Source organism: Henckelia pumila, chromosome 3 (genome assembly GCF_033568475.1).
Source record: "Henckelia pumila isolate YLH828 chromosome 3, ASM3356847v2, whole genome shotgun sequence".
Classification (NCBI taxonomy): Eukaryota; Viridiplantae; Streptophyta; class Magnoliopsida; order Lamiales; family Gesneriaceae; genus Henckelia; species Henckelia pumila.
In genome coordinates this window covers 6,161,840-6,233,928 of record NC_133122.1, presented here as the reverse complement: position 1 = coordinate 6,233,928, position 72,089 = coordinate 6,161,840, and the positions used below count along the sequence as shown (strand labels likewise).

The window sequence follows — 72,089 nt, the reverse complement described above, 5'->3', positions numbered from 1 at the left end:
GGAGGTCTAGAAGTCCTCTCGGATCTTCTAGGTACAGGCGTGTCTATCAATGGTTCCTGAGGTGTAGGATCGTTATTTTGTATTTCGGGTTCTTCTCGAATTTCTTCGAGTTCCATCATCTCGCCTTTCTTATCCAATAAGAACTCCTTCTCCAAGAAGGTGGCATTCCTTGAAACAAACACCTTTGTTTCAGCAGGATAATAGAAATAATATCCGATTGAATTCTTCGGATACCCTACAAAATAACATAAGCTGGATCGACTATCCAACTTATCTCCCACTGTCCTCTTCACGTAAGCAGGACATCCCCAAATCCTCAAGTACGAATACTTAAGAGCTTTGCCATTCCATAACTCGTATGGTGTTTTGTCCACTGCTTTAGTGTGGACGTTGTTCAACAACAATACCGCCGTTTCAAGCGCATAGCCCCAAAACGAAGGTGGAAGCTCAGTGAAGCTCATTATGGATCGAACCATGTCCAACAAAGTTCGATTACGACGCTCCGATACACCATTAAGTTGTGGTGTCATAGGAGGAGTCCACTGAGAGAGAATCCCATTCTCTTTTAGATAGTCCAAAAACTCGGTACTCAAGTATTCTCCACCTCGATCCAATCAAAGTGCTTTAATACTTTTACCTAGCTTGTTTTCTACTTCAGCCTTGAATTCTTTGAACTTTTCAAATGCTTCAGACTTATATTTCATTAAATATAAATACCCATACCTAGAATAATCATCAGTAAAGGTAATGAAGTAGGTGTGGCCATATTGAGTACAAACTCTAAATGGACCACAAACATCTGTATGGATCAAATCCAACAGATTTTGACTACGCTCAGGTTTCCCCTTAAAAGGAGATTTAGTCATTTTTCCTTTCAGGCAGGATTCACAAGTAGGTAGAGAGTGAATATCAGACATATCAAACATGCCCTCTCCCACTAGCTTGTTCATCCTCCTTGAGGAAATATGACCTAGCCTAGCATGCCAAAGGTTTGCTGTAGTGACCCTTACCCGGATCACCTACTAAACAGAACTTATGCATGCAATTAACTTAATAAAACAAATATCAGAATAAAACTGCGGAATCCAATAACATTATACAATCCCAAGTAAAGGAATCTGTAATTATCCAATAATATACAACCAAATCGAATAGCTGTATAAACCCAAACAACAGTAATAAAACCTAAGCGAAGCTCCAGCTGGCCAACCACTGATTAGCCCCTCCTGGATCCACCCTCCTCGTCCAATCGCAAACCTGTCCCATGGAATAGGGTGTCCAGAAAATACAGAGTACGAGACGTGAGCATACAACGCTCAGTGCGAGAGTATGAGTATATATGCATGCAAAGTGAACTCCCTATAGACTCGAGGTCAAGGATCAGATAACAAAGACAGACCGGGCCCTGGTATGTAGCACGCTGTGCCATCGCTTCAGGAGGTGGCTCCCATACCGAGATAACCGTGGAAACGCCGGACCCAAATCGATGGAAGTCCATCCACTAACAGGATAGGGTACAACCCTACTAACAGACATCTCGAAGGAGATACAGCAAGATGCAAATGAATGCAGCATAATATCATGACATATAAATCATGCTGTCACATAATACATGCATACTCAGTCAGGATATCTCGAACAGTACTTTCGTACCTCAATACAGTGCAAGCTCTACCAACTCTAGGTCCACGCCTATAGTCTGCTCTACACTTCCAAATGATACTACTATCATTAAAGTGCTCTAAAAGCCTTAACTAAGCTATTGCATACTCCTAAATATTTATAGGGAGCAAAAGCTATACCTTCGTCCGTCGTTAGCCCTTTGATGTCGATGCCTCCAGAACTTGGGCACAACTCCGCTACGACTACCGAACGCCTCGCCGACCTCCGGACCAAGCCTAAGAAGACTAGAACAGCTCCAAAAGGACTAGAAAGGAAAGGAGAACTCGGAATTGGCAAATGAAAGTGAAGTCTCGGGCTTCTATTTATAGACAACGATCGGAACTTCCGATCCTTGATCGGAACGTTCGAACCTCGATCGGAACGTCCGATCCTGCCATCGGAGCTTCCGAAGATCCTGATCTGCCACGTGTCAAAATATCACTTGACGACTCCGGATAGGGGTGATCGGAGCCTCCGGTCCTGATCGGAGCTTCCGATCCAACCACACGTCATGCCTGACGTAATAACATCGGTGCCTCCGATCGCTCATCGGAGCTTCCGATCCTGTTCGGAGCTTCCGATCGTGCCTTCGGAGCTTCCGATCCGTCCGATGCCTAATTCAATTAATTAGCATTAATCCTTTAATTACTCAATTAGGGCACGGGCTACTACATTCTCCCCCACTTAAGATATTTCGTCCTCGAAATCAGATCTTAAGTACCGAATGCAAATACAGAAATCAGAAACATTCTTTATTCAAATCAAACGTTTACAGAGTTTGCAACTGAATACAACTTAAAGAATGAAATCAAAACAACTCAGGATGGTCTTTACGCATCTTGTCCTCAAGCTCCCAAGTGGCTTCCTCAGTGCCTCGGCGCTGCCACTGAATTAAAACCAAAGGAATGACTTTGTTCCGTAAAACCTTATCCTTATAATCCAGGATACGAAGAGGTTTCTCAACATAAGTCAAATACTTTTACCTAGCTTGTTTTCTACTTCAGCCTTGAATTCTTTGAACTTTTCAAATGCTTCAGACTTATATTTCATTAAATATAAATACCCATACCTAGAATAATCATCAGTAAAGGTAATGAAGTAGGTGTGGCCATATTGAGTACCAACTCTAAATGGACCACAAACATCTGTATGGATCAAATCCAACAGATTTTGACTACGCTCAGGTTTCCCCTTAAAAGGAGATTTAGTCATTTTTCCTTTCAGGCAGGATTCACAAGTAGGTAGAGAGTGAATATCAGACATATCAAACATGCCCTCTCCCACTAGCTTGTTCATCCTCCTTGAGGAAATATGACCTAGCCTAGCATGCCAAAGGTTTGCTGTAGTGACCCTTACCCGGATCTGTTGGAAAACGCGGCTCTCTGATCAATCACGATTGATACCCGGTGCAGCGGAAGTTTAAAATTTTTTTATCATGGAACAATTCCATGGTGTGGGTATCAACCGTTCAACGATTAAATTATTGTGTGTGTAAAATTCAAATAACAATTAATTAAATTTTATCTTCAATCTCGAAGCGAGATTAATGGACACCACACAGATTTCTCTGCGCTTCTTGTATCTCCCAGGAACTGATGAACTCCTTCAATCAGGTCCACGAATGGGGTTTAAATCCCTCTGATAGATTGCACTAGAAAATCTATCAGAAGTTTTTCTGCGAAGAGATTAAACGAATCTGATTCGTTATTCCTGACTGCAATTCAAAATCACAGACCGGAATTTCTCGGGCAGAGTATGGGAGGGGTCGGCCGATTATTACTTTGAGAGGCTAGGGTTTTCGATATTTGCTTCTCAAAAATAATGAGCTGTTGTCTGTAATTTCTGTACTGCAATAACTTATTTATAATGCAGGCCACTAACACTTAGGGCCCATTAGTCATAAGCTAGGGCCCGACAAGCAAAGCCCGCACGTTCAGAAATTAATATAAAATTCATCGTGACTCCGATTGATGAACCGATTTCACCAATGTGCACAGAAACCATTTCTGCACATTTTAAAGTCAAAATAAATTTTCCTGAATCCGAATTCAGTGGTTTCCTAAAATGTCCATCCCTATGTCATTTTAGGAAATCCTACTCCCTTACTCTTATTTAAGAAGTCCAACTCCTTAGTTCATTAAATTTAACTCTTTAAATTTAACTATCTCAACGGGGATTAAAACTCCATTACACTGTGTGACCCTCAATGGTTCAGGGATACAGCTAGCCGTGGGCTCACAACTCCTTGTGACTCGGAACAACGATTTCCGACTTGCCCAACGAATCATGGTAAAGCGCCTAGCAACATCGCCCCATGATTCCCTAGGTATCACTGATAGTGCCTACAAGAACCAGTAGATTTTGGTTAGCGTACAGTACGGTCCCTTCATCCATATATCCCGATCGAATCAACAACCATTGGTATATCGAGAGTCGCTCAAGATTCGATAACTATGCAATACATCTTGAAGATCAAATTAGTGACATCGCATGTGCTACTAAGAAACCATTTCTTAAATCACATCAAGTACTCTGGCCAGAGATTTGTCACACTAATATCTCCTCAGATCGCATAGGATATCCACACTCGCAAGTATGTGGTGAATCCTTGACAACAATGCATCGACTCCTATATGTGTCGTAACTGTACCCAATCCCGACACCTAATGACCCCCATAGAGTCGGTAAACGAGTCAAAGCACAGCACTAGCATATAGAGTCTCCATGACGTTTCAAGTCGTAAGGACTAATGGTGTACAACCAAAACCACGGACTTTATCCACTCGATAAGTGATAACCACTTGGAAAGTCCGGATAGGGTAGTTCGATTATTCATCCTATGAATATCCATTTGCATGCTTCGAACATCTCCATGTTCCCTACCAATGAAACGTGGTACTCCGCATCGCAAATGCTAGTCTCAAACTCGAGCGATCCTTATCCTTATTATCGGACGGCTCAATCGACTAGGAACAGTTTAGAATATACAGTGACTATAAGATGTATTTCATGATAGACATCTCCATGTTCTACCACATCTTACATACACTATAGTATATTCAAGGTCTTTATCAAAACAACAATAGTATATCACAATATAACAATATGAAGTAATATAAAGTCATTGCCATAAAAGTGTAAATAATATTAAACAAAAGATTGTTTATACAAAGAGTCATCAAAGCCCATAGCCACACAGTTGGCTCACTGGGCACCCACTCTTACAATCTCCCACTTGCCCTATTGCCAACTAGTCATACTACGTAGACCCATTGCTTCGCGATGTTTGTCAAACAATGGTCCTGGCAAGGGCTTAGTAAGCGGATCAGCGATATTGTCTGCAGAGGCCACTCGTTCGACAATGATGTCTCCTCTTTCCACAATCTCCCGGATTATGTGGTATTTCCTCAGTACGTGTTTGGATCTTTGATGAGACCTTGGTTCCTTTGCTTGAGCAACGGCACCCGTGTTGTCACAGTACACCGGGACTGGACCAACAAATTCAGGAATAACGCCCAACTCTTGGACGAACTTCCTCATCCAAACGGCCTCTTTAGCAGCAGCTGATGCTGCAATGTATTCAGCCTCAGTGGTGGAATCCGCTGTGGTGTCCTGCTTGGAACTCTTCCAAGAGACAGCACCGCCATTGAGCATGAACACAAATCCAGAGGTTGACTTCGAGTCATCCACGTCACTTTGGAAGCTAGAGTCGGTATAGCCTTCCAGTTTGAGTTCTCGTCCTCCATAAACCATGAACATATTCTTAGTCCTTCGTAAGTACTTAAGTGTTGGAAAACAGGCGGTCAGATCAATCACGATTGATACCCGGTGCAGCGGAAGTTTAAAAATTTTATCATGGAACAATTCCATGGTGTGGGTATCAACCGTTTAACGATTAAATTATTGTGTGTGTAAAATTCAAATAACAATTAATTAAATTTTACCTTCAATCTCGCAACGAGATTACTGGACACCAACAGATTTTATCTGCTCTTGTTGTCTCTCCCTGGAACCGATGAACTCCTTCAATCAGGTCCACGAATGAGGTTTAAATCCCTCTGATAGATTGCACTAGAAAATCTATCAGAAGTTTTTCTGCGAAGAGATTAAACGAATCTGATTCGTTATTCCTGACTGCGATTCAAAATCACAGACCGAAATTTCTCGGGCAGAGCAAAAGGGGGACGGCCAAAAATTCTTTGAGAGAGAAGAGGGTTTCGATTTTCTGTCTCAAAAATTATGAGCTGTTGTGTGTAATTTCTGTACTGAAATAACTTATTTATAATGCAGGCCACTAACACCTTAGGGCCCATTAGTCATAAGCTGGGGCCCAACAAGCAAAGCCCGCTCGTTCAGAAATTGATATAAAATTCATCGTGACTCCGATTGATGAAACGATTTCACCAATGTGTACAGAAACCATTTCTGCACGTTTTAAAGTCAAAATAAATTTTCCTGAATCCGAATTCAGTGGTTTCCAAAAATGTCCATCCCTATGTCATTTTAGGAAATCCTACTCCCTTACTCTTATTTAAGAAGTCCAACTCCTTAGTTCATTAAATTTAACTCTTTAAATTTAACTATCTCAACGGGGATTAAAACTCCATTACACTGTGTGACCCTCAATGGTTCAGGGATACAGCTAGCCGTGGGCTCACAACTCCTTGTGACTCGGAACAACACTTTCCGACTTGCCCAACGAATCATGGTAAAGCGCCTAGCAACATCGCCCCATGATTCCCTAGGTATCACTGATAGTGCCTACAAGAACCAGTAGATTTTGGTTAGCGTACAGTACGGTCCCTTCATCCATATATCCCGATCGAATCAACAACCATTGGTATATCGAGAGTCGCTCAAGATTCGATAACTATGCAATACATCTCGAAGATCAAATTAGTGACATCGCATGTGCTACTAAGAAACCATTTCTTAAATCACATCAAGTACTCTGGCCAGAGATTTGTCACACTAATATCTCCTCAGATCGCATAGGATATCCATACTCGCAAGTATGTGGTGAATCCTTGACAACAATGCATTGACTCCTATATGTGTCGTAACTGTACCCAATCTCGACACCTGATGACCCCATAGAGTCGGTAAACGAGTCAAAGCACAGCACTAGCATATAGAGTCTCCATGATGTTTCAAGTCGTAAGGACTAATGGTGTACAACCAAAACCGCGGACTTTATCCACTCGATAAGTGATAACCACTTGGAAAGTCCGGATAGGGTAGTTCGATTATTCATCCTATGAATATCCATTTGCATGCTTCGAACATTTCCATGTTCCCTACCAATGAAACGTGGTACTCCGCATCGCAAATGCTAGTCTCAAACTCGAGCGATCCTTATCCTTATTATCGGACGGCTCAATCGACTAGGAACGGTTTTTAGAATATACAGTGACTATAAGATGTATTTCATGATAGACATCTCCATGTTCTACCACATCTTACATACACTATAGTATATTCAAGGTCTTTATCAAAACAACAATAGTATATCACAATATAACAATATGAAGTAATACAAAGTCATTGCCATAAGAGTGTAAATAATATTAAACAAAAGATTGTTTATACAAAGAGTCATCAAAGCCCATAGCCACACAGTTGGCTCACTGGGCACCCACTCTTACAATCTCCCACTTGCCCTATAGCCAACTAGTCATACTACGTAGACCCATTGCTTCGCGATGTTTGTCAAACAATGGTCCTGGCAAGGGCTTAGTAAGCGGATCAGCGATATTGTCTGCAGAGGCCACTCGTTCGACAATGATGTCTCCTCTTTCCACAATCTCTCGGATTATGTGGTATTTCCTCAGTACGTGTTTGGATCTTTGATGAGACCTTGGTTCCTTTGCTTGAGCAACGGCACCCGTGTTGTCACAGTACACCGGGACTGGACCAACAAATTCAGGAATGACGCCCAACTCTTGGACGAACTTCCTCATCCAAACGGCCTCTTTAGCAGCAGCTGATGCTGCAATGTATTCAGCCTCAGTGGTGGAATCCGCTGTGGTGTCCTGCTTGGAACTCTTCCAAGAGACAGCACCGCCATTGAGCATGAACACAAAACCAGAGGTTGACTTCGAGTCATCCACATCACTTTGGAAGCTAGAGTCGGTATAGCCTTCCAATTTGAGTTCTCGTCCTCCATAAACCATGAACATATTCTTAGTCCTTCGCAAGTACTTAAGAATGTCCTTCACGGCTTTCCAATGCATTTGACCAGGATTAGACTGATATCTGCTCGTGACACTCAGAGCAAATGCTACATCCGGTCTGGTAGATATCATCCCATACATGATACTACCTATAGCTGACGCATATGGTACATGTGTCATATTCTCTATCTCTTCATCAGTCTTGGGACACATAGACTTGGATAGAGAAACTCCATGACACATGGGTAGATGTCCTCTTTTGGACCCATCCATTGAAAACCGTTTCAATATGGTATCGATGTAGGTTGATTGAGTGAGTCCTATCATTCTCTTAGACCTATCTCTATAGATCTGTATCCCAAGAATGTAGGATGCCTCTCCCAAATCCTTCATCGAAAATCTACCTGATAACCATATCTTCGTTGACTGCAACATCCCTACATCATTCCCAATGAGTAGGATGTCATCAACATAAAGTACTAAGAATGTCACCGCATCCTTAACTACTTTCTTGTACACGCAAGGTTCCTCCGGGTTCTTGATGAAACCAAAATCTTTTATTGTTTCATCAAATTTCTGGTTCCAACTTCTTGATGCTTGTTTTAGACCATAAATTGATCTCTGAAGCTTGCATACCTTATGCTCGCTTCCCATGGATGTGTACCCCTCAGGCTGCTTCATATAGATTTCCTCCTTAATGTCTCCATTAAGAAAAGCAGTCTTCACATCCATTTGCCATATCTCATAGTCATACCATGCAGCTATGACAATTAGGATTCTTATGGACTTGAACATTGCAACTGGTGAAAAGGTTTCGTCATAGTCAACTCCTTGCCTTTGAGTATAACCTTTAGCCACCAATCGCGCCTTGTAGGTCAATACCTTACCATCAGGCCCAAGCTTTCTTTTGTAGATCCATTTACACCCTATCGGAACAATTCTATCGGGAGGATCTACTAAAGACCAAACTTGGTTTGTATGCATCGAATCCAATTCTGACTGCATAGCTTCAAGCCATAAATTCGAATCCGCATCAGAAATTGCTTCCTTGAAGTTTCTTGGATCACATCCAATGTCGGGTTCATCTTGATCCCCTTCAAGAAGAAGACCATATCGAACTGGAGGTCTAGAAGTCCTTTCGGATCTTCTAGGTGCAGGCGTGTCCAGCAATGGTTCCTGAGGTGTAGGATCGTTATTTTGTATTTCGGGTTCTTCTCGAACTTCTTCGAGTTCCATCATCTCGCCTTTCTTATCCAATAAGAACTCCTTCTCCAAGAAGGTGGCATTCCTAGAAACAAACACCTTTGTTTCAGCAGGATAATAGAAATAATATCCGATTGAATTCTTCGGATACCCTACAAAATAACATAAGCTGGATTGACTATCCAACTTATCTCCCACTGTCCGCTTCACGTAAGCAGGACATCCCCAAATCCTCAAGTACGAATACTTAGGAGCTTTGCCATTCCATAACTCGTATGGTGTTTTGTCCACTGCTTTAGTGTGGACGTTGTTCAACAACAATACCGCCGTTTCAAGCGCATAGCCCCAAAACGAAGGTGGAAGCTCAGTGAAGCTCATCATAGATCGAACCATGTCCAACAAAGTTCGATTACGACGCTCCGATACACCATTAAGCTGTGGTGTCATAGGAGGAGTCCACTGAGAGAGAATCCCATTCTCTTTCAAATAGTCCAAAAACTCGGTACTCAAGTATTCTCCACCTCGATCCGATCGAAGTGCTTTAATACTTTTACCTAGCTTGTTTTCTACTTCAGCCCTGAATTCTTTGAACTTTTCAAATGCTTCAGACTTATATTTCATTAAATATAAATACCCATACCTTGAATAATCATCAGTAAAGGTAATGAAGTAGGTGTGGCCATGTTGAGTCCCTACTCTAAATGGACCACAAACATCTGTATGGATCAAATCCAACAGATTTTGACTACGCTCAGGTTTCCCCTTAAAAGGAGATTTAGTCATTTTTCCTTTTAGGCAGGATTCACAAGTAGGTAGAGAATTAATATCAGACATATCAAACATGCCCTCTCCCACTAGCTTGTTCATCCTCCTTGAGGAAATATGACCTAGCCTAGCATGCCAAAGGTTTGCCGGGTTTTGACTATCGATTTTCCTTTTGTTTGTTGTCGCCGATTTATCAACATAATTCACTGGAACGTCTTTTAGTTTTAAGTTGTATAGATCGTTTTCAAGTTGTCCATTTCCAATTAAACATTCATTCTTGTAAATATTGCAAATCCCATTCACAAAATTGCAAGAATAACCATCTCTATCAAGCATAGAAATAGAAATAATGTTTTTAATTAAATCTGGCACAAATAAAACATCTCTTAACAATAATTTAAAACCGTTCTGCAAAGTCAAACAAACATCTCCAATGGCCGTAGCTTCAACTCTGGAACCATTCCCGAGCCTCAGCTGGGTCTCACCCATTCTAAGCCTGCGACTTCTTGTCATCACCTGCAAATCATTGCAAATGTGAGATCCACATCCGGTATCCAATACCCAAGAAGTTGTATTAAGTGACATGTTTATTTCAATATAGAACATACCCTTTGCAGTTCCCAACTGCTCAAGATATTCCTTGCAGTTGCACTTCCAATGACCCGGCTTCTTGCAGTAATGGCAAACATCCTTGGATTTTCCATTGTTTGAAGCCTTTGTCTTTTGCTTCTTCTCGGGCTCGACTTTCTTGGGTGGGGTAGAACGTTTCTTGCCCTTCATACTTGGCCCCTTCTTCGCAGAAGATGAGGAGCCCACCAAGAAAGCTGGCTTATCCTTCTTAAGTGTGGATTCATATGTAACGAGCATATTGACCATCTCTTCAAGGGTGGCCTCTATCTTGTTCATATTAAAATTTATCACAAATCCATCGAATGAAGAAGGAAGAGACAGAAGCAATAAATCCACATTGAGTTCATGCTCCAACACCAAATCTAGGGTCGCCAACTTCTGTATGAGCCAAATCACTCGTACCCCATGATCACGGACCGAAGTCCCTTCACGCATGCGGCACGTCATCAACTCCTTAACAGTAGCGAACCTTTCAGCCCTCGACTGAGCCCCAAAAAGTTCCTTGAGTTGCGTGTGAATGTCAGCAGCATTCACCGTGTCCTCAAATTGCCTCTGGAGTTCATCAGACATCGAGGCTTGCATATAGCATTTGGTCTTGATGTCATGGTCACACCATGCATCAAGTTTGGCCAATTCCTCCGGACTTATGTCAGCTGGTGCTTCCTTCGGAGGTGCTTTCTCTAACACGTAGAGCATTTTCTCCGAAGTTAAGACAATCTTCAACTTCCGGAACCATTCCGTATAGTTGGCGCCAGTCAATTTGTTTTGTTCGAGGATCGAGAATAATGGATTTCGCGAATTCATTGTATGAAATACTGAAAAGGAAAACAGACATATATCAATGATTGGTTAACAATTTACTAAGACATAAAATAGGCGAATTTAATTTTATGAATCTCACTCCCACTATTTTAACGATTTCACCACCCTATAGTGAAAACGGGAAACTTTTTCCTTAGTGAGAACATGGAGTCCAATTGACAAACTTATGGTCCCGAATAATATCAGCCAACCATAATTCTCAAAAGGTAGAGCCCAATTGCTTCCAAAGCAACCCCCATGTATTTACCTCATGTCCAATAAGGGCCCAATAATATGACGCCGTTTAAAGTGACATGTCAAGATGACCCATCAATATTAAGTTGTGATGGACGGTCGCCATGTGGATCCCCAATAATATGAGCCGATCCCATGGGAGTTCCACCCAACTTACAACATTTGTCGATCCAATGTACAGCTTTCCGACGGACGGGCCCCCCCAATAATATGAGCCGGACCGTATCCGCGGGTAGCATCACATACATTGACCGTTGATGGAAGGTAGGAACATTTAAACAATATTTAAATTTCCTTTATTTATCTTGATATAAATTTTAAATCATATTTAAAATGAGGGATTATATTTATAAAAATATTTGTCTCATCATATTTAATTTATTGCATGCATTGCCGGATTCACGCAATTTATGTCTAAACATGCATACAATCATAATATCACATATTATTTAGGATGATCGATTCCATTTCTAATTGACCCGTGGTTGCCAATCACGGGTCTTAGTCCAATCCTAGGTAATATGCAGTATGCAAATGCAATCCTATTACATATGCTTCCAATTTACATTTCTTCAGTCTTCATTGTCTGCTGGGACCACCATCTTCAAATCTTGATCTCCCACTAAATCTAATGTATTTACAATAAATAACAATGACAAGTAGGGGATACATTTTTAGGGGGTGGGAACGGGCTATAAACCAAGCCCACTTTTATTACATATGACATTCATATCGGGCCATAAACCAGACCCATTAATAAAACCAACAATAATAAAGACAAAATGTAAATTCCTAACATACACCTACAAAATTGGTCATGGCAATCGATCATCCTTATCCAATAACATTTAATTCAAAATTAATTTATTGGATAACATGCTGTGGCAATTCAAATTTAAACAAGATAAAATCATATTTTATATATAAAATCTCATTTCACATATAAAATCATATTTTATCTCTATATCAAATAAAATCATATTTTATCTATAAAATCCAATTTTACAAATAAAATCATATTTTACTTAATATATCATAAGATCATATCTTATCATCAATTGTACCAAAATAATTGATTTCAAAATTCAATTTACGGATAAAATATTAAAATTTTCCAAAAATTCAAATTTATCCAAAATCAATTTTAAAATTTACGGACTCGAACAATTCGATCCGAAATCTCGTGAACCAATCAAAAACAATTTTTGACCGGACCAAAAATAAAATTTTAAATATTAAAATTAATTTTTTTTTAAATAAAAAATATAATTTTTCCCGCGGGCCGCCCGGGACACTCCCGGCCGGCCCGCACCCGGGGCGCGGGCCGGGGGCAGCCCGGCTGCCCCCTTAGGGCAGCGCCTGGCGCCGCCCCTGGGCGGCGCCGTGCGCGCTGCCCTGGGCGACGCCGAGCGCCGCCCTGCGCAGCGCCCAGCGCTGCCCTGCGCAGCGCCCAGCGCTGCGCTGGGCAGCGCACAGCGCTGCCCTGGGCGGCGCCGTGCGCCGCCCTGGGCGGCGACGGTCGCCGCCTTGGGCGGCGCCGTGCGCCGCCCGGGGCAGCAACAATTGCTGCCCCACCGGGCAGCGATCCAATCGCTGCCCGGGTTTTGCCCCGAAAAAATTTTTTTTTATTTAAAAATATTTATTTTGTTTCAAAAACCGAGACTCAAAAATTTTGTACAACTGATTAATTTAATCGTTTGATCTGAGCAACCTGGCTCTGATACCACTGTTGGAAAACAGGCGGTCAGATCAATCACGATTGATACCCGGTGCAGCGGAAGTTTAAAAATTTTATCATGGAACAATTCCATGGTGTGGGTATCAACCGTTTAACGATTAAATTATTGTGTGTGTAAAATTCAAATAACAATTAATTAAATTTTACCTTCAATCTCGCAACGAGATTACTGGACACCAACAGATTTTATCTGCTCTTGTTGTCTCTCCCTGGAACCGATGAACTCCTTCAATCAGGTCCACAAATGAGGTTTAAATCCCTCTGATAGATTGCACTAGAAAATCTATCAGAAGTTTTTCTGCGAAGAGATTAAACGAATCTGATTCGTTATTCCTGACTGCGATTCAAAATCACAGACCGAAATTTCTCGGGCAGAGCAAAAGGGGGACGGCCGAAAATTCTTTGAGAGAGAAGAGGGTTTCGATTTTCTGTCTCAAAAATTATGAGCTGTTGTGTGTAATTTCTGTACTGAAATAACTTATTTATAATGCAGGCCACTAACACCTTAGGGCCCATTAGTCATAAGCTGGGGCCCGACAAGCAAAGCCCGCTCGTTCAGAAATTGATATAAAATTCATCGTGACTCCGATTGATGAAACGATTTCACCAATGTGTACAGAAACCATTTCTGCACGTTTTAAAGTCAAAATAAATTTTCCTGAATCCGAATTCAGTGGTTTCCAAAAATGTCCATCCCTATGTCATTTTAGGAAATCCTACTCCCTTACTCTTATTTAAGAAGTCCAACTCCTTAGTTCATTAAATTTAACTCTTTAAATTTAACTATCTCAACGGGGATTAAAACTCCATTACACTGTGTGACCCTCAATGGTTCAGGGATACAGCTAGCCGTGGGCTCACAACTCCTTGTGACTCGGAACAACACTTTCCGACTTGCCCAACGAATCATGGTAAAGCGCCTAGCAACATCGCCCCATGATTCCCTAGGTATCACTGATAGTGCCTACAAGAACCAGTAGATTTTGGTTAGCGTACAGTACGGTCCCTTCATCCATATATCCCGATCGAATCAACAACCATTGGTATATCGAGAGTCGCTCAAGATTCGATAACTATGCAATACATCTCGAAGATCAAATTAGTGACATCGCATGTGCTACTAAGAAACCATTTCTTAAATCACATCAAGTACTCTGGCCAGAGATTTGTCACACTAATATCTCCTCAGATCGCATAGGATATCCATACTCGCAAGTATGTGGTGAATCCTTGACAACAATGCATTGACTCCTATATGTGTCGTAACTATACCCAATCTCGACACCTGATGACCCCCATAGAGTCGGTAAACGAGTCAAAGCACAGCACTAGCATATAGAGTCTCCATGATGTTTCAAGTCGTAAGGACTAATGGTGTACAACCAAAACCGCGGACTTTATCCACTCGATAAGTGATAACCACTTGGAAAGTCCGGATAGGGTAGTTCGATTATTCATCCTATGAATATCCATTTGCATGCTTCGAACATCTCCATGTTCCCTACCAATGAAACGTGGTACTCCGCATCGCAAATGCTAGTCTCAAACTCGAGCGATCCTTATCCTTATTATCGGACGGCTCAATCGACTAGGAACGGTTTTTGGAATATACAGTGACTATAAGATGTATTTCATGATAGACATCTCCATGTTCTACCACATCTTACATACACTATAGTATATTCAAGGTCTTTATCAAAACAACAATAATATATCACAATATAACAATATGAAGTAATACAAAGTCATTGCCATAAGAGTGTAAATAATATTAAACAAAAGATTGTTTATACAAAGAGTCATCAAAGCCCATAGCCACACAGTTGGCTCACTGGGCACCCACTCTTACATTAAGAATGTCCTTCACGGCTTTCCAATGCATTTGACCAGGATTAGACTGATATCTGCTCGTGACACTCAGAGCAAATGCTACATCCGGTCTGGTAGATATCATCCCATACATGATACTACCTATAGCTGACGCATATGGTACATGTGTCATATTCTCTATCTCTGTATCAGTCTTGGGACACATAGACTTGGATAGAGAAACTCCATGACACATGGGTAGATGTCCTCTCTTGGACCCATCCATTGAAAACCGTTTCAATATGGTATCGATGTAGGTTGATTGAGTGAGTCCTATCATTCTCTTAGATCTATCTCTATAGATCTGTATCCCAAGAATGTAGGATGCCTCACCCAAATCCTTCATCGAAAATCTACCTGATAACCATATCTTTGTTGACTGCAACATCCCTACATCATTCCCAATGAGTAGGATGTCATCAACATAAAGTACTAAGAATGTCACCGCATCCTTAACTATTTTCTTGTACACGCAAGGTTCCTCCGGGTTCTTGATGAAACCAAAATCTTTAATTGTTTCATCAAATTTCTGGTTCCAACTTCTTGATGCTTGTTTTAGACCATAAATTGATCTCTGAAGCTTGCATACCTTATGCTCGCTTCCCATGGATGTGTACCCCTCAGGCTGCTTCATATAGATTTCTTCCTTAATGTCTCCATTAAGAAAAGCAGTCTTCACATCCATTTGCCATATCTCATAGTCATACCATGCAGCTATGGCAATAAGGATTCTTATGGACTTGAACATAGCAACTGGTGAAAAGGTTTCATCATAGTCAACTCCTTGCCTTTGAGTATAACCTTTCGCCACCAATCGCGCCTTGTAGGTCAATACCTTACCATCAGGCCCAAGCTTTCTTTTGTAGATCCATTTACACCCTATTGGAACAATTCCATCGGGAGGATCTACTAAAGACCAAACTTGGTTTGTATGCATCGAATCCAATTCTGACTGCATAGCTTCAAGCCATAAATTCGAATCCGCATCAGAAATTGCTTCCTTGAAGTTTCTTGGATCACATCCAATGTCGGGTTCATCTTGATCCCCTTCAAGAAGAAGACCATATCGAATAGGAGGTCTAGAAGTCCTCTCGGATCTTCTAGGTTCAGGCGTGTCCAGCAATGGTTCCTGAGGTGTAGGATCGTTATTTTGTATTTCGGGTTCTTCTCGAACCTCTTCGAGTTCCATCATCTCGCCTTTCTTATCCAATAAGAACTCCTTCTCCAAGAAGGTGGCATTCCTAGAAACAAACACCTTTGTTTCAGCAGGATAATAGAAATAATATCCGATTGAATTCTTCGGATACCCTACAAAATAACATAAGCTGGATCGACTATCCAACTTATCTCCCACTGTCCGCTTCACGTAAGCAGGACATCCCCAAATCCTCAAGTACGAATACTTAGGAGCTTTGCCATTCCATAACTCGTATGGTGTTTTGTCCACTGCTTTAGTGTGGACGTTGTTCAACAACAATACCGCCGTTTCAAGCGCATAGCCCCAAAACGAAGGTGGAAGCTCAGTGAAGCTCATCATAGATCGAACCATGTCCAACAAAGTTCGATTACGACGCTCCGATACACCATTAAGCTGTGGTGTCATAGGAGGAGTCCACTGAGAGAGAATCCCATTCTCTTTTAGATAGTCCAAAAACTCGGTACTTAAGTATTCTCCACCTCGATCCGATCGAAGTGCTTTAATACTTTTACCTAGCTTGTTTTCTACTTCAGCCTTGAATTCTTTGAACTTTTCAAATGCTTCAGATTTATATAAATACCCATACCTTGAATAATCATCACTAAAGGTAATGAAGTAGGTGTGGCCATGTTGAGTCCCTACTCTAAATGGACCACAAACATCTGTATGGATCAAATCCAACAGATTCTGACTACGCTCAGGTTTCCCCTTAAAAGGAGATTTAGTCATTTTTCCTTTTAGGCAGGATTCACAAGTAGGTAGAGAGTTAATATCAGACATATCAAACATGCCCTCTCCCACTAGCTTGTTCATCCTCCTTAAAGAAATATGACCTAGCCTAGCATGCCAAAGGTTCGCCGGGTTTTGACTATCGATTTTCCTTTTGTTTGTTGTCGCCGGTTTATCAACATAATTCACTGGAACGTCTTTTAGTTTTAAGTTGTATAGATCGTTTTCAAGTTGTCCATTTCCAATTAAACATTCATTCTTGTAAATATTGCAAATCCCATTCACAAAATTACAAGAATAACCATCTCTATCAAGCATAGAAATAGAAATAATGTTTTTAATTAAATCTGGCACAAATAAAACATCTCTTAACAATAATTTAAAACCGTTCTGCAAAGTCAAACAAACATCTCCAATGGCCGTAGCTTCAACTCTGGAACCATTCCCGAGCCTCAGCTGGGTCTCACCCATTCTAAGCCTGCGACTTCTTGTCATCACTTGCAAATCCTTGCAAATGTGAGATCCACATCCGGTATCCAATACCCAAGAAGTTGTATTAAGTGACATGTTTATTTCAATATAGAACATACCCTTTGCAGTTCCCAACTGCTCAAGATATTCCTTGTAGTTGCGCTTTCAATGACCCGGCTTCTTGCAGTAATGGCAAACATCCTTGGATTTTCCATTGTTTGAAGCCTTTGTCTTTTGCTTCTTCTCGGGCTCGACTTTCTTGGGTGGGGCAGAACGTTTCTTTCCCTTCATACTTGGCCCCTTCTTAGCAGAAGATGAGGAGCCCACCAAGAAAACGGGCTTATCCTTCTTAAGTGTGGATTCATATGTAACGAGCATATTGACCATCTCTTCTAGGGTGGCCTCTATCTTGTTCATATTAAAATTTATCACAAATCCATCAAATGAAGAAGGAAGAGACAGAAGCAATAAATCCACATTGAGTTCATGATCCAACACCAAATCTAGGGTCGCCAACTTTTGTATGAGCCAAATCATTCGTACCCCATGATCACGGACCGAAGTCCCTTCACGCATGCGGCACGTCATCAACTCCTTAACAGTTGCGAACCTTTCAGCCCTCGACTGAGCCCCAAAAAGTTCCTTGAGTTGCGCATGAATGTCAGCAGCATTCACAGTGTCCTCAAATCGCCTCTGGAGTTCATCAGACATCGAGGCTTGCATATAGCATTTGGTCTTGATGTCATGGTCACACCATGCATCAAGCTTGACCAATTCCTCCGGACTTATATCAGCTGGTGCTTCCTTCGGAGGTGCTTTCTCTAACACGTAGAGCATTTTCTCCGAAGTTAAGACAATCTTCAACTTCCGGAACCATTCCGTATAGTTGGCGCCAGTCAACTTGTTTTGTTCGAGGATCGAGAATAATGGATTTCGCGAATTCATTGTATGAAATACTGAAAAGAAAAACAGACATATATCAATGATTGTTTAACAATTTACTAAGACATAAAATAGGCGAATTTAATTTTATGAATCTCACTCCCACTATTTTAACGATTTCACCACCCTCTAGTGAAAACGGGAAACTTTTCCCTTAGTGAGAACATGGAGTCCAATTGACAAACTTATGGTCCCGAATAATATCAGCCAACCATAATTCTCAAAAGGTAGAGCCCAATTGCTTCCAAAGCAACCCCCATGTGTTTACCTCATGTCCAATAAGGGCCCAATAATATGACGCCGTTTAAAGTGACATGTCAAGATGACCCATCAATATTAAGTTGTGATGGACGGTCGCCATGTGGATCCCCCAATAATATGAGCCGATCCCATGGGAGTTCCACCCAACTTACAACATTTGTCGATCCAATGTACAGCTTTCCGACGGACGGGCCCCCCAATAATATGAGCCGGACCGTATCCGCGGGTAGCATCACATACATTGACCGTTGATGGAAGGTGGGAACATTTAAACAAATTTAAATTTCCTTTATTTATCTTGATATAAATTTTAAATCATATTTAAAATGAGGGATTTTTAATTATAAAAATATTTGTCTCATCATATTCATTTTATTGCATGCTTGCCGGATTCACGCAATTTATGTCTAAACATGCATACAATCATAATATCAAATATTATATAGGATGATCGATTCCATTTCTAATTGACCCGTGGTTGCCAATCACGGGTCTTAGTCCAATCCTAGGTAATATGCAGTATGCAATGCAATCCTATTACATGTGCTTCCAATTTACATTTCTTCAGTCTTTATTGTCTGCTGGGCCCACCATCTTCAAATTTTGATCTCCCACTAAATCTAATGCATTTACAATAAATAACAATGACAAGTAGGGGATACATTTTTAGGGGTGGGAACGGGCTATAAACCAAGCCCACTTTTATTACATATGACATTCATATCGGGCCATAAACCAGGCCCATTAATAAAACCAACAACAATAAAAACAAAATGTAAATTCCTAACATACACCTACAAAATTGGTCATGGCAATCGATCATCCTTATCCAATAACATTTAATTCAAAATTAATTTATTGGATAACATGCAGTGGCAATTCAAATTTAAACAAGATAAAATCATATTTTATATATAAAATCTCATTTCACATATAAAATCATATTTTATCTCTATATCAAATAAAATCATATTTTATCTATAAAATCCAATTTTACAAATAAAATCATATTTTACCCAATATATCATAAGATCATATCTTATCATCAATTGTACCAAAATAATTGATTTCAAAATTCAATTTACGGATAAAATATTAAAATTTTCCAAAAATTCAAATTTATCCAAAATCAATTTTAAAATTTACGGACTCGAACAATTCGATCCGAAATCTCGTGAACCAATCAAAAACAATTTTTGACCGGACCAAAAATAAAATTTTATCACATTAAAATTAATAAAAATTTAATTTTTCCCGCGGGCCGCCCGGGACACTCTCGGGCCGGTCCGCACCCGGGGCGCGGGCCGGGGGCAGCCCGGCTGCCCCCTTAGGGCAGCAACAATTGCTGCCCTGGCGGCGCCTGGTGCCAACGCTGGGCGGCGCCGAGTGCCGCCCCTGGGCGGCGCTGTGCGCCGCCCTGGGCAGCGCCCAGCGCTGCCCTGGGCGGCGACGTGCGCCCCCTTTGGGCGGCGCCGTGCACCTCCCCCGGGGGCAGCGACCATCGCCGCCCCCTCCGGGCAGCGATCCAATCGCTGCCCGGGTTTTGCCCCGAAAAAAAAAAAAAAAATTTATTTAAAAATATTTATTTTGTTTCAAAAACCGAGACTCAAAAATTTTGTACAATTGATTAATTCAATCGTTTGATCTGAGCAACCTGGCTCTGATACCACTGTTGGAAAACGCGGCTCTCTGATCAATCACGATTGATACCCGGTGCAGCGGAAGTTTAAAATTTTTTTATCATGGAACAATTCCATGGTGTGGGTATCAACCGTTCAACGATTAAATTATTGTGTGTGTAAAATTCAAATAACAATTAATTAAATTTTACCTTCAATCTCGAAGCGAGATTAATGGACACCACACAGATTTCTCTGCGCTTCTTGTATCTCCCAGGAACTGATGAACTCCTTCAATCAGGTCCACGAATGGGGTTTAAATCCCTCTGATAGATTGCACTAGAAAATCTATCAGAAGTTTTTCTGCGAAGAGATTAAACGAATCTGATTCGTTATTCCTGACTGCAATTCAAAATCACAGACCGGAATTTCTCGGGCAGAGTATGGGAGGGGTCGGCCGATTATTACTTTGAGAGGCTAGGGTTTTCGATTTTTGCTTCTCAAAAATAATGAGCTGTTGTCTGTAATTTTTGTACTGCAATAACTTATTTATAATGCAGGCCACTAACACTTAGGGCCCATTAGTCATAAGCTAGGGCCCGACAAGCAAAGCCCGCACGTTCAGAAATTAATATAAAATTCATCGTGACTCCGATTGATGAACCGATTTCACCAATGTGCACAGAAACCATTTCTGCACATTTTAAAGTCAAAATAAATTTTCCTGAATCCGAATTCAGTGGTTTCCTAAAATGTCCATCCCTATGTCATTTTAGGAAATCCTACTCCCTTACTCTTATTTAAGAAGTCCAACTCCTTAGTTCATTAAATTTAACTCTTTAAATTTAACTATCTCAACGGGGATTAAAACTCCATTACACTGTGTGACCCTCAATGGTTCAGGGATACAGCTAGCCGTGGGCTCACAACTCCTTGTGACTCGGAACAACGATTTCCGACTTGCCCAACGAATCATGGTAAAGCGCCTAGCAACATCGCCCCATGATTCCCTAGGTATCACTGATAGTGCCTACAAGAACCAGTAGATTTTGGTTAGCGTACAGTACGGTCCCTTCATCCATATATCCCGATCGAATCAACAACCATTGGTATATCGAGAGTCGCTCAAGATTCGATAACTATGCAATACATCTTGAAGATCAAATTAGTGACATCGCATGTGCTACTAAGAAACCATTTCTTAAATCACATCAAGTACTCTGGCCAGAGATTTGTAACACTAATATCTCCTCAGATCGCATAGGATATCCACACTCGCAAGTATGTGGTGAATCCTTGACAACAATGCATCGACTCCTATATGTGTCGTAACTGTACCCAATCCCGACACCTAATGACCCCCATAGAGTCGGTAAACGAGTCAAAGCACAGCACTAGCATATAGAGTCTCCATGATGTTTCAAGTCGTAAGGACTAATGGTGTACAACCAAAACCACGGACTTTATCCACTCGATAAGTGATAACCACTTGGAAAGTCCGGATAGGGTAGTTCGATTATTCATCCTATGAATATCCATTTGCATGCTTCGAACATCTCCATGTTCCCTACCAATGAAACGTGGTACTCCGCATCGCAAATGCTAGTCTCAAACTCGAGCGATCCTTATCCTTATTATCGGACGGTTCAATCGACTAGGAACAGTTTAGAATATACAGTGACTATAAGATGTATTTCATGATAGACATCTCCATGTTCTACCACATCTTACATACACTATAGTATATTCAAGGTCTTTATCAAAACAACAATAGTATATCACAATATAACAATATGAAGTAATATAAAGTCATTGCCATAAAAGTGTAAATAATATTAAACAAAAGATTGTTTATACAAAGAGTCATCAAAGCCCATAGCCACACAGTTGGCTCACTGGGCACCCACTCTTACAGGATCACCTACTAAACAGAACTTATGCATGCAATTAACTTAATAAAACAGATATCAGAATAAAACTGCGGAATCCAATAACATTATACAATCCCAAGTAAAGGAATCTGTAATTATCCAATAATATACAACCAAATCGAATAGCTGTATAAACCCAAACAACAGTAATAAAACCTAAGCGAAGCTCCAGCTGGCCAACCACTGATTAGCCCCTCCTGGATCCACCCTCCTCGTCCAATCGCAAACCTGCCCCATGGAATAGGGTGTCCAGAAAATAAAGAGTACGAGACGTGAGCATACAACGCTCAGTGCGAGAGTATGAGTATATATGCATGCAAAATGAACTCCCTATAGACTCGAGGTCAAGGATCAGATAACAAAGACAGACCGGGCCCTGGTATGTAGCACGTTGTGCCATCGCTTCAGGAGGTGGCTCCCATACCGAGATAACCGTGGAAACGCCGGACCCAAATCGATGGAAGTCCATCCACTAACAGGATAGGGTACAACCCTACTAACAGACATCTCGAAGGAGATACAGCAAGATGCAAATGAATGCAGCATAATATCATGACATATAAATCATGCGGTCACATAATACATGCATACTCAGTCAGGATATCTCGAACAGTACTTTCGTACCTCAATACAGTGCAAGCTCTACCAACTCTAGGTCCACGCCTATAGTCTGCTCTACACTTCCAAATGATACTACTATCATTAAAGTGCTCTAAAAGCCTTAACTAAGCTATTGCATACTCCTAAATATTTATAGGGAGCAAAAGCTATACCTTCGTCCGTCGTTAGCCCTTTGATGTCGATGCCTCCAGAACTTGGGCACAACTCCGCTACGACTACCGAACGCCTCGCCGACCTCCGGACCAAGCCTAAGAAGACTAGAACAGCTCCAAAAGGACTAGAAAGGAAAGGAGAACTCGGAATTGGCAAATGAAAGTGAAGTCTCGGCCTTCTATTTATAGACAACGATCGGAACTTCCGATCCTTGATCGGAACGTTCGAACCTCGATCGGAACGTCCGATCCTGCCATCGGAGCTTCCGAAGATCCTGATCTGCCACGTGTCAAAATATCACTTGACGACTCCGGATAGGGGTGATCGGAGCCTCCGGTCCTGATCGGAGCTTCCGATCCAACCACACGTCATGCCTGACGTAATAACATCGGTGCCTCCGATCGCTCATCGGAGCTTCCGATCTTGTTCGGAGCTTCCGATCGTGCCTTCGGAGCTTCCGATCCGTCCGATGCCTAATTCAATTAATTAGCATTAATCCTTTAATTACTCAATTAGGGCACGGGCTACTACATTCTCCCCCACTTAAGATATTTCGTCCTCGAAATCAGATCTTAAGTACCGAATGCAAATACAGAAATCAGAAACATTCTTTATTCAAATCAAACGTTTACAGAGTTTGCAACTGAATACAACTTAAAGAATGAAATCAAAACAACTCAGGATGGTCTTTACGCATCCTGTCCTCAAGCTCCCAAGTGGCTTCCTCAGTGCCTCGGCGCTGCCACTGAATTAAAACCAAAGGAATGACTTTGTTCCGTAAAACCTTATCCTTATAATCCAGGATACGAAGAGGTTTCTCAACATAAGTCAAATACTTTTACCTAGCTTGTTTTCTACTTCAGCCTTGAATTCTTTGAACTTTTCAAATGCTTCAGACTTATATTTCATTAAATATAAATACCCATACCTAGAATAATCATCAGTAAAGGTAATGAAGTAGGTGTGGCCATATTGAGTACCAACTCTAAATGGACCACAAACATCTGTATGGATCAAATCCAACAGATTTTGACTACGCTCAGGTTTCCCCTTAAAAGGAGATTTAGTCATTTTTCCTTTCAGGCAGGATTCACAAGTAGGTAGAGAGTGAATATCAGACATATCAAACATGCCCTCTCCCACTAGCTTGTTCATCCTCCTTGAGGAAATATGACCTAGCCTAGCATGCCAAAGGTTTGCTGTAGTGACCCTTACCCGGATCACCTACTAAACAGAACTTATGCATGCAATTAACTTAATAAAACAGATATCAGAATAAAACTGCGGAATCCAATAACATTATACAATCTCAAGTAAAGGAATCTGTAATTATCCAATAATATACAACCAAATCGAATAGCTGTATAAACCCAAACAACAGTAATAAAACCTAAGCGAAGCTCCAGCTGGCCAACCACTGATTAGCCCCTCCTGGATCCACCCTCCTCGTCCAATCGCAAACCTGCCCCATGGAATAGGGTGTCCAGAAAATACAGAGTACGAGACGTGAGCATACAACGCTCAGTGCGAGAGTATGAGTATATATGCATGCAAAATGAACTCCCTATAGACTCGAGGTCAAGGATCAGATAACAAAGACAGACCGGGCCCTGGTATGTAGCACGCTGTGCCATCGCTTCAGGAGGTGGCTCCCATACCGAGATAACCGTGGAAACACCGGACCCAAATCGATGGAAGTCCATCCACTAACAGGATAGGGTACAACCCTACTAACAGACATCTCGAAGGAGATACAGCAAGATGCAAATGAATGCAGCATAATATCATGACATATAAATCATGCGGTCACATAATACATGCATACTCAGTCAGGATATCTCGAACAGTACTTTCGTACCTCAATACAGTGCAAGCTCTACCAACTCTAGGTCCACGCCTATAGTCTGCTCTACACTTCCAAATGATACTACTATCATTAAAGTGCTCTAAAAGCCTTAACTAAGCTATTGCATACTCCTAAATATTTATAGGGAGCAAAAGCTATACCTTCCTCCGTCGTTAGCCCTTTGATGTCGATGCCTCCAGAACTTGGGCACAACTCCGCTACGACTACCGAACGCCTCGCCGACCTCCGGACCAAGCCTAAGAACACTAGAACAGCTCCAAAAGGACTAGAAAGGAAAGGAGAACTCGGAATTGGCAAATGAAAGTGAAGTCTCGCCTTCTATTTATAGACAACGATCGGAACTTCCGATCCTTGATCGGAACGTCCGAACCTCGATCGGAACGTCCGATCCTGCCATCGGAGCTTCCGAAGATCCTGATCTGCCACGTGTCAAAATATCACTTGACGACTCCGGATAGGGGTGATCGGAGCCTCCGGTCCTGATCGGAGCTTCCGATCCAACCACACGTCATGCCTGACGTAATAACATCGGTGCCTCCGATCGCTCATCGGAGCTTCCGATCCTGTTCGGAGCTTCCGATCGTGCCTTCGGAGCTTCCGATCCGTCCGATGCCTAATTCAATTAATTAGCATTAATCCTTTAATTAATCAATTAGGGCACGGGCTACTACATTCTCCCCCACTTAAGATATTTCGTCCTCGAAATCAGATCTTAAGTACCGAATGCAAATACAGAAATCAGAAACATTCTTTATTCAAATCAAACGTTTACAGAGTTTGCAACTGAATACAACTTAAAGAATGAAATCAAAACAACTCAGGATGGTCTTTACGCATCCTGTCCTCAAGCTCCCAAGTGGCTTCCTCATTGCCTCGGCGCTTCCACTGAATTAAAACCAAAGGAATGACTTTGTTCCGTAAAACCTTATCCTTATAATCCAGGATACGAAGAGGTTTCTCAACATAAGTCAAATCCTTGTCTACCTGAACCTCAGACCGCTGCAGAATATGAGATTCATCCGCCACATACCATCGCAACAGAGATACGTGGAACACGTCGTGAATACTGGATAGATGCGGTGGCAAAGCTAGTCGATAAGCCAAATCGCCAATGCTCTCTAAGATCTCAAACGGACCGATAAATCTGGGAGACAACTTGCCCTTAAGGCCAAATCTGAGAATCTTGCGGAAAGGTGACACTCTCAGAAACACTTTCTCCCCGACCTCGAACTGCAAAGGCCTACGCTTAATATTAGCATAGCTGGCCTGATGATCCTGTGCAGTCTTAATCCGTTTCTTGATCTGATCAAAAATGTCTATCGCCTGCTGGATAAACTCCGGTCCTTCAGCCTGTCTCTCCCCCACTTCTTCCCAGAAGAGTGGAGTACGACAACGTCGCCCATACAACGCCTCAAAAGGTGCCATCCCAATACTAGTGTGATAGCTGTTGTTGTAAGCGAACTCGATCAACGACAAATGATCCTGCCAGGCTGAACCAAAATCCATGACGCACGCTCTAAGCATATCCTCTAACGTACGGATAGTGCGCTCTGACTGACCATCAGTCTCCGGATGATAGGCTGTACTCAAACTGAGAGTAGTACCCATCGCACGCTGAACACTCCCCCAGAACCTAGAAGTAAACCTGGGGTCCCGATCGCTGACAATGCTCACAGGCACTCCATGAAGTCGAACGATCTCCTGAATGTACAACCGAGCCATACGATCCACATTGTACTCCCGGCTATAGGCAATAAAATGCGCTGACTTGGTGAGTCGGTCCACCACAACCCAGATAGCATCACAGTTCCTCGGGGATACCGGCAAATGGGTCACAAAGTCCATAGTGATAAACTCCCATTTCCATTCAGGAATAGGCAGACTGTGAAGCAATCCTCCAGGTCGTCGGTGCTCTGCCTTGACCTGTTGACACACCAAACATCTCGAAACAAACTGATAAACACTGCGTTTCATTCCCTTCCACCAGAAACGAGTACGTAGATCCTTGCACATCTTGTTGCTCCCAGGATGAATACTCAACTTAGTGCGATGTGCCTGAGATAAAATCTCCTCTCGAAACTCTTCATCCTGTGGAATCACAAGCCTACCAGACAAACACAGAAAGCCATCTGACTGATAATGAAATCCAGACGAGCTACCCTCGTTAGCTAGACGAGCTAAACGCTGGGTCTTCGAATCAGACATCTGAGCATCTCGGATCCGCGAGTACAAGGCTGGCTCAGATAATATCGCAAACATCTGGATACTCTGCATACCTTTCTTATGCTTGAAGGTATAACCTGAAGTACAACAGTCACTGATCGCACTAGACATCGAACAAGTCTGAAGTGCGGATAGTCGCACCTTGCGACTCAAGGCATCAGCGGTGAGATTAGCAGCTCCCGGATGGTACTTAATCTCGCAATCATAGTCCTTAAGCAAGTCCATCCAACGTCTCTGTCTCATGTTCAATTCTGCCTGAGTGAACAAATACTTGAGACTCTTATGGTCGGTGAAGATCTCAAATTTCTCGCCATACAGATAATGACGCCAGATCTTCAAAGCGAACACAATGGCTGCTAACTCCAAATCATGGACTGGGTAGTTGTCCTCGTGAAGCTTCAGCTGTCTAGAAGCGATGCGATCACATGCCCATTCTGAGTCAGGACACAACCTAACCCCTGAAGAGAAGCATCCATGTAAACTACATACCCTCCAGATCCTGACGGTAATGCTAACACCGGCGCAGAAGTCAACCGCCGTCGAAGCTCACGGAAATTCTCTTCACACTCGGAGGACCACTCAAAATCCACACCTTTGCGGGTAAGCTGCGTCAACGGTCGAGCTAACTGAGAGAAGTTCAGAATGAAGCGACGATAATACCCTGCTAGACCCAGAAAACTACGGATCTCAGCAATTGTCGTCGGACGCGACCAATTAAGTACTGCTTCAATCTTGCTTGGATCAACAGAAATCCCCTCCCTGGATATGATATGGCCAAGAAAAACCACTCTATCCATCCAGAACTCACACTTGCTCAGCTTGGCGTACAATTGCTCATCTCGAAGAGTCTGCAGTACCAACCGCAAGTGAGAAACATGCTCTTCCGTATTACGCGAATACACCAGGATGTCGTCAATGAAGACCACGACAAACTTGTCCAAATACTCCCTGAAGACACGGTTCATCAGATCCATGAATATAGCCGGCGCATTAGTCAAACCAAATGGCATCACTAGGAACTCGTAATGCCCATAGCAAGTACGGAATGCAGTCTTGGCTACGTCCTGATCACGGACTCTCAACTGATGATACCCAGATCTCAAGTCAATCTTGGAGTAAATTGATGTGCCCTGCAGCTGGTCAAACAAGTCATCAACACGAGGCAACGGATACTTGTTCTTCACAGTCACTCGATTCAGCTGCCGATAGTCAATGCACAGCCGCATCGACCCATCCTTCTTCTTTACGAAGAGAACAGGAGCTCCCCAAGGAGATACACTAGGACGAATGTACCCCTTGTCTAAAAGATCCTGTAGCTGATTCTTTAACTCACGCATCTCTGACGGAGCCAGACGATACAGTGCTCTAGAAATAGGCGAAGTACCCGGCATCAACTCTATGCCAAACTCGACTTCCCTAGTAGGAGAAAAACCCGGAATCTCATCAGGAAACACATCTGGAAATTCATCCACAACAGGAATGCTCTCTATCCCAATACTCTCAGCGGACAAATCAACTGCATAGATAAGGTAGCCTTCCCCGCCAGACTCTAGAGCTCGACAGGCTCTTAAAGTTGATACCAAAGGCATCGGGGGTCGCGCTCCCTCACCATAGAAAAACCAGCTCTCACTCCCCTCCGGATGAAAGCGTACTAATCTCTGATAGCAGTCCACTGAAGCTCGATAGGTAGTCAACATATCTATTCCCAGAATGCAATCAAAGTCGTCCATCGCCAGGACCATGAGATTCGCTAACAGAATGTTCCCTTCAAACTCTAAAGGGCAACCCATCACTAGACGCTTAGCCAAAGCAGATTGGCCCGTCGGAGTAGAAACAGACATCACTACGTCTAGTGCAATGCATGGTAACTTATTCCTCTTAACAAAACGTGCAGAAATGAAGGAATGAGATGCACCAGTGTCAATAAGTACAAGAGCAGGTATACCATAAAGCATAAATGTACCTGCGATGACTTTCTCATTCTCCTCCACAGCCTGATCATGTCTCAGGGCAAACACCTGGCCAGAAGCTCGTGGCCTCAAATGAGAACTCCCAGCAGACTGTCCCTGTGACCTCTGCTGTACGGTAGCCTGAGAACCCGATCCTGAACCAGAACCAGAACCACCTCCCCCAGACTGTGGACAATCCCTCCGGATATGACCAGTCTCTCCACAACGGAAACAAGCTCCAGAAGCTCTACGGCACTTGTCGGATGGATGGTTATTCCTACAGTGATCACACTTGTCCTTCTTACCGAAACGGACAATACCTCCAGAACCAGAGGAAGAAGAAGATCCAGACTTCTTGAAAGTTTGGGCACGGGGACCCAAAGAACTAGCAGGTCTCGACTGAGAGAAAGACCTGTTCCGCCGAATGCTGTCCTCCGCCTGGTGACAACGGCTCACCAAACCCTCGTAGGACATGTCGTCACCAACCGCCACACGGTCATGGATCTCAGGGTTAAGGCCCTGAAGGAACAGATTATACTTCATCTCTGATCTATCAGCAATCTCGGGGCAATAGGATAGCAGATCAAAGAACCTCTACTGATACTCATCGATAGACATGGCTCCCTGTCGCAGACTCAGTAGCTCGGCTGCCTTCGACTAACGGAGTGCCGGAGGAAAATACCGCTTTTGGAAAGCTGTGCGAAACTCGGCCCAGGTGGCCACTCCTCTCGCCGCAACAAAAGGTGTAGAAGTAAACCTCCACCACCTGCGCGCACGCCCATCCAGAAGATAGCCAAGGGTCTCCACCTTCTGCTCATCGGTGCATTGGTAAGTCTGAAAAGTCGTCTCCATGCGGTCTAACCAGTTATCCGCATCCTCCGGAGACTCACCTCCAACTAAGGGCTTAGGACCCATAGCTAAGAATCAACGCACAGTGAAACGCTCGTCGTCATGGTGACGATGACGCCGTTCTCGACGAGGCTCCCGGTCGGCATCTCCCCAACGCCCACCAACACTGCCATGAGAACTCTGGTCGTCACGATTTGACATCTACAAAAATACCTCAAGATGAGACTAAATCCCAAGAAATCTTTTGCATGCTCTGATACCATAAATGTAGTGACCCTTACCCGGATCACCTACTAAACAGAACTTATGCATGCAATTAACTTAATAAAACAGATATCAGAATAAAACTGCGGAATCCAATAACATTATACAATCCCAAGTAAAGGAATCTGTAATTATCCAATAATATACAACCAAATCGAATAGCTGTATAAACCCAAACAACAGTAATAAAACCTAAGCGAAGCTCCAGCTGGCCAACCACTGATTAGCCCCTCCTGGATCCACCCTCCTCGTCCAATCGCAAACCTGCCCCATGGAATAGGGTGTCCAGAAAATACAGAGTACGAGACGTGAGCATACAACGCTCAGTGCGAGAGTATGAGTATATATGCATGCAAAGTGAACTCCCTATAGACTCGAGGTCAAGGATCAGATAACAAAGACAGACCGGGCCCTGGTATGTAGCACGCTGTGCCGTCGCTTTAGGAGGTGGCTCCCATACCGAGATAACCGTGGAAACGCCGGACCCAAATCGATGGAAGTCCATCCACTAACAGGATAGGGTACAACCCTACTAACAGACATCTCGAAGGAGATACAGCAAGATGCAAATGAATGCAGCATAATATCATGACATATAAATCATACGGTCACATAATACATGCATACTCAGTCAGGATATCTCGAACAGTACTTTCGTACCTCAATACAGTGCAAGCTCTACCAACTCTAGGTCCACGCCTATAGTCTGCTCTACACTGCCAAATGATACTACTATCATTAAAGTGTTCTAAAAGCCTTAACTAAGCTATTGCATACTCCTAAATATTTATAGGGAGCAAAAGCTATACCTTCGTCCGTCGTTAGCCCTTTGATGTCGATGCCTCCAGAACTTGGGCACAACTCCGCTACGACTACCGAACGCCTCGACGACCTCCGGACCAAGCCTAAGAAGACTAGAACAGCTCCAAAAGGACTAGAAAGGAAAGGAGAACTCGGAATTGGCAAATGAAAGTGAAGTCTCGGCCTTCTATTTATAGACAACGATCGGAACTTCCGATCCTTGATCGGAATGTCCGAACCTCGATCGGAACGTCCGATCCTGCCATCGGAGCTTCCGAAGATCCTGATCTGCCACGTGTCAAAATATCACTTGACGACTCCGGATAGGGGTGATCGGAGCCTCCGGTCCTGATCGGAGCTTCCGATCCAACCACACGTCATGCCTGACGTAATAACATCGGTGCCTCCGATCGCTCATCGGAGCTTCCGATCCTGTTCGGAGCTTCCGATCGTGCCTTCGGAGCTTCCGATCCGTCCGATGCCTAATTCAATTAATTAGCATTAATCCTTTAATTACTCAATTAGGGCACGGGCTACTACATTTGCCGGGTTTTGAATATCTATTTTCCTTTTGTTTGTTGTTGCCGGTTTATCAACATAATTTATTGGAACGTCTTTTAGTTTTAAGTTATATAGATCATTTTCAAGTTGTCCATGTCCAATCAAACATTCATTCTTGTAAATATTGCAAATCCCGTTCACAAAATTGCAAGAATAACCATCTCTATCAAGCATAGAAACAGAAATAATGTTTTTAATCAAATCCGGAACAAATAAAACATCTCTCAAAAGTAACTTAAAACCGTTCTGCAAAATTAAATAAATATCTCCCACATCTTTAGCTTCAACTCTGGAACCATTTCCGAGCCTCAGCTGGGTGTCTCACCCATTCTAAGCCTGCGACTTCTTGTCATCATTTGCAACTCATTGCAAATATGAGATCTACATCTGGTATCCAATACCCAAGAAGTAGTATTAAGAAAAACATTTATTTCAATGTAAAACATACCCTTTGCAGTTCGCAACTGCTCGAGGTATTCCTTGCAGTTATGTTTCCAATGACCGGGTTTCTTGAAGTGATGGCAAACTTGTTTAGACTTGTCCAATTTTGCATGTAACATTTGGCCTTGAGATCATGGTCCAACCATTTCTCTAGTTCGGCCAACCTTTCGGCAGTTACATCAGCCGGGGCTGTTTTTCGGAGAAGCCTTTTCTAACACTTAGAAAATCTTTTCCGAACTTAGGACAATCTTAACTTATGAAATCATTCTGTATTGTTTGCCCCAATAAGTTTGTTTTGTTGGAGAATAGAAACATGTGGATTACTGAGATGAAACAGACAATTATCGATGATTGTTTAATTAATTTACTAAGACATAAAATAGGCGAAATTTATTTTATGAATCTCACTCCCACTATTTTAACGATTTCACTACCCTCTAGTGAAAACGGGAAACTGTTTTCCTTAGTGAGAACATGGAGTCCAATTGACAAACTATGGTCCCGAATAATATCAGCCAACCATAATTTTCAAAAGGTAGAGCCCAATTGCTTCCAAAGCAACCTCCACGTTTTTACCTCATGTCCAATAAGGGCCCAATAATATGACGCCGTTTATTGTGACATGTCAAGATGACCCATCAATATTAAGTTTTGATGGACGGTCGCCATGTGGATCCCCCAATAATATGAGCCGATCCCATGGGAGTTCCACCCAACTTACAACATGTGTCGATCCAATGTACAGCTTTTCGACGAACGGGCCCCCCCAATAATATGAGCCGGACCGTATCCGCGGGTAGCATCTCATACATTGATCGTTGATGGAAGGTAGGAACATTTAAACAAATTTAAATTTCCTTTATTTATCTTGATATCAATTTTAAATCATATTTAAAATGAGGGATTTTATTTTTGAAAATTTGTCTCATCATTTTTAAAATTTTTGTATGCTTGTCGGATTCACACAATTTTGTCTAAAACATGCATACAACTATAATATCACATATTATATAAGATGATCGATTCCATTTCTAATCGACCCGTGGTTGCCAATCACGAGTCTTAGTCCAATCCTAAATAATATGCAGTATGCAATGCAATCCTATTATATTGAGCTTCCAATTTACATTTCTTCTGTCTTTATTGTCTGCTGGGCCCACCACCTTCTTCAAATCTTCATCTCCCACTAAATCTAATGTATTTACAATAAATAACAATGACAAGTAGGGGATACATTTTTAAGGGGTGGGAACGGGCCATATACCAAGCCCACTTTTATTACATATGACAATTCATATTGGGCCATAAACCAGACCCATTAATAAAACCAACAACAATAAAAACAAATGTAAATTCCTAACATACACCTACAAAATTGGTCATGACAATCGATCATCCTTATCCAATAACATTTAATTCAAAATTAATTTATTGGATAACATGCAATGGCAATTTAAATTTAAAAGGATAAAATAATATTTCATATATAAAATCTTATTTTACATACAAAATCATATTTTATCTTTTTATCAAATAAAATCATATTTTATCTATAAAATCCAATTTTATACATAAAATCATATTTTACTCAATATATCCATAAGATCATATCTTATCATCAATTGTACCAAAAGTAATTAATTTTAAAATTCAATTTAACGGATAAAATATTTAAATTTTCCAAAAATTTAAATTTATCAAAAAACCAATTTTAAAATTTTCGAACTCGAACAATTCGATCCGACGCCTCGTGGACCAATCAAAAACAATTTTCGATCGGACCAAAAATAGAATTTTAACATATTCAAATTTAATTTAAAAATTAAAAAATTAATTTTTCCGCGGGCCGCCCGGGACATTCCAGGGCTGCCCGCGCCCCCTAGGGCTCGGGCCGGGCAGCGCCGTGCGCCGCCCTTTGCAGCGCCTAGCGCTGCGTAGGGCAGCGCCGTGCGCTTCCTGGGGCAGCGACCATCGCTGCCCGGGTTTTTGCCCGAAATTTTTTTTTTATTTTTTATTTTAAAATATTTATTTTGTTTCAAAAACCGAGGCTTAAAAAATTTTTGTACAATCGATAAATTTAATCGCTTGATCTGAGCAACCTGGCTCTGATACCACTGTTGGAGAACGCGGCGATCAGATCAATCAGGATTGATACCCAGTGCAGCGGAAGTTTAAAAATTTTATATGGAACGATTCCATAGTGGGTATCAAAACCTTACGATTAAATTGTGTGTGTAAAAATTAAATAACAATTATAAATTTTTACCTTCAATCTCGAATCGAGATTTTGGACACCAACAGATTGCTCTGCTCTTGTTGTATATCCCTGGAACTGATGGACGAACTGTTCTTCAATCAGGTCCACGAACGGATATTTAATCCCTCTGATAGATTGCACTAGAAAATCTATCAGAAGTTTCTACGAAGAGATTAACGAATTTGATCCGTTAAACCAGACTGCAATTCAAAATTCACAGACTGGATTTTCCGAGCAGAGGGGAGAAGGGGGGCGGCCACTACTGAGAGAAAAATAGGGTTTTTTCGAAAATTGTGACCTGTTGTGTATAATTTCTGTACTGCAATAACTTATTTATAATGTAGGCCACTAACAGCTTAGGGCCCATTAGTCATAAGTTCAAGCCCGACAAGCAAAACCCGCATGTTCAGAAATTAGTATAAAATTCATCGTGACTCCGATTGATAAACCGATTTCACCAATGTGCAGAGAAACCATTTCTGCACCTTTTAAAGTCAAGATAAATTTTTCTGAATCCGAATTCAGTGATTTCCAAAAATGCCCATCCCTATGTCATTTTAGAAAATCTTACTCCTCTACTCTTAATTAAGAAGTCCAACTTCTTTGTTCATTAAATTTAACTCTTTAAATTTAACTATCTCAACGGGGATTAAAAATCCATTACACTGTGTGACCCTCAATGGTTCAGGGATACAGCTAGCCGTGGGCTCACAACTCCTTGTGACTCGGAACAACAATTTCCGACTTGTTCATCGAATCATGGTAAGAGCGCCTAGCAACATCGCCCCATGATTCCCTAGGTATCACTGATAGTGCCTGCAAGAACCAATAGATTTTGGTTAGAGTACAGTACGGTCCCTTCATCCATATATCCCAATCGAAACAACAACCATTGGTATATCGAGAGTCGTTCGAGATTCGATAACTATGCAATACATCTTGAAGATCAAATAGTGACATCGCATGTGTTACTAAGAAACCATTTCTTAAAACACATCATGTACTCTGGCCAGAGATTCGTCACACTAATATCTCCTCAGATCGCATAGGATATCCACACTCGCAAGTATGTGGTGAATCCTTGACAACAAAGCATCGACTCCTATATGTGTTGTAACTGTACCCAATCCCGACACCTGATGACCCCAATAGAGTCGGTAAACGAGTCAAAGCACAGTACTAGCATATAGAGTCTCAATGATGTTTCAAGTAGTAAGGACTAATGGTGTACAACCAAAACCGCGGACTTTATCCACTCGATAAGTGATAACCACTTGGAAAGTCCGGATAGGGTAGTTTGATCATTCATCGTATGAATATCCATTTGCATGCTTCGAACATCTCTATGTTCCTTACCAATGAAACGTGGTACTCTGCATCGCAAATGCTAGTCTCAAACTCGAGCGATCCTTATCCTTATTATCGGACGGCTCAATCGACTAGGAACAGTTTAGAATATACAGTGACTATAAGATGTGTTTCATGATAGACATCTCCATGTTCTACCACATCTTACATACACTATGGTATATTCAAGGTCTTTATCAAAACAACAATAGTATATCACAATATAACAATATGAAAAAAGATAAAGTCATTGCCATTAATAAAAGTGTAAATTATATTAAACAAAAGATTGTTTATACAAAGAGTCATCAAAGCCCTTAGCCACAAGTTGGCTCACCGGGAACCTACTCTTTCATGTCCCTGCTATCTCGGGGGTCCATGATACGGCTTCTTGCCGTGCTGCTGCTGCTGAGAGTGGCCCTGATGAGGGAAGGGCCTCTTGCCATGCGCCTCCGCGCTAATATCTCTCAGCGTCTGCTCGGACCTCAAGGCACGCCTCAGTGCTGAAGCATAATCAGATGGCTCAGCCATCAGCACATCCCTACGGATGGTAGGTCGAAGCCCTACAAGAAAGTTCTCCAGCTTCTCTTTCTCATCATCTCCAATCAACGGCACGAAATGGCAGCCTCTCTCAAACTTCACCACGAACTGGGCTACCGACAGATCACCCTGCCTCAAGCTCATAAACTCCGTCTTCAAACGGGCTCTCACATCAGCAGTAAAGTACTTCTCAAAGAACAACTTCTTGAACTCAGCCCAAGGTAGAGTAGCTGGGTTCACAATCTTCTCCATACCCTCCCACCAGAGGGCGGCATCATCCTGGAGGAGAAACACAGCACATCTCACTCTATCTGGATCTCCCATCTGCATATAGCGAAAGATCACCTCAAGGGAGCGGATCCAACCCTCCTCTATCAACGGATCAGTGGTGCCAGTGAAGTCCTTCGGATTCATCTTCCGAAACTGCTCATAAGTAGTCTCCGATCTAGCAACAGGAGCATCCACATGACGCTCGAGGATACGGGCCAATCCTGCTAGCACCTGCCCTCCTATATCCACCTGCGGCGCCGGTGGAGGCGGTGGAGGCATAACTGCACGCGGATCACGATGACGAGCCATCTAAACGCATTGAGAAAATCCAACATTCAAATTTCATGCCTTAGAAAATATTTTTACTTCAAATTTAAACTTCTCAATAACTCAAGAAACTAATACATCAAAACTTAAACAGATAGAGACATTAAACTTAAATCATACAGACTTTGAGGCGAGATCCTCTGAGTTTCAGCAACCGGCAGTAGGCTCAGCCCAAACCAAGACCGTGCTCTGATACCAACTGAAACGACCCTAACTACTCGCTACTAGACTATAATTAAAATAAAGGAAAATTACGGATTTTTAAAAATTTTTCCATGACCTATTTGTAAAACAAATAAGCCATCAAGACTCAAACAGCAATTTAAATAAGGAAAGAAAATTGACTTCAAAACTTAAGTGCGTTAAACATAAACATGCAATCCTAGTAACCACCTCCCGGTTACAGCATAAAGTAAACTAAAGCATTTAAAATTAATTCCAACGATAATCATAAACTTGCAAAAGCGGAAAACGTACTTCAAAACATAAGCTGTAGCACAGGGAATGCACATCCTGGCTATAAATACTACAAGATCTCAAATAATACCTCATTATTACAAATTCGATAACTGTGCGGAAAAACATAAACTAAAAGGAAGCAACGGTCACTGGGCCTCGCACTACCGATGGCCTCATCCCAGTAGATCACGCCCCTCCGTCTCCTCCACAAAATCCTCACCTGCAAACATTCAAGCATAGTGAGTCTAAAGACTCAACAAGCATAACTAGGATAATAACAAGGGTTTAAAATACGTGATGCAAAAACTCAACTTAAACTGTAATATGCATGAAACTAGAAAGATATAGAAATCATGCATTAATGAACTCACACTATGGTAAACTTTAACTTTCATAACATTCAACTTGGACTCATGCATAACTGAAAGACTGACATCAATGCAAAACGAGTCAACTAAAATTGTGAAACTTTAACTTTTAAACTTTTCTTTACTTTTTCCTCTTAGAAATCGATCCCTGATTTGTGACCCTCTGTTTCGATCATGATCATGGCTGCAGTGCACTATGCCGGCAAGACGACGAGATTTCTCCCGACGAACTTGACCCCTCTATGGCAAGGAGACCGAGATGCCTCCCGATCCCACATTGCCCCTCTGTGGCAAGGGTAAACAAAATGTCTCTTGCTCCTTGCCTAACCTCTATAACCTCTTGGTGAGTAGACCGAGGCATCCCCCGGCCTAGCAACACCCCTCTTGTCACAAACAGATCACTTCATTCAAAAATATTTGCTTTCTTTTCCCTTTTCATTTATAAAGACTCAACTCATACATTAAATGACATGCAAACAAGTAAACTTCCTTTTTTTTTATTAAACTCAAGAACACGTCAAATGCACACGAATAAGCAATCTTTAAGACATGAGACTCGACTCGAAAATGTGAGTTTAAGGTGGATGAGTGGCTGCCCCTAAGTCCAAAGAAGACAACTTACCCAACAAAATCCTCAAACTTGACTTAACTCGAGCAAGTAAACCGAAAAGCCCTTAACTTTGTCATGCCTTATCCAAAACCCGTCCCGCTTGAACCGACACTCAACAAACACTCCAAATCATCCCAAGGAATAGGTGGTATCATCAAAAGATCAAAAGAGCAAATTTACAAAACACAAAAATCGGACAGCCCCTATTCAAAGGAAAAATCTGCACTTACACCCAATTTTGAAAAATCCATAACTCACTCAATTCTTATCCGAATCGAGCCCATTTTATATCGACGCGACCACAACGACACGAACTTTACTATGGTTCAGACCAAACACTGCCCAGACCTCAGACCAGCCCTGCCCTGCCCCGTGAACAGTACTTCCCTGCACCTCACACACCTCCAATTCCAACAATTCAAACACTTAGCCCACTTTCCTCAACTTATCTCCACACCAAACACCCAAACACCTCAAATAACCTCTCTTAGGACTTTTCCCAAACACTTGGGCTACACTCAATTCACACTTTCACAACACATATCAAGAACATCAAGAATTAACCATCAAAACTCCAAAATGTTGAACAATCAATCAAGACCAATGCAAGACCATTAAATACTTAAACATCAATTAAATTTCAGCCCCTACACATGCAAAATTTCGAAATTTAGGTCCTTATACATTCTGAAAATTCGAATTTTGGCAAGAACATCCATATAAATCCATGTCATTGCACATATACTCAACATTAAATCACATAAACTCAACCCCATAACACATTTAGCAAAATCAGCCCCTTAAATGCCCAAATTCGAAACCCTAACATCACAACATCATGCATTTTCGAAATTATTGCAAGAAGTCTTAAAGGTGGGGGTAGATATTGCTTGAATGTTAGCCCAAAGAAATAGTTACACTTGCCTTCACCAATCTACCAACAAATTTCGAACAAGAAGAGGAGATGAGAGTGGAACTTCAACCAAACACCAAGCTAATCACCTAGGGGAGCTTCTTCGGTGGCTGGGATGGCGGCAGGCGGCGGCGGACGGCGGCTGGGCGGCGGCTGGAGGGGTTGGACGGCTTCTTCAAGGGAGAGGGGAGAAGTGGGCGGCTAGGGCTAGGGTTTGGGAGTTAGGGTTTGTGTCTTGATTTTAATTGAAATGTTTTAATGATAGTGTAAATTAAAAGTGTAGTGTATTGTGTGTAGTGTTTTAAAATTTCACTTGTACTAGCAAAAGTACTACTTGTACTATTAAAACTTTTTACCTCAAACTTTTTGCTATTTTCAAACTTCTAAATTTAAAATTTTAACTCTCAACATTTTAATTGAAATTCCACTAACCCGGATTTAATAAAATCCTATTTTATGGAAAATTTAGGAAATAACCCAAGAAAATGATAAAATTGCTTTTTGACCCCTAAAAATTCAAAATTTGCATTTTTGGCCAAAACCCCTCTTTTACCTCTAACTTAAAATCTTAAAATTAAAAATCTTGAAAATAAACCACCGAAGCCCACCGTCGTCGCCTGCCTGGATAAAAATTACTAACTAAACAGTTCAAGGCATTTAATTCAAATAAGTCAAGCAAGGCTAACTTTAACTGAAACTTAAACAATTAACTTCAAAAAATTAAAATATAAATACTGAAAATAATTTTTAGGCATGATTTTCAAATTTTAGAAGTTCTTGGTGCTACATTATTTGAGTTAATCAGAGATTTCAGAGTTCTCGAGCCGGTTTGATTTTGATCAGGGTCCTTTTTGCAAATTTTGGAAATTTCAGGGACTAAAACGCAAAAATTGATTTTTATATATTATCTACACATTTGTTTGACTTGGAAATCATTTCACCCTCTTCCCTAAATCGAGCTCCTCCATTGAAGACGCCTTCAAGCTTTTCCAAGCTTCCAGGTTTCCTCCCGAGCTCGATCCGGCCGTTAAAAATTATTTCTGAAGGCAGATTAGTGATCACTGTAGTGAGAGCTCCGTTATACCGTAAGTATTTCTCCGATCAGATATGTTTTGTTTTTCGGAGGTTGTTAGAATCGATCTAGATTCTAGTATGTTGTTCTTGGCGGAGTTCTGATCGTTTATTATCTGTCGGTTTTGAATTAGAGCGACGTTCGGAATTGTTATGATTTTTGGAAGCTATTTTCGAAAATCATGATTTTGAGATTTGTTGGGTTTGTCTTGTTGTTGTTGTATTAGCATTGAATTGAGTTGATATCGCTATTGAACTGCTGTCTGCGTTGTCGGTTTGTTCAATTTATAGCCGTTATGCCGTCAGTTTGAGTTTTGAGGATTTCGAACCGTGATTGAGTTGTTGAACTTGGCTTGTAAGTCGAACATGGTAATTGATCTTTGATTTGTATCTGAACAGATTCGTTTGGAGTTTGTCAAGCCCATGTTAGCAGCATTGTTCGTCAAGAGTTGGACGAAGATCGGTAAAGAGATTTCCTTGAACCGTTGTTTGTTGTTTAGGTTGTATAGTTGTTGATACAATCTTTTGTTGTATCTTGTCCGGAGTTGGATCTACGACATTGAAAGGTAAAAGCAGTCATCGATAGCGGGATAGCATACTCGGGACAGTTGGTTCTCGAGTTTCCCTTAAAAGCACATACTTGCATCTACACTCGTTCTAGCATGAGGAACTTGTGTTCCGTTGTTTTGATTGAGCTTTTGTTATATGGCCATGTTTTATGTTTCTGTTATGCATTCATCTTGAGCCAATCTTGTTTTCAGCGGGCAGAACCGCCCTTTTTGTTTAGACGTTTGGGAACTATGATTGAGTGGCCTAGGTCGTAGTCGTTTCGCCTAGTGCAAGCATACTCATTATATTTGCTCAAAGTCTAGAGGAGTGGGATACGTGGCACCACCTCGATTGGGTGAGTCGGTGAGTCGTTACGTAATCTCACCCTCGGGATCCCAAAAGCACGGCAGCAATCCCTCGTTTATCAGATTTGATATCCCGGTTTAAAGACATGCATTTCATTACGTTTTTATTGATTTCGTTGTTGTTTTGAAAGCATGTTTGTTGTTGTATTACTTGTATGTTGCTTTTACTGGGATTATCATTCTCACCGGTTATCCGGCTGTTGCTTTGTTTTTGTATGTGTACTTGGCAACAGGTGGGGCAGGATCAAGTCAGAAGAGGCATGGTTAGCTTTGAGGGAATGATGTAGAAGTGATACTCGGTTTAGAAATCTTGTTAGCATGACAATCTAGCTTATGTTTTGAAGCATGTTAAGAACTTGGACTTGGATTGGAAGTGGTCTTGCTTGTGGTTAGAACTCTTGTATTCTGTATTCGGCTTGTAATAGCTAGCATCGATGTGTGTTCTTCACTTTTATGTATTTAAATGCTACGTTGTTGGATATATATTTGTTGGATCATGTAGAGTTCTTTTGGTTATGTTACTGCACTTTTGGAGGCTTTTTTTGAACCAATTCAGCAGGCCATGCGCGCCCGCGCGTCCCACACTTCGTTTCGGAAGTTTTGGGTAGAGCTTCAGGCGCGCCCGCGCATCGGGTGGCGCGCCCGCGCGAGGGCTTGGGTAGGACGCCATGCGCGCCCGCGCGTCCCCTTTTTTTTAAAAAAAAAAAAAAATACTCTTGGCTTTTAATTGCTTACTTATTGAATTACTCCTTTAATTGTCGTTTAGAACCGAGGTCTCACATAAATTCTTTGAATAAATCAGAATATCGTCAATGAAAATAATAACAAATTCATCAAGATGTCTCTAAAATATTCTATTCATCAATCCTATAAAAACTGCCGGGGTATTCGTTAAACCAAATGACATAACAATGAACTCTTAATGACCATACGTCGTTCTGAAATCAGTCTTGGGTATATATTCATCTTGCACTCGCAACTGATGATAACCAGACCTCAGATCGATCTTGGAATACACTGAAGAACCCTGCAACTGATCAAACAAATCATCTATTCTAGGCAAAGGATATCGATTCTTTACCGTTGCTTTATTCAGTTGCCGATAATCGATACAAAGCCTCATCGACCCGTCCTTCTTTCGTACAAACAGAATCGGAGCGCCCAAAGGTGAAACACTCGGTCGAATGTACCCTTTAGCCAAAATATATTCTAGTTGTTCTTTCAATTCTTTCAATTCATCTGGTGCCATTCTATAAGGTGCTTTTGATATCAGTTGTGTACCTGACATCAGTTCAATACTGAAGTATACCTCTCGAGCTGGAGGCAATCCTGAAATCTCATCCGGAAAGACATCAACGAATTCACTAACCACAGACAAATCTGCCAACTTCGGGCTAGTTTTCATCACATCTATAGCATAAATCAGGAATCCCTCTGCTCATTTCTGCAATAATTGAGTCATAGACAATATAAATATCAAAGGAATTCTAGCTCGTGAACCTTTACCATAAAACTTCAATTCGTCATCGATCTCTGGTCTGAATCTCACAACCTTCTGAAAACAGTCAACTGCAGCCCTGTACTTGGTTAACATGTCTATGACAATAATACAATCAAAGTATGACAAACCGAGTACAATAAAATCTATCTCAATCACATTGCCTTCATACTGTAGAATAAAATTCCTGACAGATTTTACAGATACTGTACCTTTTCCCAAAGGTGAAGAGATAGAGACTACAATAGCTAATGGCCCAACAGGCAAATCATGTGATACAACAAATTGATCAGAAATAAATGTGTGTGATGCACCTGTATCTACTATCACATAATTAGGATAACCAAAAAGATAGCAGTTACCTGCAATAACATCATCAGGTGCTGCTTGTGCTTGCTCCTCTGCCAAAGAAAAAAATCGAGCTTGTTGCCTAGGAGGTTGACTCACTGTCTGGCTTCCTCCTGCTTGACTCTGCGATGGTGGCTGAGGTTGGAATGAGTGAACAAAGGATGATTGCCTCTCTGGCTATGTCACTGATATAGATTATCCAGCACCTGTGAACTTCCAGAACCACGTTGTGGGAAAACTCTAGCAAAATGACCCATCTGATTACAAATGTGGCAACTTCCAAATACACCTCTGCATTGGTCACTGGCATGACGACCTCCACATTTGTTACAATATACTCCAGAGGAACCTGAACTCTGTCCAGACTTAAACTTTCTTTTTCCACTAGAGCTAGAAGAACTACTACCTGATTTCTTAATCTGCTTCTCTTTAGCTTTGAAGAAATCTCTTCTGCTACTGCCAATTCCTCCCTCAAATCTAGGTGGTGGTGGTGATATATGTGGCTGATCTTGTGGTGGTCTAGCTGGCGGTGGGACAAAATGTGCTCCTCTCTGTTTCAGTATACCGGCTTCTGCTCCCTTTGCACGATTAAGAGCATCGGCAAAGTTATTTGGTCGTCCAACATTCACCAAATTAAAGATATCCGGATTCAAACCATTGATGAATTGATCAGCTTGAGCTTCATCATTGTCTGCTATATGGGGAGCAAATTTCAGCATACTTGTAAACTTGGCAACATATTCTTTGATATTCAACTGCCCTTTTTGCAAGCTAGCAAACTCTGCTCCTTTCTCTTTTTTGTAGGAAACTGGGAAGAATCGTTGATAAAAATCAGTTTTAAATACAGACTTGGTAATGATTGTACCTCGATTTTCCATTTCTTTCTTTCCTGCTATCCACCAACCTTTTGCAACGTCATGTAGTTGATGAACAACAAGTTGGATCCGACGATCGTATGAATAATCGATGGATTAAAACAACTGCTCTATATCTTCCAGACAACTCTCACACTCCATATAATTCTCAGTTCCCTTCAATGTTGGCTGTTTAAAATACTGAAATCATTTCAATAAAGTTTCTATAGGTAGCTGTGACATCCATCATATCTCTATACGTACTACTCTGTTCAATTCTAGGAACTTCTGTTGCTGGTGGCACTTTCGGTGCCACATTCTCCTGTTTTGGCTAAGGAACTATGCCTGTCTGTCTCGTAATCGGTCGTTGAGGCATATTTGATATTCAAACAGATTAGTGCTCAATACAACAGTATATCAGATTCAACCATTTTGTTTTAGTTCCCCCCACTGATTCGCATACACTTGTTGTCTCAGGTGATCGAGTTCTGATCAAGAGTCAAGTCTGATATATTTTCTAAATAAACATACTCGCATAAAAGATAATAATATAATCAAATAAAGACATCAATTTCATGCGAGAAAATAAATAAATCAGACTCGATCTACCCCGCTCATCTAACTTAGTCCAAGAACTAACTTCACTCTGATAACACCTGTTGTGGGACCTCGGGTTGCTAATCTCATTCTTGGTGCAATTAGTATTTAAACATCATTAATTAATCAAGTGAGGTGAAAGATCAAACAATTTTTTTTTTAATTCAAGAAGGGTTGCGCTCGGGCGCCCTTTTTGGCCGCTCGAGCGCTCCCACTAACCCAACCCTCGGGTTGGGGTGTTTAGGGCAGCGTTCGGGCTGCATTTTCTGCAGCTCGGGCCTATCATGGGAAGAAAACTGCCCTGTATTGGAAGCTCAACTCTGATCTGTAAAACCTCTTCCAAATCATATATATTAAGTCAAAAGCATGAATTGACATACAACTCAAGTTCCAAACATAATTTACAAGCATTAGTTACATCAAACTAGTATCTTAAATCCAACAAAAATTGAACTAATACAAGGTGTTCAACTTGTTCTTCAACTACAATAACTCATGTGTTTTCTAACATGCTTGAAAAGATCAAAGTACATCATTTCAGCTACAAACCCGAGTCAACACGTGCTAAATCTCTCGATCATCTTATCTTAAGCTTGTCTTTGTCCCGTTCCAACCCCTCCTATTGTCATGCAAAAATACAAACAAGACAATTGCTGGAAACATCCGGTGAGAATATAATTCTCAGTATAAAAGACATATACATGCAAGATCAACATGTATTAACTTCAAGATATAAGAAATAAATTGCATAATTCGTAAACAGACTTCGTCTTGAGATTTAAAGCCGCTTCAGGCCTCAAGATTCGTATACAATCTTGGTTTTGAGATTTAAAGCCACTCCAGGCCTCAAGATGCAGATAAAATCTTGGATAGAGATTTAAAGCATCTCCAGGCCTCAAGATTCACATCTGAACCTTGGATGGATCAATATTCGATACTTCATATCCAATACGACAACAATATAACTTCAGTTATAATTTAAAGATCAACTACATATGATGGATCAACAATTAAAATTCGAACACAAGAACATATACATAAAAAGTATGTGGTTGTATCGGTACAACTCAAGAATCTTCTGTCTCGAGTATCATATCCCTTTCTATCGATGTCGTTTATACCTTCAATTTCTTCTTGCATCTTTAAGCTCCAATCTTATTCAATTTATTTTCGATTAAATCTGGATTTACGAAGTCTATGTCCCTTGATACAAATCTGAAATAGCACATAAATATTCCAATAACATTAGCAAAGAACTAAATAAATGTCTGTCTCAATCAAAACATCACTATTCTAGCCATTTTTGAACCGACGACATAACAACAACAAAACCGGTAACCGAACTTCCTTTCTATCAAAGTTAACCATTACATACACTTCAAAACCATCATATATCAGCAAGAGTACATCATAAAATAGCAGAAACTAAAGCATGAAGTTCAAACAATAGGCTGGAAAATGCATAACAATCAAACAAATTTCCGTTCTTTAATCCGACTTCTATACGGTAACTCATAGAAACTCACGAACAATTATTCATGCTCGATTATGATTTCTCCCAATATTAATCTTTTCAAAACATGTTGTAACATAAGAAAACTTACACCAAATTGAAGCTCGTCGCAAGTGGATAGCAGCGCTATGTTCGGAATTAAATTCGGTTGAACAGATCAAAAGATATCAAGATTTGAAGATGAAGTTTGGCTTTGGAATTCTTATCTCCCGATTTTCCTTGTTGAAATTCTGATAATAAGGTGATGATACACGTTTAAATGTAAAAGTATGGCAAGTGTCTTCCACTCAATTAAAGAATTTTCATTTTATTCCCTGATTTCTTCATAAATTGCAATTCAGTCCTCGGCCCTTTTTTAATTAAATTTTAATCCTAAATAATTTAAGAATATTATAATTTAAATATAAACTCCAAAAATTCTCAAATTAAATATTCTTGGATTAAAATTAAATAATCTCGGGCCTTACAGCATGTGTACTTGGCAACAGGTTGGGCAGGTTCGAGTCAGGTGCATCATGACTAGACTGGGATTGTGACGATAGAAGTGAAGGCTTGGTTTAGAAGTCGAACTTTGTATTCGAACTCCTTTGGTTGTATTTTGAATTGTAGAACTTAGAATTGATGCATGTTCTTCTTGATCGGTTTTTGTACAACCTTAGAACTATCATGTCTTGGATTTTTGCATGTTGTATGTTGAGATTTAAGATTTGAGGTTGGATTTGGAATGCATGAACTGCTGTTTGTTCTTATTTTTTTTTGAAAAAATCACAGGACACGGACCCCGTGCCTAGGTCCGGGTGAGGGTCCTTGTACCTTTGTATTTTGAAATGTTCCGGATTTGTTCATGCACGGACCCCGTTCCTTGGTTCGTGCATGGGTCAGTGTGGTTTTGTTCAAAGACAGTAACTTTGGGCATGGACCCAGGCACGGAGGGTGCACGGAGTTCATGCATTTTATTCAAAAAGTTGGGTTTTGTGTTTATTAGTGCACGGACCCGGGTACGGAAGGTGCACGAGGTCCGTGCATGCCTTTTAAAAAAAATTTAAATTCTTTTGGCGACGTAATTTTGCGTCGTCAAATGTAAGATCATGTGTCACCAAATGTGCTGGATTAATATTATTATTTTTATTGCCCTATGAGATTATATGATTAGAAACAAGATCCTCACATTAAGTGGTATCAAATCGATAAAATCTTGGATTGAATTAGAGTGAGCGGGGTAGATCGAGTCCGCATGAATTGAATTCTTGCATGTGATTGACTTATTGATTTGATTAATTGAATTCCATGCAAGCATGATTTATTAATTGAATAATTACTTGAATTACACGATTATGTGATTAAATTGTAAAGAATGACTTACTTGAGATACAAATTGTATTTATTCCTATTTTAATCCGTATTCCATCAAATTACATGAGTAATCAGATCAGAGGTTTTTGGACACCGAATGATTGAGATTGAGATAATTGAGTCCTAATCCTCTTTAGTAGGAGATACAGTTCCCTGATGAATTTTGAACAGGAATCGTCCTGCAAGCGAACCCCGATTGAATAGAGTAGTGATGATACTGATTAGATGGACGTTACTTCAACACCGATGGAATCTTTACTGATGAGGTTTCAAATTTTTAAACTGCCGAATCTGAGGATTACTGAGAATTTCAATGGGTGTGAAACCTTGTTAGAAGAAATCGAACATTTATTTGATTCTCTAGGCTATACGATGACCGTCGAATTTGATTAGTTGAATTTCAACTGCAAGGTATGAGAAAAGTTTGTGGATTTTTTAAGAAGAAATCCTTAGAAAATGAAGGTACGATCATTTCTTGGAGTCTTTTTAAATCTTAAATTCTCTAGCAGAATCAATTTGAAGGTAATAAAAATTTGAATCAACCTCCGAGGCAACAAGCGTTAGTCTTTGCCCTTACCGAAGAACAGACTCAGGCTGCACTTGATGATGACATATCAGGTAACCGTCGAATTTTGGTTTTCCAATCTCTTGAACACTAGTAGAATTTCTGCATATTACTTCGCTATTTTTTACTTTGGCAATAACTATTTCTGAAGTAATACATAGTAATTTACTGAGATTATAAAATTAACGAAGTAAAACGTACTTTAGACTTCATCAAATTAAATTTGGTGAAGTAGAAAGGTAAAAATAAATTTTTTTATTTATATGTCCTAAAGTAATAGGTCTATTTTCTCTATTAACTGATGAACTTCGTCTCCCTTCTTTCTCTCCATCTCCTTGGCTTTCTGTCAATCTCGATTCTATTTTCTCGATGCTTCCAATTTTTAGCTGACGACGCTAGATAGTCCAGTGTTAATGGGCGGCTGGCCGCTGATGTCCGATTTTGTTGAATCATTGCTTTTCCCCCGCGCGATTAGTGCACCAGTCGACGATTCAGTGCCTATCGACTCCGGGGATTTAGATTCTATCAACGTGTTCATGAAATCTTGGGTATTGGTATTTCTACTCACGATTTAGTTTATGCAATCGTAGATTAGCTTCATCGGGTATTGGTATTTCTCTGGTTTAATTGCTCTCTCTCTCTCTCTCTCTCTCTCTTGTTTAGATCCGTGTTATCTTGGTGTCTGAATTGTGTTTTTTCTGTGTGATTCGTTATCACGTTTGTAGATTGAATGTTGACGGATCTAGGGCGTACAACGTGTGAATTTCATGTTTTTTCCTTATTTGCCTAATTTTTCTGATGTTAATTAGTATTGCTCGTGAACGTTTTCTGTTTTTGTTTAGATTCTTTATTCTATGCCGCGTAGCTGATGAATCTTATATTGTTTTGTTTTTTTTCTGTTTTTGTTTAGATTCTTTACACCTCTGTACTTTGAGCTCCCTCGACAGATCCCATTGCTTCGGCGGCGAAGAATGTGAACAAACTATTCTTTTGTAAAGTCTTTCATTTTCAAAAGAGTTAACCAAATAAGATCCATTGATTGGAGCTTAAAAATCATCAGTAACCATCAGAAGCAAACCTGTTTCATGTCCTCTTCGTAATCACCTAGTTTGAAATTTATTATAAGCCAAAGATGAAACATATAAAAACTGAAATTAATCTATATCTATAATCTATAAACAAGAAAATAAAGAGCTGTAAATGCTTATATTTACATTTGGTATCAAAATTTAAGTGAATTCTATGTTATGTGGGACAATTGATCGTCGGATTGGAATCATATATATAATTTCCTGTATCAAGAAGGGTCATAATTGAATTATTTAGGCTGTGTTTTTGGAAACTTTGATTGAAACAATATAAACTTCTGCAGCCTCATCTCTCCATATATATTTTGTGTTCATTTTCTATGTAATATTCAATAACAAGTTTCAGGCCTAATAAATTCTTCAAGCTTAAATTTTCCCAACGAGATACCAAGTGGGGGGACCTGACTCCTAGGACACAGCTTTCTTCACATATTATTCGTTCAAAACAATTCCAAATCAATTTAGAATGATCTTGTTTGGTTTGTTTATTTTAAAATATATTATTTAAGATCTTTAAATTAAGAACATAATGTTTCTATAGTTTTTTTGCTTGTTTATTTCATTTTTTAAAAATCATTTTTAGGGTCATGGAGCTGGTTTTTATTTTTGGAGTTAAAAGGGGTTGTGAGGTTTCAGAATGGCTGATGATTTGGGATGATTGATGCGGACTTTATATAATAAAGCACACCTATTGAATGAAGTGTGTAAAGGAAATGAAAATGAATTTAATTCCATTATATGTTCTACAGTTTTAATAAGTTCTTGATTGTATATTAATTTTCACTCTATTACATGTTGGATTTAAGAAATCAATAAGTTTGCAGTGATTTTTTTTTTCTGGCTTGTCTTTTTTCCTACTCAATGATGTCAACTCTCACAAGATATAAGCTTCTACTAATACTTTATTTTCGTCTGCTATACTCAATGGATGTTTGTCGTTTTGGGATGAATAATTTATAAATCTTATTATTCTATTTTAAGTTTCAAAAATATATTTATATTGTGGCATTAAATTTTAATGTAGTGAAACATATGTTTTTACTTCACTAAAATTAAATGGTGAAGTTAAATAAATAATTTACTTCACCATAAATCCGTAGCAACGAAGTCGTTCGAAGTATTTACTTCATCAGTCAATGTAAATGTTGAAGTCATATGTTCTATTACTTCGGCAATTTCACTAATCGACGAAGTACAATCATATCTTTTACTTCGGAAATTTATGAAATTAATGAAGTAAACGACTTTCTTTTACTTCGTTAATTAGTAAAATTGCCGAAGTAAAAGGTATGCTTTTACTTCGGCAACGGCCCAATCCTGAACCAGTTTTGGCTCCATAAACCGACCAAAGACTTCGGTAATTTTAGGGCTACGACTTCGGTTATAACTCTAAGTAAAATAGTATCATATTACTTCACGTGAAACTAATTCGGAAATTATCTACCTACGACTTTGGTTAATAACCGAAGTCTTTTGCGACTTTTCTACTAGTGTACTGATAGATATTGATGCATTCTCTGCCTGTTGAGCTTTTGATTACTGTTGTTGCTATTCTTCGTTTTGAGAAGATGAATAGTTTGCAGAGAGATTAGTTCAAAATTCTGAACTTTGATTTGATGAGAAATTTATTGAACTGAGTAGTATTGTACTACGGTTATCAGATTTTGATTATATTATCTTTTAGCTACTTTAACTGAGTACATGGCAACCGAGGAATTGATTTCAGATAGTAGTCAAATTTCGATTCGAACTGATAGACGAATGGAAATCTTTTAGTAAGGATTCTCGATTCAAAGTTTCCTTTCATATTTGTTTTTTTGATGACAGTTTTTTATAGAAATTGCGGATGAATTATCGATAATGGAAATTGAAGTTCTGAAAATTCTGCCCGAATTGGTTGATATACCAGAGATTGTGAAGTTTGCTGATGTTGTTCCAGATCATATTCTTGGAATGCCTTTGAATTCAGCTCCGATTAGAGGTCAGGATACCATCAGCTGAGAAATTGAGAAGATAGATGTCCAGAGACCAAATTCAAAATGAGATTTTGCCGAGCAGTTATATGATATTCTATTGAAGTACAAATCTTGATGGGATAGAGGTATCATGGTGATTATTTTATCTCTGGAAATGAGATTTTTGTTGATCATTGCAAGACCAAAGCTTATATTAATTGATCTAGACATATATCTATAACCGAGATCTTGAAGATTTATGAGTCTATCAAGTTTCTATAGTTGATTCATCGAGGAATTCTTATCTTTTGTGAAGCCGATTAGTCAGCTAACTTTGAAGAAAACGTCTTCCGTCTTAACCGAATCTTATGAGATCAGTGTTATTGATTGAAGAAGAGATTGTACATCGCTTTAGTATTCTTTATTCCTTATGTACCAATGATCTTTAGTGCATTGCATTTTTTATTGAGATTTGAGGTATACTCATGTTTAGAAGAATCACTTATTTCTTGAGCACCGAGGCAGCTGAAGACGCTCGAGACTCAATGTTTGATTCTGGATTTGAGCTCGCAGCGATCTTATTGATTAGAATATCATGTATCTATTTTCTTATGAGGAGATTTCCGTAATATTTCCTGATCTTGGAAGTTGGAGAAATTGTTTCGCCGTCCAAACTGAATATGAAAAAGAGAAGATGATTAGATATACTGAGGAATTTCTGATTGGGAATCTATTCTTTATGAAAATTTGAATGCAACAGCTGATGTTTTGAGCCGAAAGAAATTTTCTTATTTTATCTACTATCGGTATTTTTCTTTGATCGATGATTGCTGAATTTCTGAATTAGAATGCGAAACAGATAGGAGTCATCAACTGACGGCGTAACGACTGAAAATTGGTAACCGAAACGATATCGAACTCATAACTAACTTCATGTATCACTTATAACCAACATATCAACATAAAAATCTGCATAAACCCATATCAGAGGCTATATATTTCGAAACACATGTTGGAAATCATATCAAATACAACCGATATCCGTTCTACGATTCGGTTTTGCACATACAAGATATGAAGCTCAAGAACATGAAGATAAAATCAAATTCTAATTCCCTTCATATCTGAACTTTCAAACATACTTGAAACATCAAAATACTTGCACCAAATTGAATCCCTCATCGCAAGGATTCCGGAACTATTCTCGGAATTAAATTCGGTTGGCTGTATCAAAAGATATCAAGATTTGAAAGTCAAAATCAAATGAAAAAGATGAAGTCTTGTTTTTGTTCTGAAATTATGAATGCAATATCCATAATACACGTTTCATAAGCTGACTAATCAATTCATAGTGGATATAATCAAGCCATATTGCAATTTAGTCCCTCAACTCTTCAATATTTGCAATTCGTTCCTCAGCCCTTATTTTAATTCAATTTCAATCCTAAATAATTTAAGAATATTAGAATTTAAATCAAAACTCTAAAAATTCTCAAATTAAATATTCCCAGATTAAAATTAAATAATCTCGGAATAAATCAAATAATCCCGGGCCTTACAATTGTTGTACAAGAAATTCATAATAGTTAACAAAACTCTTCAGTTAGTGCAATAATCAAGAACCACACTCATGATCTTATCCTTCCTGGATCGGGGAGTTTCATAGAATCTTCTAACTTGAACCATGGACTTCCAGGATAAGTACCATGATTTACCAAATCTGGTACCAATTGAGTTTATGAAAAGGCATGGACCGCTCACCCTCACCTAGCCCAATCAGGTTATTCACATATTGGGCCGGCCCAGCACCATAGGTCGGCAAAGCCTCTAAATCCCAATCGTATGTTCTGGCTGTCCGTCGTTCTGAGGATAATAAACTGTACTCAGAAGTATTCAATAACGAAAGCCTCTTCAAAATATATGCCCAAAAGAAAGGGTATATCAAAGATCTCCGTCTGAAATGACAAAATTAGACAATCAAACAATCTGAAAAAATATTTTTTTACAGAATATCTATCATCTGATCAATATTGAGAATCATTTTGTATGGAAAACAGTAGCAGATCTCATCAATCGGTCAATCATAATTAAATGTTATCTCAATCTCACACTGATCAAAGAAGTTTCATGATGAATCCATCGAAACATGATCTCTATTTATTCTGAACCAGAATAATCTGTACGACATACCATTGGATCGTTCTCTCTCTTCTTTCAACTATTGACAATTCAAAATATCGGGATAAATACCTCAACATCGTTCTTCATCTTCTTCTACCAGAACTGACTCTTCAATCATCGTATACCTTTTAATCATCTGAAAGAATACTGAATAGACTGCAATGTGCCAATCTCAAGATATGTGGTTTCCATCAGAATCATCTAGCGCAACAATATTCTTAATCACAATTAATGAATCAACACCAACCTGAATCTCAAACTGGTTTAGTTTTGAATTTTCTTCATTGAATACTGATAAATCAAATCAAATCTCTGTACATTCTTAATCTTCTCAATCAACTTGGATTCGGTTCGAAAGTAAAAATTCTGATAGACCTTAAAGCCGTTTTGATATCTTTATGATTGAACTGAATATGATATGAGTTCTTTGTGATATATTGAGCTTATGATCACCTTGTTTCAGCTTGCTAAGAGATTTACGAACTTGAGAAGTTTTATTTCGAACCGAAGAAGAAGTTGAGCAAGGTTTGAAGTGTTCTTTGAAGATTGAATGATGATGTTTGAATAGAGTTGATATATGTGTTCTTGTTGTTATGTTTCAGATTTAAAGCCTCAAGAACCGAGACGAAACAAGAAGGTATAAGACAACATCGAGAGTCAGGAATTCAATACTCAAGAATGACGCTTCTTGAGTTATTCCGCAAAAACCACATGATTATTTATCATTTGTGTTTATATTATTGATGTTGTCGATCCATTTCAGGTAGTGGATCTTTATTTGATATGATATGATATGATATGAGATATGAATTGATTCTTATGCCAAGGTCAGATGGACCTTATTTTTGAGTCTGATGAGATGACGATAGATTGATATCCATGTCAAGATCATATACGAATCTTGATGGAAAAGAGTGTGATAGGAATCAATTCTTTATATATATGCGTTTACTTTATTCTTGATTCGAAATGTTTAGAGTCGATGTAAATTTATTTAACGCATGTATATGTTGATTATACTGAGAATTGTATTCTCACCGGAGTTTATCCGGCTGTTGTATTGTTTTGTATGTGTGCATGACGACACATGGGGCAGGAGCTGGCCAAAGTCGACGAGGGTTGCTCATGAGAGAAGATTAGACGTGGACTCGGGTTGTTTATAGCTGAATCGATGTGTATAGTCCTAGCAAGCATGTTAGAAAACACTTATGAATATTTATCTTGAGAAGTTGATGAACACTTGTGTAGTTTCATGCTTTTGTTGGATTCCAAACTATTAGATTGTTGTTTAATTAATGATGTTTAATTACTAATTGCACTAAGAATGAGATTAGCAACCCGAGGCCCCACAACAGGTGGTATCAGAGCGAGGTTATTTCTTGGACTGAACTAGAATGAGCAGGGTAGATCGAGTCTATTTGGTTGTTTATGTATTCTTGAAGCATGTTTACTATCTGAACTGATTTATTAAAGCTTTGAGAATTGCATGCTACCTGCTTATCTGATTTGATTTTAAGCATGTCTTGACAGAGACTGAATCAGAACTCGATCTCTTGAGAAGGCATTATAGTGCTAATCAGAGGAGGACTGAAACAGATTTGTTAGATCTGATATTGAATTGTGTACTAATCTTTTTGATAATCAGATATGTCTCGAAGACCATAGACTAGACAGACTGGCACAGTTCCGTTGCCAAAACAGGAAGTTATAGCACTGACAATGCCACAAGCAACAGAAGCACAGAGAGTAGAACCAACAGTGCCATAGGAAACCGAAATTCCTAGAACTGAACAAGGTAGTACTTCAAGAGATACGGGGGATATGACTGCTACTCCGATGGAAACTCTGTTGAAATGTTTTAAGTCGTTTAAACCGCCAACACTGAAAGGAACTGAAAATTATGTGGAATTTGAGAGTTGGCTCGAGGATATTGAAGAGTTATTTGAATCCCTTGACTATGCCGACGTTCTTCGAGTCAAACTTGTGATACACCAACTACATGAAGTTGCAAAAGGTTGGTGGATAGCAACACGAAGAGCACTGGAGCATCGAGGTACGGTCATTACATGGTCTTTTTTTAAAACTATTTTCTATCAACGATTCTCCCCAGTGTCTTATAGAAAGGAAAAAGGAGCAGAATTTTCTAGCTTGCAGCAAGGTCAATTTAACATTGAACAGTATGGTGCCAAATTTACGAGTCTGCTGAAATTTGATCCCCATATAGTAGACATTGATGAAGCTCAAGCTGACCAGTTCATTAATGGGTTGAATCCAGATATTTTTACTCTGGTGAATGCGGGACGACCAAACAACTTTTCCGATGCTCTTAATCGTGCAAAGGGGGCTGAATCTGGATTATTGAGACAACGAAGAGAACCGTTTGTGCCATCACCAGTGAGACAACCCCAAGAACAGCCACAGATTCCACCACCACCTTGATTTGAAGGAGGAGGTAGTAGTAGTGGTAAGAAGAATTTCTTTAAAGCGGTCTGGAGGTAGTTCTTCAAGCTCAAGTGGATCCAAACAGTTTAGAGCTAGACAGAAGTATAGTGGTTCTGAGATGTACTGTACCAAGTGTGGAGGTCGTCATGCCAACAACCAGTGTTTCACAATGTCTGGTAGCTGTCATATTTGCAATCAAACAGGACATTTTGCGAGAGTATGCCCACAGCGTGGTGTTGGAAGTTCACAAGGTGCAGGATCATCGAGATCAATGGCTCAATCTGAGAGACAAGCATCTCTGTTCATTCGGTCCAACCACAGACTTAGCAACAAGGTAGACAAGGAGGAAGTCAGACTGTGAGTCAACCTCTAAGGCATCAAGCTCGAGTGTTTGCTTTGACTGAGGAGCAGGCACACGCATCACCTAATGATGTGATAACAGGTACTTGTTCTCTTTGCGGTTATCCTGCTTATGTGCTAGTTGATACAGGAGCTTCTCATACATTTATTTTTGAGCAATTTGCGTTATTGCATTCATTACCTGTTGAACCATTATCTGCTATTGTAACCATTTCATCACCTTTGGGAAAAGGTATTGTGTCTATGAAATCAGTTAGACATTGTACATTGCAGTATGACGGTAATGAGACTGAAATTGAATGTATTGTTCTTGGCTTGCCCGACTTTGATTGTATTGTTGGCATAGACATGTTAACCAAGTACAGGGATACGGTTGATTGAGTTTAGAAGGTTGTACGTTTTAGACCTGAGATGGATGATGAATGGAGATTTTATGGTAAAGTTTCAAATTCTTGTATTCCTTTGATATCTGTTCTATCCATGGCACGTTTATTGCAGAAAGGAGAAGAGGTATTTCTTGTATAGTAGATGTGACGAACTAGCCCAAAATTGGCTGATTTTCCAGTGGTTAGTGAATTTGCTGATGTCTTTCCTGATGAGATTCCAGGATTGCCTCCATTTCAAGATATAGATTTCAGCATTGAACTGATTCTAGGTACACAACCAATTTCAAAAGCACCTTACCAAATGGCTCCAGTTGAATTGAAAGAGTTGAAAGAACAGTTGGAAGATCTATTAGCCAAAGGGTACATTAGAACGAGTGTTTCTCCATGGGGTGCACCGGTACTTTTTGTACAAAAGAAGGACGGAACAATGAGATTGTGTATTGACTACCGACAACTGAACAAAGCAACGGTAAAGAATCGTTATCCTTTACCTCGAATTGATGATTTGTTTGATCAGTTGCAGTGTTCGTCGGTATATTCTAAAATTGATTTGAGATCCGGCTAACATCAATTGAGAGTAAGAGATGAAGATGTATCGAAAACTGCATTTCGAACGAGGTATGATCATTTTGAATTCATTGTAATGCCGTTTGGTTTAACGAATGCTCCATCGGTCTTTATGTGTCTTATGCATCGAGTGTTTATCTTGATGATTTTGTTATCATATTTATTGACGATATTTTTATCTATTCCAAGAACCAATGTGATCATGCTGGCCATTTGAGAACAGTTCTGAAGACTTTAAGAGCCGAAATACTGTATGCCAAGCTATCTGAATGTGAGTTTTGGTTGCAAAAGGTAGTATATTTCTCGTTTATATTATATTCGAAGACGGTATTTCTGTTGATCCGAGTAAGGTTGAAGCAGTGATTAGTTGGCCTAGACCGACGTCTGTACCAGAGATGCTGTAGTGACCCTTACCTGGATCACCTACTAAACAGATATCAGAATAAAACTGCGGAAACCATAAACATTATACAATCCCAAGTAAAGGAATTTGTAATTAATCCAATAATATACAAACAAATCGAATAGTTGTATAAACCCAAACAACAGTAATAAAAACTAGACGAAGCTCCAGCTGGCCAACCACTGACTAGCCCCTCCTGGATCCACCCTCCTCGTCCAATCGCAAACCTGCCCCATGGAATAGGGTGTCCAAAAAATACAGAGTACGTGAGCATAAAACGCTCAGTGCGAGAGTATGAGTATACATGCATGCAAAGTGAACTCCCTATAGACTCGAGGTCAAGGATCAGATAACAGAGACAGACCGGGCCCTGGTATGTAGCACGCTGTGCCGTCGCTTCAAGAGGTGGCTCCCATACCGAGATAATCGTGGATACGCCGAATCCAAATCGATGGAAGTCCATCCACCAACAGGATAGGGTACAACCCTACTAACAGACATCTCGAAAGAGATACAGCAAGATGCAAATGAATGCAGCATAATATCATGGCATATAAATCATGCAGTCACATAATACATGCATACTCAGTCAGGATATCTCGAACAGTACTTTCGTACCTCAAAACGGTGCAAGCTCTACCAACTCTAGGTCCACGCCTATAGTCTGCTCTACACTGCCAAATGATACTATTATCATTAAAGTGCTCTAAAAGCCTTAACTAAGCTATTGCATACTCCCAAATATTTATAGGAAGCAAAAGCTATACCTTCGTCCGTCGTTAGCCCTTTGATGTCGATACCTCCAGAACTTGGGCACAACTCCGCTACGACTACCGAACGCCTCGCCGACCTCCGAACCAAGCCTAAGAAGACTAGAACAGCTCCAAAAGGACTAGAATGGAAAGGAGAACTCGGAATTGGCAAATGAAAGTGAATCCTCGGCCTTCTATTTATAGACATCGATCGGAACTTCCGATTCTTGATCGGAACGTCCGAACCTCGATCGGAACTTCCGATCCTGCCATCGGAGCTTCCGAAGATCCTGATCTGCCACGTGTCAAAATATCACTAGTTGACTCCGGATAGGGGTGATCGGAGCTTTCGATCCTGATCGGAGCTTCCGATCCAACCACACATCATACCTGACGTAATAACATCGGTGCCTCCGATCGCTCATCGGAGCTTCCGATCCTGTTCGGAGCTTCCGATCATGCCTTCGAAGCTTCCGATCCGTCCGATACCCAATTCAATTAATTAGTATTAATCCTTTAATTACTCAATTAGGGTACGGGCTACTACATTCTCCCCCACTTAAGATATTTCGTCCTCGAAATCAGATCTTAAGTACCGAATGCAAATACAGAAATCAGAAACATTCTTTATTCAAATCAAACGTTACAAAGTTTGCAACTGAATACAACTCAAAGAATGAAATCAAAACAACTCAGGATGGTCTTTACGCATCCTGTCCTCAAGCTCCCAAGTAGCTTCCTCGGTACCTCGGCGCTGCCACTGAACTAAAACCAAAGGAATGACTTTGTTCCGTAAAACTTTATCCTTATAATCCAGGATATGAAGAGGTTTCTCAACATAAGTCAAATCCTTGTCTACCTGAATCTCAGATCGTTGCAGAATATGAGATTCATCCGCCACATACCGTCGCAACAGAGATACATGGAACACGTCGTGAATACTGGATAGATGCGGTGGCAAAGCTAGCCGATAAGCCAAATCGCCAATGCTCTCCAAGATCTCAAACGGACCGATAAATCTGGGAGACAACTTGCCCTTAAGGCCAAATCTGAGAATCTTGCGGAAAGGTGACACTCTCAGAAACACTTTCTCCCCGACCTCAAACTGCAAAGGCCTACGCTTGATATTAGCATAGCTGGCCTGACAACCTTGTTTAGTCTTAATCCGTTTCTTGATTTGATCAACAATGTTTATCGCCTGCTGGATAAACTCCGGTCCCTCAGCCTGTCTCTCCCCCACTTCTTCCCAGAAGAGTGGAGTACGACAACGTCGCCCATACAACGCCTCAAAAGGGGCCATCCCAGTACTAGTGTGATAGCTGTTGTTGTAAGCAAACTCGATCAACGACAAATGATCCTGCCAGGCTGAACCAAAATCCATGACACACGCTCTAAACATATCCTCTAACATACGGATAGTGCGCTCTGACTGACCATCAGTCTCCGGATGATAGGCTGTACTCAAACTGAGAGTAGTACCCATCGCACGCTGAACACTCCCCCAGAATCTAGAAGTAAACCTGGGGTCCCGATCGCTGACAATGCTCACAGGCACTCCATGAAGTCGGATGATCTCCTGAATGTACAACCGTGCCATGCGATCCACAGAGTACTCTCGGCTATAGGCAATGAAATGCGCTGACTTGGTGAGTCGGTCCACCACAAACCAGATAGCATCACAGTTCCTCGGGGATACCGGCAAATGGGTCACAAAGTCCATAATGATAAACTCCCATTTCCATTCAGGAATAGGCAGACTGTGAAGCAATCCTCCAGGTCGTCGGTGCTCTGCCTTGACCTATTGACACACAAAACATCTCGAAACAAACTGATAAACACAGCGTTTCATTCCCTTCCACCAGAAACGAGTACGGAGATCCTTGTACATCTTGTTGCTCCCAGGATGAATACTCAGCTTAGTGCGATGCGCCTGAGACAAAATCTCCTCTCGCAACTCTTTATCCTGCGGAATCACAAGCCTACCAGACAAACACAAAAAGCCATCTGACTGATAATGAAATCCAGACGAGCTACCCTCATTAGCTAGACGAGCTAAACGCTGGGTCTTCGAATCAGACATCTGAGCATCTCGGATCCGTGAATACAAGGCTGGCTCAGATAATATCGCAAACATCTGGATACTATGCATACCTTTTTTATGCTTGAAGGTATAACCTGAAGTACAACAGTCACTAATCGCACTAGACATCGAACAAGTCTGAAGTGCGGATAGTCGCACCTTGCGACTCAAAGCATCAGCGGTGAGATTAGCAGCTCCCGGATGGTACTTAATCTCGCAATCATAGTCCTTAAGCAAGTCCATCCAACGTCTCTGCCTCATGTTCAACTCTGCCTGAGTGAACAAATATTTGAGACTCTTATGGTCGGTGAAGATCTCAAATTTCTCGCCATACAAATAATGACGCCAGATCTTCAAAGCGAACACAATGGCTGCTAATTCTAAATCATGGACTGGGTAGTTGTCCTCGTGAAGCTTCAGCTGTCTAGAAGCGTATGCGATCACATGCCCATTCTGAGTCAGGACACAGCCTAACCCCTGAAGAGAAGCATCCGTGTAAACTACATACCCTCCAGATCCTGACGGTAATGCCAACACCGGCGCAGAAGTCAACCGCCGTCGAAGCTCACGGAAATTCTCCTAACACTCGGAGGACCACTCAAAATCCACACCCTTGCGGGTAAGCTGCGTCAACGGTCGAGCTAACTGAGAGAAGTTCAGAATGAAGCGACGATAATACCCTGCTAGACCCAGAAAACTACGGATCTCAGCAACTGTCGTCGGACGCGACCAATTAAGTACCGCTTCAATCTTGCTTGGATCAACAGAAATCCCTTCCCTGGATATGATATGGCCAAGAAAGACCACTATATCCATCCAGAACTCACACTTGCTCAGCTTGGCATACAACTGCTCATCTCGAAGAGTCTGCAGTACCAACTGCAAGTGAGAAACATGCTCTTCCGTATTACGCGAATACACTAAGATGTCGTCAATGAAGACCACGACAAACTTGTCCAAATACTCCCTGAAGACAAGGTTCATCAAATCCATGAATATAGCCGGCGCATTAGTCAAACCAAATGGCATCACTAGAAACTCGTAATGCCCATAGCGAGTACGTAATGCAGTCTTGGCTACGTCCTGATCACGGACTCTCAACTGATGATACCCAGATCTCAAGTCAATCTTGGAGTAAACTGATGTGCCCTGCAGCTGGTCAAACAAGTCATCAATACGAGGCAATGGATACTTGTTCTACACAGTGACTCGATTCAGCTGCCGATAGTCAATGCACAGCCACATCGACCCATCCTTCTTCTTCACGAAGAGAACAGGAGCTCCCCAAGGAGATACACTAGGACGAATGTACCCCTTGTCCAAAAGATCCTATAGCTGATTCTTCAACTCACGCATCTCTGACGGAGCCAGACGATACGGTGCTCTAGAAATAGGCGAAGTACCCGGCATCAACTCTATGCCAAACTCGACTTCCCTAGCAGGAGAAAAACCCGGAATCTCATCAGGAAACACATCTGGAAATTCATCCACAACAGGAATGCTCTCTATCCCAATACTCTCAGCGGACAAATCAACTGCATAGATAAGGTAGCCTTCCCCGCTAGACTCCAGAGCTCGACAGGCTCTCAAAGCTGATACCAAAGGCATCGGAGGTCGCGCTCCCTCACCATAGAAAAACCAGCTCTCACTCCCCTTCGGATGAAAGCGTACTAATCTCTGATAGCAGTCCACTGAAGCTCGATAGGTAGTTAACACATCTATTCCCAAAATGCAATCAAAGTCGTCCATCGCCAGGACCATGAGATTCGCTAACAGAATGTTCCCTTCGAACTCTAAAGGGCAACCCATCACTAGACACTTAGCCAAAGCAGATTGGCCCGTCGGAGTAGAAACAGACATCACTACGTCTAGTGCAATGCATGGCAACTTATGCCTCTTAACAAAACGTGCAGAAATGAAGGAATGAGATGCACCAGTGTCAATAAGTACAAAAGCCGGTATACCATAAAGCAGAAATGTACCTGCGATGACTTTCTCATTCTCCTCCACAGCCTGATCATGTCTCAGGGCAAACACCTGGCTAGTAGCTCGTGGCCTCAAATGAGAACTCCCAGCAGACTGTCCCTGCGACCTCTGCTAAACGGTGGTCTGAGAACCCGATCCTGAACCAGAACCAGAACCACCTCCCCCAGACAGTGGACAATCCCTCCGGATATGACCAGTCTCTCCACAATGGAAACAAGCTCCAGAAGTTCTACGGCACTTGTCGGATGGATGGTTCTTCCCACAGTGATCACACTTGTCCTTCTTACCAAAACGGACAACACCTCCAGAACCAGAGGAAGAAGAAGATCAAGACTTCTTGAAAGTTTGGGCACGGGGACCCAAAGAACTAGCAGGTCTCGACTGAGAGAAAGACTTGTTCCGCCGAATGCTGTCTTCTGCCTGGTGACAACGGCTCACTAAACCCTCGTAGGACATGTCGTCGCCAACCGCCACACGGTCATGGATCTCAGGGTTAATGCCCTGAAGGAATAGATTATACTTCATCTCTGAGCTATTAGCAATCTCGGGGCAATAGGATAGCAGATCAAAGAACCTCTGCTGATACTCATCGATAGACATGGCTCCCTATCGCAGACTCAGTAGCTCTCCTGCCTTCGACTGACGGAGTGCAGGAGGAAAATACCGCTTTTGGAAAGCTGTGCGGAACTCGGCCCAGGTGGCCACTCCTCTCGCCGCAACAAAAGGTGCAGAAGTAAACCTCCACCACCTGCGCGCACGCCCATCCAGAAGATAGCCCAGGGTCTCCACCTTTGCTCATCGGTGCATTGGAAAGTCTGAAAAGTCATCTCCATGAGGTCTAACCAATTCTCTGCATCCTCCGGAGACTCACCTCCAACTAAGGGCTTAGGACCCATAGCTAAGAATCGAAGCACATTGAAACGCTCGTCGTCATGGTGACGTTGACGCCGTTCTCGACGAGGCTCCCGGTCGGCATCACCTCAACGCCCACCAACACTGCCATGAGAACTCCGGTCGTCACGATTTGACATCTACAAAAATACCTCAAGATGAGACTAAATCCCAAGAATTCTTTTGCATGCTCTGATACCATAAATGTAGTGACCCTTACCTGCAACACCTACTAAACAGATATCAGAATAAAACTGCGGAAACCATAAACATTATACAATCCCAAGTAAAGGAATCTGTAATTAATCCAATAATATACAACCAAATCGAATAGTTGTATAAACCCAAACAACAGTAATAAAACCTAGACGAAGCTCTAGCTGGCCAACCACTGACTAGCCCCTCCTGGATCCACCCTCCTCGTCCAATCGCAAACCTGCCCCATGGAATAGGGTGTCCAGAAAATACAGAGTACGAGGCGTGAGCATAAAACGCTCAGTGCGAGAGTATAAGTATATATGCATGCAAAGTGAACTCCCTATAGACTCAAGGTCAAGGATCAGATAACAAAGACAGACCGGGCCCTGGTATGTAGCACGCTGTGCCGTCACTTCAGGAGGTGGCTCCCATACCGAGATAACCGTGGATACGCCGGACCCAAATCGATGGAAGTCCATCCACTAACAGGATAGGGTACAACCCTACTAACAGACATCTCGAAAGAGATACAGCAAGATGCAAATGAATGCAGCATAATATCATGGCATATAAATCATGCAGTCACATAATACATGCATACTCAGTCAGGATATCTCGAACAGTACTTTCGTACCTCAAAACGGTGCAAGCTCTACCAACTCTAGGTCCACGCCTATAGTCTTCTCTACACTGCCAAATGATACTACTATCATTAAAGTGCTCTAAAAGCCTTAACTAAGCTATTGCATACTCCCAAATATTTATAGGAAGCAAAAGCTATACCTTCATCCTTCGTTAGCCCTTTGATGTCGATATCTCCAGAACATGGGCACAACTCCGCTACGACTATCGAACGCCTCGCCGACCTCCGGACCAAGCCTAAGAAGACTAGAACAGCTCCAAAAGGACTAGAATGGAAAGGAGAACTCGGAATTGGCAAATGAAAGTGAAGCCTCGGCCTTCTATTTATAGACATCGATCGGAACTTCCGATCCTTGATCGGAACGTCCGAACCTCGATCGGAACGTCCGATCCTGCCATCGGAGCTTCCGAAGGTCCTGATCTACCACGTGTTAAAATATCACTAGTTGACTCCGTATAGGGGTGATCGGAGCTTCCGATCCTGATCGGAGCTTCCGATCCAACCACACGTCATGCCTGACGTAATAACATCGGTGCCTCCGATCGCTCATCGGAGCTTCCGATCCTGTTCGGAGCTTCCGATCATGACTTAGGAGCTTCCGATCCGTCCGATACCCAATTCAATTAATTAGAATTAATCCTTTAATTACTCAATTAGGGTACGGGCTACTACAGATGCGGAGTTTTTTTGGGTTTAACAGGTTATTATCATTGCTTTATCAAAAATTTCTCGAGTATTGCCAAACCTATTCCTCAACTCACACAGAAGAATGCATCGTTTATTTAGAGAGAGGCTTGTGAAGATAGTTTTATTGAGTTGAAGAAGAGGTTGACTTGTGCACCGATCTTGACTATACCTTCAGGTACTGGTTATTTCACTCTTTATTGTGATGCTTCTCACATGGGACTAGGATGTGTGCTGATGCATCGAGATCATGTTTTTGCTTATGCTTCGAGACAGTTGAAGCCACATGAGACGAGATATACAATTCATGATCTTGAATTGGCAGCCATCGCCTTTGCATTGAAGATATGGCGACATTATTTGTACGGTGAGAAGTTCAAAATTTATTCTGATCATAAGAGTCTGAAATATTTGTTTATGCAATCTGAATTCAACATGAGACAACGAAGATGGTTAGATTTGTTGATTGCGAAATCAAATATTATCCAGGAAAATCAAATGCTGCTGCAGATTCCCTAAGTAGGAAGCTATGTGCTTTATCCTTATCTACTGTAGGTGTATCTCATTTGATTGAAGATTGTTGCATCTCGGGGTTAACATTTGATACAGATATGAGGCCTATTCACGTTTGTGAGATTCGAGCTGAGCCTAAATTTTTTATTCGAATCAAGGATGCACAGAAGAAAGATCAGGGTATTCAGAAATCAGTTCAAATGGTTAAGTTTGGAAATCAATCTGAATATAAGGTCAGTGCTGATGATATCTTATATATGAATAATCGACTTGTTGTTCCAAATGTTTCTGATCTGAAACAGCTGATATTGAAAGAAGCTCATTGTAGTAGATACAGTATTAATCCTGGTGGCAGGAAAATGTATAATGATTTGAAGATTCATTACTGGTGGAAACAAATGAAATAAGATGTCGTTGAATACGTGTCTAGATGTCTGAATTGAAAGAGTGGGTGCCCGGTGAGCCAACTTGTGGCTAAGGGCTTTTATGACTCTATGTATAAACAATCTTTTGTTTAATATAATTTACACTTTTATAATGGCATTTACTTTATCTTTTATCATATTATTATGTTGTGACATACTATAAGATGTTTAGATGAAGACCTTGAATATACTATAGTGTATGTAAGATGTGGTGGCACATGGGGATGGCTTTCATGAAACACATCTTATAGTCACTGTATATTCTAAACAGTTCCTAGTCGATTGAGCCGTCCGTTAATAAGGATAAGGATCGCTCGAGATTGAGACTAGCATTTGCGATGCCGAGTACCACGTTTCATTGGTATGGAACATAGAGATGTTCAAAGCATGCAAATGGATATTCATACGATGAATGATCGAACTACCCTATCCGGACTTTCCAAGTGGTTATCACTTATCGAGTGGATAAAGTCCGCGGTTTTGGTTGTACACCATTAGTCCTTACTACTTGAAACATCATTGAGACTCTATATGCTAGTACTGTACTTTGACTCGTTTACCGACTCTATTGGGGTCATCAGGTGTCGGGATTGGGTACAGTTACGACACATATAGGAGTCGATGCTTTTTTGTCAAGGATTCACCACATACTTGCTAGTGTGGATATCCTATGCAATCTGAGGAGATATTAGTGTGACGAATCTCTGGCCAGAGTACATGATGTGTTTTAAGAAATGGTTTCTTAGTAGCACATGTGATGTCACTATTTGATCTTCAAGATGCATTGCATAGTTATCGAATCTCGAACGACTCTCGATTTACCAATGGTTGTTGATTCAATCGGGATATATGGATGAAGGGACCGTACTGTAAGCTAACCAAAATCTATTGGTTCTTGCAGGCACTATTAGTGATACCTAGGGAATCATGGGGCGATGTTGCTAGGCGCTCTTACCATGATTCGATGGGCAAGTCGAAAATTGTTGTTCCGAGTCACAAGGAGTTGTGAGCCCACGGCTAGCTGTATTCCTGAACCATTGAGAGTCACACAAGTAATGGATTTCTAATCCCCGTTGAGATAGTTAAATTTAAAGAGTTAAATTTAATGAACAAAGAAGTAGGACTTCTTATATCAGAGTAGAAGAGTAAGATTTCCTAAAATGACATAGGGATGGGCATTTTTGGAAATCACTGAATTCGGATTCAGAAAATTTATCTTGACTTTAACAGATGCAGAAATGGTTTCTGTGCACATTAGTGAAATTGGTTTATCAATCTGAGTCACGATGAATTTTATATTAATTTCTGAACATGCGGACTTTGCTTGTCAGGCTTGAACTTATGACTAATGGGCCCTAAGCTGTTAGCAGCCCACATTATAAATAAGTTATTGCAGTACAGAAATTACACAACAGAAGGCATAATTTTCGAAAACACTAGGTTTTTCTCTCTAGTGGCCGCCCCCCCCCCCCCTCTCCTCTCTCTGTCGAAAATTCCAGCCTGTGAATTTCGAATTTGCAGTCTGGTTTAACAGATCAAATTCGTTAATTCTCTTCGTAGAAACTTCTGATAGATTTTCTAGTGCAATCTATCAGAGGGATTAAACTTCTATTCGTGGACCTGATTGAAGAATTGTTCGTCCATCAGTTCCTGGGATATACAACAAGAGCAGAGTTATCTGTTGGTGTCCATAATCTCGTTTCGAGATTCAAGGTAAAAATTTAATTGTTATTTAATTTTTACACGCACAATTTAATCGTAAAGTTTTGATACCCATGATATGGAATCGTTCCATATAAAATATTAAAACTTCCGCTGCCTAGAGTATCAATTCTGATTGATCTGAACACCGTTTTCCAACAGTGGTATCAGAGACAGGTTGCTCAGATCAAGCGATTAAATTAATCGATTGTACAAAATGTTTAAGCCTCGGTTTTTGAAACAAAACAAATTTTTAAAATTAAATTTTTGACGGGCAAAACACGGGCAGCGATTGGATCGCTGCCCAGCGCAGCGCAGCGCAGGGCAGCGATGTGATCGCTGCCCAGCCCGAGCCCCTTTTGGGGCGCGGGCTGCCTGGGATCGTCCCGGGCGGCCCGGGAAAATTAATTTTATTTTTAATTAAAATTTTAATATGTTAAAATTCTATTTTTGGTTCGATCGAAAATTGTTTTTGATTGGTCCACGAGGCGTCGGATCGAATTGTTCGAGTCCGAAAATTTTAAAATTGATTTTTGGATAAAATTTGAATTTTTGGAAAATTTATAGATTTTATCCGTTAAATCAGATTTTATGAAATTAATTATTTTTGGTACAATTGATGATAAGATATGATCTTATGGAAATATTGAGTAAAATATGATTTTATGTATAAAATTGGATTTTATATGTAAAATATGATTTTATTTGATAAAAAGATAAAATATGATTTTGTATGTAAAATAAGATTTTATATATGGAATATGATTTTATCCTTTTTAATTTAATTGCCATTGCATGTTATCCAATAAATTAATTTTGAATTAAATATTATTGGATAAAGATGATCGATTGCCATGACCAATTTTGTAGGTGTATGTTAGAGAATTTACATTTGTTTTTATTGTTGTTGGATTTATTAATGGGCCTGGTTTATGGCCCGTTCCCACCCCTTAAAATGTATCCCCTACTTGTCATAGTTATTTATTGTAAATACATTATACTTAGTGGGAGATGAAGATTTGAAGACGGAGGTGGGCCCAGCAGACAATAAAGACTGAAGAAATGTAAATTGGAAGCACAATGTAATAGGATTGCATTGCATACTTGCGTATCACCTAGGATTGGACTTAGACTCGTGATTGGCAACCACGTGTCGATTAGTAATGGAATCAATCATCCTAAAATATAATATATGATATTATCGTTGTATGCATGTTTAGACTAAATTGTATGAATCCCGCAAGCATACAAATTTTAAATGATGAGACAAATTTTCAAAATTAAAATCCCTCATTTTAAATATGATTTAAAATTGATATCAAGATAAATAAAGGAAATTTAAATATTGTTTAAATGTTCATACCTTCCATCAACGATCAATGTATGAGATGCTACCCGCGGATACGGTCCGGCTCATATTATTGGGGGGGCCCGTTCGTCGGAAAGCTGTACATTGGATCGACACATGTTGTAAGTTGGGTGGAACTCACATGGGATTTGCTCATATTATTGGGGATCCACATGGCGACCGTCCATCACAACTTAATATTGATGGATCATCTTGACATGTTACAATAAACGGCGTCATATTATTGGGCCCTTATTGGACATGAGGTAAAAACATGGAAGTTGCTTTGGAAGCAATTGGGCTCTACCTTTTGAAAATTATGGTTGGCTGATATTATTCAGGACTATAATTTGTCAATTGGACTCCATGTTCCCACTAAAGAAAATGTTTCTCGTTTTCACTATAGGGTAGTGAAATCGTTAAAATAGTGGGAGTGAGATTCATAAAATAAATTTCGCCTATTTTATGTCTTAGTAAATTAATTAAACAATCACTGATTATTGTCTGTTTCTTTTCAGTATTTCATTAAGATGAATTCGCGCAATCCACTATTCTCTATTCTCGAACAAAATAAACTGACTGGCGCAAACTATACGGAATGGTTCCGTAAGTTGAAGATTGTATTGACCTCGGAGAAGATGCTCTACGTGTTAGAAAAATCTCCTCCGAAGGAAGCACCAGCTGATATAAGTCCGGAAGAGTTGGCCAAACTTGATAAGACCAAATGCTATATGCAAGCTTCGATGTCTGATGAACTCTAGAGGCGATTTGAGGATACCGTGAATGCTGCTGACATTCACGTGCAACTCAAGGAACTTTTTGGGGCTCAATCGAGAGCTGAAAGGTTCGCTACTGTAAAAGAGTTAATGACGTGTCGCATGCGTGAAGGGACTTCGGTCCGTGATCATGGGGTACGCGTGATTTGGCTCATTCAGAAGTTGGTAACGCTTGATTTGGTATTGGAGCATGAACTCAATGTGGACTTATTACTTCTCTCTCTTCCTTCATCGTTTGACGGGTTTTGTGGTGAATTTCAATATGAACAAGATAGAGGCCTCCCTTGAAGAGATGGTCAATATGCTTGTAACTTATGAAGCCACTTTAAAGAAGGATTATCCGGTTCTCTTGGTGGGCTCCTCTTCTTCTGCTAAGAAGGGGCCAAGTTCAAAGGGTAAGAAACGTTCTGCCCCATCCAAGAAAACTGGACCCGAGAAGAAGAACAAGACAAAGGCTTCAAACATGGAAAAGTCCAAGGATGTTTGCCATCACTGCAAGAAACCCGGTCATTGGAAACGTAACTGCAAGGAATATCTAGAGCAGTTGCGAACTGCGAAGGGTATGTTTTATATTGCAATAAATGTTTCACTTAATACTACTTCTTGGGTATTGGATACCGGATGTGGATCTCACATTTGCAATGATTTGCAGGTGATGACAAGAAGTCGCAAGCTTAGAATGGGTGAGACCCAGCTGAGGCTCGGAAATGGTTCCAGAGTTGAAGTCAAAGCTGTGGGAGACGTTTATTTAATTTTGCAGAACGATTTTAAGTTACTTTTGAGAGATTTTTTATTTGTTCCAGACTTGATTAAAAACATTATTTATGTTTCTATGCTTGATAGAGATGGTTTTTCTTGCAATTTTGTGAATGAGATTTGCAATATTTACAAGAATGAATGTTTGATTGGAAATGGACAACTTGAAAACGATCTATATAACTTAAAATTAAAAGACGTTCCAATAAATTATGTTGATAAACCGGAAACAACAAACAAAAGAAAAATCGATAGTCAAAACCCGGGAAACCTTTGGCATGCTAGGCTAGGTCATATTTCATCAAGGAGGATGAACAAGCTAGTGGGAGAGGGCATGTTTGATATGTCTGATATTAACTGTAGTGACCCTTACCCGGATCACCTACTAAACAGAACTTATGCATGCAATTAACTTAATAAAACAGATATCAGAATAAAACTGCGGAAACCAATAACATTATACAATCCCAAGTAAAGGAATCTGTAATTATCCAATAATATACAACCAAATCGAATAGCTGTATAAACCCAAAACAACAGTAATAAAGCCTAGACGAAGCTCCAGCTGGCCAACCACTGACTAGCCCCTCCTGGATCCACCCTCATCGTCCAATCGCAAACCTGCCCCATGGAATAGGGTGTCCAGAAAATACAGAGTACGAGACGTGAGCATAAAACGCTCAGTGCGAGAGTATGAGTATACATGCATGCAAAGTGAACTCCCTATAGACTCGAGGTCAAGGATCAGATAACAGAGACAGACCGGGCCCTGGTATGTAGCACGCTGTGCCGTCGCTTCAGGAGGTGGCTCCCATACCGAGATAACCGTGGAAACGCCGGACCCAAATCGATGGAAGTACATCCACTAACAGGATAGGGTACAACCCTACTAACAGACATCTCAAAGGAGATACAGCAAGATGCAAATGAATGCAGCATAATATCATGGCATATAAATCATGCGGTCACATAATACATGCATACTCAGTCAGGATATCTCGAACAGTACTTTCGTACCTCAAAACAGTGAAAGATCTACCAACTCTAGGTCCACGCCTATAGTCTGCTCTACACTGCCAAATGATACCACTATCATCAAAGTGCTCTAAAAGCCTTAACTAAGCTATTGCATACTCCTAAATATTTATAGGGAGCAAAGCTATACCTTCGTCCGTCGTTAGCCCTTTGATTTCGATGCCTCCAGAACTTGGGCACGACTCCGCTACGACTACCGAACGCCTCTCCGACCTCCGGACCAAGCCTAAGAAGACTAGAACAGCTCCAAAAGGACTAGAAAGGAAAGGAGAACTCGGAATTGGCAAATGAAAGTGTAGTCTCGGCCTTCTATTTATAGGCAACGATCGGAACTTCCGATCCTTGATCGGAACGTCCGAACCTCGATCGGAACGTCCGATCCTGTCATTGGAGCTTCCGAAGATCCTGATCTGCCACGTGTCAAAATATCACTTGACGACTCCGGATAGGGGTGATCGGAGCCTCCGGTCCTGATCGGAGCTTCCGATCCAACCACACGTCATGCCTGACGTAATAACATCGGTGCCTCCGATCGCTCATCGGAGCTTCCGATCCTGTTCGGAGCTTCCGATCGTGCCTTCGGAGCTTCCGATCCGTCCGATGCCTAATTCAATTAATTAGCATTAATCCTTTAATTACTCAATTAGGGCACGGGCTACTACATTCTCCCCCACTTAAGATATTTCGTCCCCGAAATCAGATCTTAAGTACCGAATGCAAATACAGAAATCAGAAACATTCTTTATTCAAATCAAACGTTTTAAGAGTTTGCAACTGAATACAACTTAAAGAATGAAATCAAAACAACTCAGGATGGTCTTTACGCATCCTGTCCTCAAGCTCCCAAGTAGCTTCTTCAGTGCCTCGGCGCTGTCACTGAACTAAAACCAAAGGAATGACTTTGTTCCGTAAAACCTTATCCTTATAATCAAGGATGCGAAGAGGTTTCTCCACATAAGTCAAATCCTTGTCTACCTGAACCTCAGATCGCTGCAGAATATGAGATTCATCCGCCACATATCGTCGCAACAGAGATACGTGGAACACGTCGTGAATGCTGGATAGATGCGGTGGCAATGCTAGTCGATAAGCCAAATCGCCAATACTCTCCAAGATCTCAAACGGACCGATAAATCTGG

General features: G+C 40.7%; 1 protein-coding gene across 1 annotated transcript; it reads left to right on the top strand.

The window, feature by feature from the left end:
* Positions 1-54,825: 54,825 nt before the first annotated feature.
* Positions 54,826-55,443, top strand: LOC140888019 (uncharacterized). The gene is made up of 2 exons (XM_073295691.1): positions 54,826-55,057; positions 55,115-55,443. Exons 1-2 carry the CDS (start codon positions 54,826-54,828, stop codon positions 55,441-55,443), a joined length of 561 nt encoding a protein of 186 aa, XP_073151792.1.
* Positions 55,444-72,089: the final 16,646 nt, after the last annotated feature.

Excerpts from the sequence above, each read along its gene's own strand:
- LOC140888019 (XM_073295691.1), top strand. The coding sequence starts at position 54,826 with ATGACTGCTACTCCGATGGAAACTCTGTTGAAATGTTTTAAGTCGTTT. Across the intron at positions 55,058-55,114 it reads AAGAGCACTGGAGCATCGAG|TGTCTTATAGAAAGGAAAAA; the intron begins GTACGGTCATTA and ends GATTCTCCCCAG.